The sequence below is a fragment of the Triticum urartu genome, chromosome 7A (assembly GCF_056163025.1).
Source record: "Triticum urartu cultivar PI428250 chromosome 7A, HENAU_Tu73, whole genome shotgun sequence".
NCBI lineage: Eukaryota > Viridiplantae > Streptophyta > Magnoliopsida > Poales > Poaceae > Triticum > Triticum urartu.
Window position 1 is genome coordinate 748,163,073 of NC_141879.1, and position 72,089 is coordinate 748,235,161.

The 72,089-nt window shown below is 43.8% G+C and overlaps 2 protein-coding genes and 2 pseudogenes across 4 annotated transcripts; 2 read left to right on the forward strand and 2 right to left on the reverse strand.

The window, feature by feature from the left end:
• Window positions 1–12,016: 12,016 nt before the first annotated feature.
• On the reverse strand, window positions 12,017–12,578 carry LOC125524843 (uncharacterized; annotated as a pseudogene). Its single transcript, XR_007290981.2, has 3 exons — window positions 12,470–12,578; window positions 12,257–12,380; window positions 12,017–12,119 (listed from the first exon to the last, which is right to left on the reverse strand). The product of XR_007290981.2 is annotated as an uncharacterized LOC125524843 (transcript).
• A 7,749-nt stretch (window positions 12,579–20,327) lies between these two features.
• Window positions 20,328–29,418, reverse strand: LOC147962745 (putative disease resistance protein At1g50180; annotated as a pseudogene).
• A 2,371-nt stretch (window positions 29,419–31,789) lies between these two features.
• Window positions 31,790–32,963, forward strand: LOC147962746 (uncharacterized). The gene is made up of 2 exons (XM_087531582.1): window positions 31,790–32,155; window positions 32,512–32,963. The coding sequence occupies exons 1-2, from the start codon at window positions 31,811–31,813 to the stop codon at window positions 32,770–32,772; spliced, it is 606 nt and encodes a 201-aa protein (XP_087387708.1). The 5' UTR covers window positions 31,790–31,810; the 3' UTR covers window positions 32,773–32,963.
• A 1,703-nt stretch (window positions 32,964–34,666) lies between these two features.
• On the forward strand, window positions 34,667–38,846 carry LOC125525642 (putative disease resistance protein At1g50180). Of its 2 annotated transcripts, XM_048690644.2 has the most exons (3): window positions 34,667–36,415; window positions 37,082–38,141; window positions 38,364–38,846. In XM_048690644.2, exons 1-2 carry the CDS (start codon window positions 34,846–34,848, stop codon window positions 38,122–38,124), a joined length of 2,613 nt encoding a protein of 870 aa, XP_048546601.1. In that variant the 5' UTR covers window positions 34,667–34,845; the 3' UTR covers window positions 38,125–38,141; window positions 38,364–38,846. The 2 variants fall into 2 exon arrangements, with proteins under 2 accessions (XP_048546601.1, XP_087392466.1); XM_087536340.1 differs by lacking the exon at window positions 38,364–38,846 and having other exon boundaries at window positions 34,667–35,141; window positions 37,082–37,211.
• The last annotated feature ends 33,243 nt before the right edge of the window (window positions 38,847–72,089 follow it).

A 72,089-nucleotide genomic window follows, 5' to 3' on the forward strand; every position in this document is an offset into this window, starting at 1 on the left:
TTCTTCTTTCAACACTTCATCACAATTTTCAGATTCACGAATTTCAATCAAAACCTCATAAAGATAATCTAGTGCACTCAACTCACTAGCAATTGGTTCATCATAATTGGATCTCTTAAAAATATTTGCAAGTGGGTGAAGATCCATAAATCTTAGGTTCTCTGATTTGCAATAAATACACAATTATTCCAACCAAACAAGCAAATGAGGCAAGTAAGACATAAAGGCAAACGAAAAGACGAACGGAAAGAAGGGCGAAGAAAAGGAAAATCTTTTCGAAAATCGTTTTAGAAGTGAGGGAGAGGAAAACGAGAGGCACATGGAAAATAATATAATACGAGGGATGAGAGTTTATGATGGGTACTAGGTATGTCTTGGTTTGGCGTAGATCTCCCCGGCAACAGTGCCAGAAACCCTTCTTGCTACCTCTTGAGCTTGCATTGGTTTTTTCCTTGACGAGGAAAGGGTGATGCAGCAAAGTAGCGTAAGTATTTCCCTCAGTTTTGAGAACCAAGGTATCAATCTAGTAGGAGACAACGCAACAAGCCACCGAATACCTGCACAAACATACACCAACTTGCAACCAACGCGACAAAGGGGTTGTCAATCCCTTCACGGTTATTCGCAAAGTGATATCTGGTAAAGATGGATAAATGGTAAAGTAATTTTTTTTGGTATTTTGGTTTATGGAACGGAAAGTAAAGATTGCAAAAGAAAGTAAATAGGAAACTAGAATTGTAGAAACTTATAAGATGGAAAATAGACACGGGGGCCATAGGTTTCACTAGAGGCTTCTCTCAAGATAGAAATTATTACGGTGGGTGAACAAATTACTGCCGAGCAATTGATAGAAAAGCGTAAAGTTATGACGATATCTAAGGCAATGATCATGAATATAGGCATCATGTCTGTTTCAAGTAGACCGAAATGATTTTGCATCTACTACTATTACTCCACACATTGACCGTTATCCAGCATGCATCTAGAGTATTAAGTTTATAAAGAACGGAGTAACGCCTTAAGCAAGATGACATGATGTAGAGGAATTAACTCAAGCAATATGATGAAAACCCCATCTTTTTATCCTTGATGGCAACAGTACAATACGTGCCTTGCTGCCCCTACTGTCACTGGAAAAGGACACCGCAAGATTGAACCCAAAGCTAAGAACTTCTTCCATTGCAAGAAAAACCAATCTAGTTGGCCAAACCAAATCGATAGTTGAAAGAGACTTGCAAAGATATCAAATCATGCATAAAAGAATTCAAAGGAGATTCAAATAATATTCATAGATAAGTTGATCATAAATCCACAATTCATCGGATCTCGGCAAACACACCGCAAAAGAGTATTACATCGAATAGATCTCCAAGAACATCGAGGAGAACTTTGTATTGAGAATCAAAGAGAGAAGAAGCCAGCAAGCTACTAACTATGGACCCGTAGGTCTGTGATAAACTAATCACGCTTCATCGGAGAGGCAATGGTGTTGATGTAGAAGCCCTCCGTGATCGAATCCCCCTCCGGCAGGATGCCGGAAAAGGCCCCAAGATGGGATCTCGCGGGTACAGAAGGTTGCGACGGTGAAAAAGTGGTTTCGTGGCTCCCCTGAATGTTTTTGGGGTATAAGAGTATATATAGGAGAAAGATCTAGGTCAGGAGGTCATCGAGGGGCCCAGAAGGTTGGGGGTGCGCCCCCTCCACCCTTGTGGCCGCCTCGCGGCTCTTCTGACTTGCACTCCAAGTCTCCTGGGTGTCTTCTGGTCCAAGAAAAACCATCGCGAAAGTTTTATTCCGTTTGGACTCCATTTGGTATTCCTTTTCTGCGAAACTCTAAAATAAGGAAAAAAACAGAAACTGGCATTGGGCTCTAGATTAATAGGTTAGTCCCAAAAATCATATAAAATAGCATATTAATAAATATAAAACATTCAAAACAGATAATATAATAGCATGAAACAATCAAAAATTATAGATATGTTGGAGACGTATCATAGACCCATGCAAATTAGCCACGCATCCTCGTCGGGGTCCGCCTGCATCCTGTGGCGGCGGCGTGCGGACTGCTTCGCCGCATCCCTCTCCCGTGCACGCTGCCTCTTGCGGTGTGCAACACGCGCCTGTGCTTCTGGAGTGTGCATGCGGGCAGGCAGAACGGGCACTAGCACCCACCACTGCCCGCGTGGAGGAGCGGCCGGTAGGGAAAGGAGACAGCGCGGGGGAGGTGCGGAGTGCGCTGTCCTGGCGTCGCTGTGCGCGCGCTAGGAGTGTGCAGCTCTAGCATCCGCGTTGCGCTGGTGCGGGAGCTGCAGCAACGCTCCAGATCAGGAGCAGCCGCCGCTCTCCACCTTTGATCGCTCAACGCAATGTGGATAGCCATCTCCTCCTCGTAGTGGTGGGACAAGCCTGTCAGGCGGATGCGTCCCCGGGCCGCCCCATCCCCCCCCCCCCTCCCCCTATATTTGGGCCGGATATGAGAGGTGCCGGTCAACCAGATGTTTGTCCACAGTTTGAGAGATCCGGTTGGATGATTTTATTTTGACCCGCTGATCGATAAGTCTATCCGGGCATTTGAGACGGGAGGTCCGGCCGTAAATGCTCTCGGTGTGTGAAGGAGGCTTGACAAGGGGACGCGCCAAATCTGGGGCTTTGTTTTGCTTAGTGCTGCCACGTGCTGTCTGGCACACACAGGTTTGATGCGCCTCGAGGACCGGTCTTGCCACCAGAGTGAAAGCACAAGATACTAAGTAGTCCATAACTTTCTTGTTTGATTTTAGTCTTCCTCCATGGATGCTATGGTTTACTGGCAGTTGATTAGTTTAGCTTCATGGGATGCTTTACTAGCAGTGATAAGTTTACCTCCACGAGAAACTTTAAGGCCTTTTTTGGTTTGGAGGAATTTTATAAGAATTCTAGAGGATAGGATTTTTATAGGATTTTTTTTAGAGCTCTTTGATTCATAGGAATGGATTCTTATTCCTACATAGGATTGGTTCCTATCCTCCACATTTCATAAGAAAATAAAAATGAGTCTAGACTCAATGAAAAAATTCTTTTGGTGTCAATCAAATGACATCTTGTTTTCTATTCCTACTCATAGGATTAGAGATACATGTCATCTCATTTCCTACAAAATTCCTATTCCTACGATAATCCTATCCTATTAACCAAAAGAAGCCTAAGTAAAATATAAGCAGTCCGGCGTGCAAGCTGATGCGAATGCGCTTTGAAGACCGGCCGGTCGGCCACCCGCGTGAGTACTATTTGTTACTATAGTGTAGCGATTAGTTTAGCAGCCTGTATTAGTAGTAGCTTAATTACTGGACCATTGATTAGTTTAGCATCCTCTATTAGCTCAATTACTGTATTGGCTTAATTCCTTCTAATGGATGGTTTTCCATAATATCAGCATTGTTGAGCTTTCTGTTATCTTCCCGTCTTCTGTCTTCATCAACCGCTCGTTGTTTTCCTTTCACAACTCGTTATCTGTTTTTTCCCTTTACTTTTAGACAATTACCAACGAAACCGGAGTATTACAGAAAAACATCCATTACAAGCACGGGAAGGCTAGCAGCAGCACTGCCTTGGCAGAAAACAAAAAACTAAAGAGGGGAAACCGTAAGACTGAAAGAACACCGTTGGCAGCACACCAAAAACTAAAGAGGGGAAACCGTAAAACTCTTAGATTTGCTTCTACAAGCCGAGTATTGATTTTAGAGTCTTGGCTTTACCGGCAGCGATTAGTTCTTTATATAACACATGCAAATTTTCTCTAGATCTGCGCAAAATTTGTATGCTAGCTAGCCAAATAGTTTACTCCGCCTTCTCGTATTTCAACTATCTTTATAAGAAAAATAAACCTTCGACACTCCTCGTCATTCGTTTTCAAGATTATCTCACGAGGGGGCCAAGGAGGTTCCTCGGGACACTACTCTGGTCATGTTCACCATATTTTGCGGGCATCCTTCAAGTCTGCTAGCTAGCTCAAGTACCATATCGATCTAGTACTGTGTTTTTGTAGCCCTAGAAGGATGCCAAGGAAACAATATACTCCCTCATTTTCGGTTTATAAGGCTTATCTTAAAATTTAGTTTTCCTATTTTATAAGGCTCAATTTGGTTGTTCCCCATCATAAATTCAGATTTCAAAGTGCATTAAATCATTGCATACAAGTACTCCCTCCGTCACAGTTTAGAAGGCACAGTTAAATTTGCGTGCGTTTCCATAATAGACAAGGTTTAGGGCCCATTGTATTTATTTCTTGTAGCTATTAGTACTTCGATATACAATTTCTATATGCATGCGTAGTGTTAATGCTATTTTTTAGCCTATTTTACAACCAATGGATAGTCACTTAGGTCCCAGAGAATTTCCAAAAATGCCTTCTAAACCGTGATGGAGGGAGTATTAAGAGAAAATTGACCAATGCATGTATTTTCTGCATGCATGCATTGCAATTAATACATTGGTAAACATAATTTTTTAAGGAAAACAAGAGCATTAATTTGATGCTTTTGCAAACTAAAAAAAGTATTCCACCACTCACCATCTATCTTGGTTAGTGGGATTTTTCAATTGAGACCTATAAACAGAAAGAAGGGAGTACCAAGAACGGTACCAAGGAGTACGTCGTAGCCCTAGAAGGTGACAAATGATTCTTTCGCTGTGTTCACCATTAAATTCTATATAAAAAAATTGATAATAACTCGACATTAATTTTATTCATTATGTGTACAGATGACATATATCTTTCGATGATAAACTAAAATGGGATATCTTTTTTTTTCTCAGGCCTCGTAGGTGCAACGGATCTACCAGAGACGGGCCGTGCCAAACGCTAGTCGCGGCCGTCATATATAATCTACACTTGAACATTAGCAGACAGGTACGTTGGAGGGAGCTAATTAACTACTGGTGGGTGCAGCACGCAATAAGACTAGCAGACAGTTGCATTGGACGGGCCTAATTAGCTAGCTGCCAGGTTGAATTATTTTAGTTCACTTTGCACGCCTAACGCTAGTGGATACATGCAGGTAATTTGAACAAACGATCCTGGAGGTAATGAATCAGTAAGGAATGCATGATTGATGGTGGTCTCGGACGTGTAAGGATGCTATTACAGATTACACCTCTTATAAGTTATGTCTCAATTTTCGTGAAATTTGACCAAACTTCATATTAAGATATATGAACATTTATAATACTAAAGATAACAATATTAAAATTAGTCACATGATGCATTTTCCATATACACATGGTCAAACCTTAAGCAGTTTGATTTAGGAAAAATATTATATACATATAAATCTCTCTACTGATGATGTCTGTCTCGCACCGGCTGAAGAGGACAGCGTTGCCTGGGAATGCAGAGCCTTGAAGACCACGACAGCACTAGTCATCCACCAGCCCGAGATCTGAAGCCAAGTAGTACTAGGAAATACTAGTGCTTTAGCGGTGTCACGTGATGTCTGCCACGCACAGGTTGATGTGCATGCATATGCCTTGAGGACCGCAGTTAAAATCACATGGTAGTCCAAAAGAAAAGAAAAAACTGAGTTCGAATCACCTATCACCCATCTATCTTCTATTTAAAAGTTTGGAGTACGCTTTACAGTCAGTTGTGTGAGAAACTTGAATGCTACTATATAAGAAAGAATTCGTTGAATGACTAGCTTATTTCTTCTCTTCTTATTTCAATCACTTACGCGAAAGATTCTGATACACTGTTACACCTGCGGCATTTCCTCGGCCCATTTAGCTTTTTTTTTAATCTTCAAGAAATATTCATTCGTCAAGGGGATAACCAATTGGGAGTTTGGAACAGCCAACTTGGTGTGACCTTTTGCTTTTTCTTTTTCCTTTTCTATATATGCGTGCGCGGTCTGATTTTCTGTTGTTCTTTTACTCGGGTTTTCTTCTTCTTTTTCGTTCCTTTTTTTTCTTTTTGGGATTTCTTTTCAAATATTTTTCTCATTCTTTTCTGAAACTTTTTCAAATTCGTGTATTTCTTTTCAAATTCATGAATTTTTTTAGCCCGTGAACTTTTTTCCAAATTTGTGAACTTTTTTCGTGTGCATGAACTTTTAGCCCCGAACCTTTTTCAACTTCTTTATTTTTTTTAAAACTTCGTGATTTTTTTCTAATTTCATGAACTTCTTGAAATCTCTTGAATTTTTTTTCAAAGCCGTGAACTTTTAGCTTTGAACTTGTTTCCAAACATGTGAACTTTTTTCAATTTCATGAACTTTTTCAAATCCACTAAATTTTTTCAAACTTGTAATCATATTTCAAATTTGTTATTTTTTTTACTCAAATTAGTAAAAAAATCAATTTCACAAACTTTTTTGAATTCATGAATGTCGATGGTAAAACCGGTAGAGCTCGAGGTAGGGTGTCTCGAGTTGTGGATCCCGGATCGGTGGTAACAAGAGCGAAGGAGACAGTATTTACCTAGGATCAGGCCCTGATGAAGAGGTAATACCATATGTTCTGCTTTGATTGTACTCCCTCCATTCCTTTATATAAGGTGTATTTGTTTTCAAATTCATGAATTTTTTTAGCCTGTGAATTTTTTTCAAATTCATGAATTTTTTTAGCCCGTGAACTTTTTCCCATATTTGTGAACTTTTTTCGTGTGCATGAACTTTTAGCCCTGAACCTTTTTCAACTTCTTGATTTTTTTAAAAACTTCATGATTTTTTTCTCATGAACTTCTTGAAATTTGTTGATTTTTTTTCAAAGTCGTGAACTTTTAGCTTTGAACTTGTTTCCAAGCATGTGAACTTTTTCAATTTCATGAACTTTTTCAAATCCGCTAACTTTTTTCAAACTTGTGATCATATTTCAAATTTGTTATGTTTTACTCAAATTAGTAAAAAAATCAATCTCACAAACTTTTTTGAATTCATGAATGTCGATGGTAAAACCGGTAGACCTCGGGGTAGGGTGTCTCGAGTTGTGGATCCCGGATCGGTGGTAACAAGAGCGAAGGAGACAGTATTTACCTAGGTTCGGGCCCTGATGAAGAGGTAATACCATATGTTCTGCTTTGATTGTACTCCCTCCATTCCTTTATATAAGGTGTATTTGTTTTCAAATTCATGAATTTTGTTAGCCTGTGAATTTTTTTCAAATTCATCTAATTGTTTCAAATTCATGAATTTTTTTAGCCCGTGAACTATTTTCCAAATTTGTGAACTTTTTTCGTGTGCATGAACTTTTAGCCCTGAACCTTTTTCAACTTCTTGATTTTTTTTTAAACTTCATGATTTTTTTATCATGAAATTCTTGAAATTTGTTGAATTTTTTCAAAGCCGTGAACTTTTTGCTTTGAACTTGTTTCGAAACATGTGAACTTTTTCAAATCCGCTAACTTTTTCCAACTTGTGATCATATTTCAAATTTCTTATATTTTTCCTAAAATTAGTAAAAAAATCAATTTCAGAAACTTTTTGAATTCATGAATGTCGATGGTAAAACCGGTAGACCTTGGGGTAGAGTGTCCCGAGTTGTGGATCCCGGATTGTTGGTAACAAGAGCGAAGGAGATAGTATTTACCTAGGTTCAGGCCCTGATGAAGAGGTAATACCCTATGTTCTGCTTTGATTGTACTCCTTCCATTCCTTTATATAAGATGTATTTGTTTTCAAATTCATGATTTTTTTAGCCCATGATTTTTTTTCCAAATTTGTGAACTTTTTTCGTGTGCATGAACTTTTAGCCCTGAACCTTTTCCAACTTCTTGATTTTTTTTAAAGTTCATTATTTTTTCTCATGAACTTCTTGAAATTTCTTGAATTTTTTTTCAAAGTTGCGAACTTTTAGCTTTGAACTTGTTTCCAAACATGTGAACTTTTTTCAATTTCATGAACTTTTTCAAATCCGCTAACTTTTTTCAAACTTGTGATCATATTTCAAATTTGTTATTTTTTACTCAAATTAGTAAAAAAAAAATCAATCTCACAAACTTTTTTGAATTCATGAATGTCGATGGTAAAACCGGTAGACCTCGGGGTAGGGGGTCCCGAGTTGTGGATCCCGGATCGGTGGTAACAAGAGCGAAGGAGACAGTATTTACCTAGGTTCGGGCCCTGATGAACATGTAATACCCTATGTTCTTCTTTGATTGTACCCCCTCCATTCCTTTATATAAGGTGTATTTGTTTTTTCAAAAGTCAAACGAGTGCATGTTTGACCAAGTTTCTAGAAAAAATATATCAATATACACAAATATGAAATTTATATCATTTGATCGATCATGAAAGGTATTAGGTATTGCAAATATTTCTATTTTGTTCTATAATCTTGGTCAAACTTTTAAATGGTTGACTTACACAGAAACCAATACACCTTATATTCTGAAACGGAGTGAGTATTGATGATGATGTACCGAGTACAAGCTTGATCTACCTTGAGATCGTAAGGAGAGACCTGACTATAGGGCTAGGTGAATGTAATTGTGATTAGATCCCCTCTATAGGCTAAACCCTCTAGCTTATATACACGGGTAGGCATGGAGGCGGCAGGAGACGTCTTGGAGTGTACGCCTAAGTCTTTCGCAAGAAAACCAAAATATGAAAACGGAGACAAAAACAAAGCAAACCAAAAAGAAAAAAATGGAAAATGAAACGATGAAACAAATGTAGAAAGAATAAAAAAACTGGAGAAGAAAAAAGAAAAATAACAAAATAAAATGAAAAAACATTGTAAACAAACAAAACAAATTAAAAAGAATGAAAAACAGAAAATGGAAAAAGGTACAGAAAAAGAAAAAAATGGAACAAAACCGAATAACACAGAAGATAATTGAGAAAGAAAAAACAAATAAACCAGAAATTTTGTGTTAAACTGGCTCCTTTCCTTCTAATAGGTTGCGCCCAAGTAGTTTAACATGAACTCAATGTTGCCTCATTGGCTATCAGTGTGACGAAAGTGCCTGGAGGTCTTAGGTTTGATCCCCCTCTCGCTCGGGCACTCCTATATCTCGCCGTCTCCTAGAGAGTAGGAACCCTTGCTGAAGTGGAAACTGACATGGGCTGGCCCAGGAGGCCACAGACTCCTTTTTCTGTTTTCTTTTCTACATTTTCTGTTTCGTTTTTTGCTTTTGTTCATACTTTAAAATATTCTAAATACATATATATTATAAAAAAACTCTATTAAAACATTTGATAAATGTGTATAGATAAACTTTTTATCATATATATGAAAACGCATAAAAATGTGTATAAAAATTGATCATGTATTTTAAAAATGCTAATCCAGCATTTTAATTTTTCTTGTGCAAGTATTTGAAAAATGTTGATCAAGCATCTGAAATTTGTTAAATATGTATAGAAGAAATGTTGAACAAGTATTTGACAAATGTTGATCAAGCATTTGAGAAAATGTTAAATGTGTATAGTAAAATTGTTTACCATGTATTAAGAAAATGATGAATTTTTTGCCATGTATACAAAATTATTAATCAAGCGTTTGAAAGAATTTTTGAAAACAGTATTTGTAAAATGTTGATGTGACATTTGAAACTTGTTAAATGTGTATAGAATTGTTTTGACCATATATTAAAAATATGTGAAAAAATGTGATCATGTGTATAAAAATGTTAATCAAGAATTTGCAAAAAATTTGAACAAGTGTTGAACAATTATTTACCTTTAAAATTTTGTAAAGGTAAATTGTTGACCAATTATTCAGAAAATATTAATATTGTTTAAAAAATGCTAATCAAGCATTTGAAAAAATGTGTAATAGAAAAATATTGACCATGTATTAATAATGTTAATTTTGGAAAATGTGAAACGTGTACTACAAAAATGTTGTTGACATATACAAAACTTTATAATGAAAACAAAAAAATAGCTAGTGGGCTGGCCCGATCACACCAAACGCTTCAGATAATGCAAGACATGTAGCAGAGGCCCGTTGGCCAGTGATAGTTGTGATGATGAACCAGGCGTCTCCATCCACGGGCCTGGTGGTCTCGCCAACCAAAGCCCAACACACACCCAGGGAAGAAGAAAGGCCAGTTCTTTTCGGTGATTCTCCCAGAATCGCCCCCCTCCCCAGCTTCTCCCAGAATCGCCACTTCATATTTTTTTTACAATCCTATCTAGTTAAGGTCTAATTAGCTAGGATTGTAAAAAACATATGAAGTGGTGATTATGGGAGAAGCTGGGGAGGGGGACGATTCTGGTAGAATCGCCCAAAAGAACTGGCCCAAAGACCGGGAAGCGAACCCCTCTTCCTCCTCCTCATGGCGCCTCCCGCCGCCGGCGAAACCCCTCTCCGAGCCCGAGCTCGTCGGTGACGCCGCCCCTTTCCCAGCTCTTGATTTCTCGCCTTTAATACGACAGGTTTTTAATGGTGCCGCGGTGGTGGTGGTTGGTGGTGCAGGATCTCCTCATCAGCCTGAAGATGCTGGCCGTGAAGCGGGCCGAGACGGCCGGCCGCCCCCACCTCGCCGACGCCTTCGATCTACGCACACTGCGGGCCCTCGGTACCAAACACTTGCTCCTATTATAGGACATTCAGCTATTTATGAATTTGTGTGCCAAAGGGGCAGATTTTGAACACAACTATGAATTCATTCAGCAGTAGTGATTCTGAGGCGTTCAGGCGGCGCAGCAAAGATCAAGCAATAAAGCCAACCGGTGTCAAGAGGAAACGAAAGCAGATGCAAGATGGGTAACTCATTTGAGTATCCGATCGGTTTTGGCTGAAGAAGTTCAATTAAATTTAGCTCATACTGATTGATTATGCACGGTTACATCTTGTGCTCAAACTTGCTCTATGTTTTCGGAACTTTGCTTCTCTTTTCGAGGTTCCTTACGATGCAGTTATGGTGTGTTTGTGTATGATACAGGCGTCATGGAGAGGCTGTCCAAAGGAACAAGAAAAGAAGAAAAACGAGCGAGAGGAGATAGCGGCGATCACAAATCGATTGGGATGATTTTTGTAAAGCTAGCGATCTAGTGCAAGCATCACCGGATGTCGTTGAGCAAGATGATACAGAGGCTTGGAGCTGCTGCTCTTGTGAATTTTGCTCTACCTGTTGTAGTCTACCTTTCCAACTTATGTAGGTCAAAGTTTTATTTTCTGCTGAATGGATGTAACCAGGCTCACTGATGAAAGGAATTATAATTGTCATCCTGCATCATGTGCAAGTCTGCTTATTTGCACCTTAATTGTTGGCTGTTCTGTGTGTCCATTGCTCACTTTAATTTTTGCATTTGTTCCTGGGAGTTCAGAGCTTGCCAGATAAATGATTATACCCATGATCTGGCTTTGGGACGACTTTGTTCGAAGTATAACTGTTTTGGCTGACAATTCTATACTTGTAAAGGTACCAAGCCCTCTAGTGAAAGAAATCATTATTGTTAACCTGCATCATGTGCAATCCGTCTTTCTTGCACCAAGTCCACTTTAGTTTTGGGCTGTCATTGATGTGCATTGCTCATTTACTTATCAGTCACTCATTTCTGGAGCTCATGCCTTGCAACATGTTTTGGCTGTAAGGAGAACTTGCCTCAGGAATCAGGATGTCCCAAAGCACAACAGTTGTGGCTGGCGATGTGTATGTACATTTACCAAGTGTAATTTACTATTCATGGCATGATGAATTATCTATCAGACAGGGCAATCAAGCCCATCAATTGGGCAGAATGAGAGTTTAAATAAAAGGCAATTAATGAAACACCTAGGTGGATTAGCTGCTGGATTAATGAATCATGAGTTCGATTTCCCATCATCAAACCAAACCATGGTAGCAAAACAAGGATTGCACTTCCTATCTTGTGCTTCAGCGCACGTCTAATGCACAAGTTAGAAAGAGATTGCACTTCCTTGTCATCAGACCAAACCACGATACCAAAACAAAGGATCGATCCTCCCATTCTTGCCAAATTTAGTGTCACAGATTCAGTTGCCAGTCCACTCCCTCACAGACCACGACTATTCAAGTGTCATTCTTTCTCCACCTTTTTGGGCAAATCAGAAGAAGTGTTTAAAAAATTAAATCTATGTGTGCACGTCACAGCGAAGAAGCCGTTGTAGGAGGAATCATGCCCAGCGCCTTGAGGATGAATGCGTAGGTGAAGGCGTCTTCTGGCAACTTCTCAAACCTGCAAGTTAAAACAACAACAGTTAGGCCGAAAAGCACAATTTTATTTGTTCCTTTTTGGCACTAATAACAGCATGCCACGTCAAAAAAGAAGAAATCAAACGCAAAGGAGTAATGTCTCCTTTGCTTTTTATTTACCTCCCCGACTTGGAGAAGTGCCCGGCGCCGAGCTCGCACTTGAACAGCAGGAGGTTGTCGTCTGTCTTCAGCTCCCTCAGCTTCGCCACGAACTTAGCAGGCTCCGAGTACATCACGCGAGGATCTGTTTGTCACGGAGTAGTTAGCTGTGAGGATAATCTGATGTTAACAGCTAACAGTAGCCAACAGAAACTCAGAATCCAAGGGCCATACCATTTAAGCCAGCAGTGACAAGAATGTGGGGATAGTCTTGTGCTTTTACCTGCAGCAGATGGACAGGCATCTCAGGTAAATACATTTCTGCAGCCAGCCTCGATAGCATGCGGGGCAAGAAAACACTTATATCACAGAATAAATAAAGAGTACGGGCGTTCGTAACTACTCCCCCTTATCTTCTTTATTTCTCACTTTCTCAGTTTATTTTTGTTTGACACGAGAAAAATCTTAAAGGGCACTCCGTGAGAAGGGAAGAGGAGATGTTTGATTTCTCTCATGCGCCGGGGAAAAAGAAAAATGCTGGCGTGCCAGTGTACCGTAGTACACAAAGAAAAGTGATACCGAAAACAAGTATTTCATTTATCTCTTTGGATGAATAAAATTACAAGATCCCATAAAAAAATGGTTGTGCTCCGTGGCCTACTAGCGCGGCCTGCCTGACTATGGCGATGTGCGGTCTCCTGATTGCCGGGGCCTCGAAAAGCTCCCGGTTAATTACTCCCGCGGGTTGCTCCGCGAGATACCTTCGATTAAGCCGTGTGGTCGTCTTCGCTTCGCGTTCTCCATGCATGATGATGATGGTGTGAGTGTATGGTGTGGGCGGCGGCAAAGCCCGTGTCCTCGTCGGTACACATGTCGCTCAAAACATGGCTTTGTGTTGGCCACGTTCGCCCTCGCCGTCGCGCCTCGTCGGTCTTGACAGCGTTGATGTAGTCGGTGTTGAAGTTGCATGGGTCCTGCTCTGCTCGGACTTCTTGACGATGTAGCGGCTTCATTGGGTATGCAAGGGGTTGCCTCGTGGGAGTGTTCTTATGGAGACCGGCGTCGGTGTAAAATCAACGCTCGCTCATATCTGCAATGCCGGTGTGGTTGGCACCTCGTCTCGGTTGGACGCCGAGTTTACGGCGGTCCGCCAAGGAAAAGGATGCCACCTCACATGGCCATAGAAAGGGGACCTGTATACCGGCGACGCCATGGACATGTACGCCGGAAGCTGTTCACCAATGAACTGTGCTCCGTGATAGGTGTGTCTCACTTGATTGAATGCCAAGTCTATGGCAGTCCGTTTTGTCAAGGACGCCACCCTGCGAACTCGTGAAGAGATGTTGTAGAGGTTTCATTGCCTTGGGTGGGTGCTACACCGAAAGGGGACCCATACGCCGGGGGCGCCATGGACCTGTACATCGAGTTCTATACGTAGAGGAGCTGTCCGCCACTGTGGGTGCCTCGTCTCGGCTAAACGCCGTATTCGGTGATTTACTGAGACAAGTAGCACGCCGAGACCTGTACGCCAAGGACCTATTCGCGATAGTGGGTGCACTTTCATAGGTGGGACCGGTCTCGGGCTGCATCGTTGTGAGCACCGGTTCCGCCACATCGTCCCCTCCAAGAAGCAAGGCGCGAGACCTGTCCGGGGCGCCATGGACCTGTCCACCGTGATCGTAACGCCATGGATCTGTGCACCGGAGAGACTTGTTCGTCATGGACTTGTCTCGGGCTACGTCGTCGCGAGCTCCGGCTCCGCCATGTTGTCTCCTCTGGGAAGCAAGGCGCGAGACCTGTTCGGGGCACCATGGACCTGTGCACCAGTGACCTGTTCGCCGAGGACCGGTGCATCGGAGTCTGTACACCGTGATTGGAACATCATGGACCTGTTCATCGAGACCTGTTCGCCATGATCTGTGCATCGCGACATGTTCGTCGGGGCCGGATAGGCCGCCGTAGGAGCACCAGGGCTAGCGGTTGGGCTGCTTCGTTGGCGAGCTCCGGCTGCTCCTGGGTCATCTTCAACCAAGAACACGACGCTTGAAGACGAAGAGCTTGACATAGACAAAGTCTGACGGTGTCGGTGTAGACTCCTGGTCCGGTGAAATCGCCTCCGACGACGATGGAGGGATCGGGTACGTACTCTCCGTGTATAGTGCATGCATGCTGGATGTGAGGGAGAAACAGAAGAAAGAAAAATTAGACAATCATCTCACCATAGGGGAACGTGAGCTTCATGTTCATGTTGCTGCCGCCGGGGTTCCTTGCACTTGTACCAGCCGGCCTGATGGATGCGTGAGGTGATGTTGCGGCCGCGTGGGTTCATCCGTGTTTTCCTTCTCGCATGCTCCGCCTCGTTACAACCACCACTGGACAGAGCCAAGCAGCATGCTTGATGCCCGGTGAGCGCGCCACTGCCATGGGCGCGTCGTCTGTGATCGAAACGTTGTATGTGGGCGCATGGGTACATGGCGACCTCGACTTCAACCCAGCCGGTGCATGCTCTCTATCGCTGCTACCTCCTCGGGTTGAGATGTGTTTGTGGCTCCTGCATACAAAAAAGAGATATAGATGTACGTATCCAGCCTCCGCGGATCCTTCTTGGCGCATGCACTGCCGCCACCGGACAGCGCTAGACCGTGTGCATGTTGGACAACGAGCGTGCCGCCGCCATGGGCGCGGCTTTCCTGATGTTCTCGATGTTGCCGCCACGGCGCGTCTTCTGCCTCCTCCTGTGCCTCCTCCTTGTGTGCGTCTTGTCATCTCCACGGCATGCTCATCGCCGCAAGACAGGGCCTACGCGGCCATCGCAGGCGCGTCCTCCTTCGTGCTTGAGTTCCAATTTGGCGACGCCGCCACGCGCGTGTCTCCTCCTCCTCCTCCTCCATGGAACCCGGTAAGAAAAATACTGTACGTACCAAGAGGGTTGTTGCACGTGCATGCATCCGAGCTCACCTCCATGTCATAGTGCACCTGCTGTCAGCGGCGTCCTCTACGCATCCTCTAGCATGCCGTGGCCGGTGGCCTACCGGCCACCACGCCGCTGTGAGCACGTCCTCCTTTGCACTTGGGTTTGACGCCGCCAACAAGCACGTCCCTGCCCGGTGCGTGCGTGAGTTTCTGGCCAGGGACGTGTGTGTAGCTTTGCTGCTGCTTGATGGATGTGCGGCACCTGATAGATGAAATACACAATAAAAAATAAAGTTAGTCAATGGGGCTTGATCAGCTCCCGTTTCATCATCTCCTCGGGCGTCTGCATCCTTGCCGTGGGCAGGCCGCCGTTGTGGCTGGCGTTTCTGGGCTCATCACATCTGGTGCCTACGAACGTGTGGTCACGGCCGCGCCATCGTCTCCTCGGCTGCGTTTGTTGTTGCACCAGCTATGCTAGCTAGCTCCTCCTCGCTTCTGGTGTCTTGGTTGGCTAGCTTATATAGGCTGGTGTTGGACGGGTAGGGTTGGACCGTCCTAATATTTCCTTCTATTGTTTGTCTTGACGTCCAAGTCTGTACATATAAAAGGAAATGATCAACCCCATATATACCATGTTAGTTGGCGCGTACCTTTTTTTATGTGGTTCTGTGGTCGGTTGTATCCGTTTCCAATTTTTGATGGATTACCAAATATACGTACATAGGCTGCTCACGTGAGCCTATCATCTGATTCCAGTCACGTACATGTACCTGTCCAAATATCAAAAGAAGGAAACGAAGTACATGTATATCGGGTATTCGGAGAAGTATGCGTGCGTGCTCACCGGCCGTAGATACTCAAATACATACCTATATGATGTATGCATACAAACGGGTATTCGGATATGTAACGCGAGGTTGCCGGTATTCAAATACATAACTATTTATATGTGTCTAAGCTAAGCTACGTAGGACGTGTGTGTGCATGCACATGTAGTAGTTGCACCATGATTTCATGCATGTGCCTGTTTAAGTACGTGCGGGCATGTGCCATGCAATAGCATTTTGCCTTTGTATTATTAACCACTTACCTTTGCACAGATAACCTGCATTAAAACTCATTGAAAATAAAATTATTATTTTATGCAGCAATGCACAAAATACCGTCGAACAATTTTCAGCATTGTCCACTTAGAAACAACCTAAATTTTGTAGGCATATAAAGCCTTTGTCGAGCTTAGAAATCTTAAGGTGCGGGAGTACTTGCAACGAGTAAAGGCAAACGAGGATTATGTTAGAATAAATTTGAGGTGTTTCGTCGATCTACCATGGACCAAGCAATCACACGAGCGCAACACCGAGATTTGTTAACGAGATTCACCGATATGGCTACATCCCTGGGGCCTGACTTTGGGCGCTCCTCCCCGTGACACCGTCACAATACCGCACACCGACCACCCGGGCGACAGCACAAGCCGCCGGCTCCCCCCGCGTACTTGTGCTATTATGTTGGCATAGGTTACAAGTGTGTCTACCCCTACTATATATGAGAAGTCTAGGATACAGGTGTCCTATTAGGACACCACTTCTACGCTGTCAACACACAGTCCAAAATCAAGTCCAACTGTAACCTACTTTATACAATAATATTCGACACAATTCTAACAGATTACAACCGTCAGATGATGGCGGTTAGTTTTGCCCTCTTAGAACCAAGCTAAAATTTGCACTTTCATTTCTTCTGACCTTCTAGTTTGCTTGGTTAACTAATATTCAGGCTACTTTGGCGTCTTGGACTAACCTCACGGATCCACCACGAATGGGACCCGCACCACCACCTGCTGGAGAACCCCCACACGTGCCCACGTTCGATGAATGGGTGGCACTAGGCAGTCAAACTCCGGTTAGTACATTTGCCTAACTATTGACAAACTAGCTTTCGTTCATTCAACACTATCATATCATATTTACCCTTACAATCTCTTTTCAAACATGTAGGGGACCGGTGGCTCGACTCCTGCTTCAGAGAGCCCAGTCACTCCGATCTGGGGAAGTAGTGCTGGTCTTGGCGTTGCTCACGGTGATGGTCCTAGTCTTGACAGATGATGTGTGCCATGTCTTGAAATACTTTCCATGTTCCGTACTTCTTACCGTTCTTTAGATGACGATGATGATGTTCCATGTCTTGCAATACTTATATGTTGATTCTCTTTAGATGATGATGATGATGATCTTGAGTATCTTTAGATGATGATCTAGAGTATCTTTAGATGACGATCTGTCTTATTTCTATCTATATATGGTCTTTGTCATATTTTATGAATTTAAATGTTGTCAAATTGAATAAAAAAAATGAGAAAACAGAGCAAATAAAAAAACAGAACAGATCTATGTTGATGGCGTGGCCGTCGGTATAGCCATGTCCACGAGAAACCAGGAAGCGACACGTGGCATGGGTATGCCGACGGCCTGGCCGTCGGCATACTCTACTGCCAGGAGCGCCCAGTGACTGCCACGTGGCACATATAAGTCGACGGCCTGACCGTCGGCTTATATGTGCCACGTGGCCGTCGCTGGTTGGTTAGTGGGGATGACGGCACCGTCTGTTGCCGTCTGGTGATTTTCTCTGCCGACGGTGTAACTATGCCGATGGCCGTACGAAAGCTGTCGGCATAGATGCCTATGCCGACGGCTTTTCTATGCCGACGGTCTGACAGGACGACGCTGACGATACCTACGCCGACGGGTGTATGCCGACGGTGACCGTCGGCATAGAGCTATACCGACAGCAAAGGGCCCTCGGCCATCGGCATAGAGGGTTAGTCCGGTAGTGAAACAAGATCTTATATAATGGCTTGACAGGTCTTTGTAACTGCGAGCTAGTATGTCTTGCCCCATCTGTGTATCCTTGGTTGATGGCCAACCAAAAAGTACATATGACCATGTTTGTGTATTTACATTATTTGACAGATACCCCCCCCCCCCCAATACTGCACGTGCAAGAGGCAATCCATCACATTTCTTTGCAAGCTTTCTGCCAAGTTTTTCAAACTCATCCACATCATCTATAACAGACCTTTTATATGATGGTAGAGCTTTGCTACTAACAAGTTCCCAACTCCTCTCTTCATCTAACTTTTTCAAAGGATGGACATGGCTTGGCACCTGAACATGATTTGCAACATCTTCTTTCCGTGTAGTTAACAATACTCTACTATCGTTAGTTGCATCTAGAAAGGCATTAACTCTTGTGTTCAACTGCTCCCATGTGTCTGTTTCCCACACATCATCAAGAACTACTAGGTATCTTTTTTGCAGGAGAAAATCATCCATTTCATCAATTTATGTAGAACAATCTGTGCCCTCTATTATTTGTTTCATAATGTCCCTTAGTAAGTTAACGCCCTTGAACGTTTGAGATACGGTCACCCAAGCCACTATTGGGAATGTAGCATGCAATTTAAAAAAATCCTACAACCACGTAAGATCTATCTAGGAGATACATAGCAACGAGAGGCGGAGAGTGGGTCTACGTACCCTCGTAGACCGAAAGCGGAAGCGTTTGACAACGCGGTTGATGTAGTTGAACTTCTTCTCGTTCCGACCGATCAAGTACCGAACGTACATCACCTCCGAGTTCTGCACACGTTCAGCTCGATGACGTCCCTCGAACTCTTGATGCAGCAAAGTGTCGAGGAGGTAGATGAGTTCCGTTAGCACGACAGTGTGGTGACGGTGATGGTGCAGTGTTCCGCGTAGGGCTTCGCATAAGCACTACGAGAATATGAGCGGGGGTGTAAACTGTGGAGGGGGGCACCGCACACGTCTAGGAATCAATGTTGTGTGTTCTAGCGGTGCCCCTCCCACATATATATAGGTGGGAGAGGGAGGGGAGCAGCAAGGGGCGCCTCAAGTAGGAGGAATCCTACTTGGGCGCCTCCCCCAATTCGGCCTGCCCCCTTCCATAAGTACCGAAGGGGGAAGGAAGGAGGAGGGAGGAGGGAAGGAAGGGGGAGGTCGAATCCCTCCCCATCCTTCTCTCTTCCCCTCTTTCCTTTCCCTTAGGTGCAGCCCATATAGGGGGCACAACAGCCCCTGCTGGCTGCTGCGTTTCCCCTCTTGGCCCATTAGGCCCATATCTTTGCCGCGGGTGCCCGGAACCACTTCCGATGACCCGATATGTATCCGATACCCCATAACACTTTCGGTGTCCGAATACTATCGTCCTATATATCAATCTTTACCTCTCGACCATTTCGAGACTCCTCATTATGTCTGTGATCTCATACGGGACTCCAAACAATATCTGATCACCAAATCACATAACTCCTATAACACAAAATCATCATTGAACATTAAGCATGCGGACCCTACGGATTCGAGAACTATGTAGACATGACCGAGACACTTCTCCGGTCAATAACCAATACCGGAACTTGGATGCTCATATTGGCTCCTACATATTCTACGAAGATCCTTATCGGTCGAACCGTTATGACAACATACGTTATCCCCTTTGTCATCAGTATGTTACTTGCCCGAGATTTGATCATCGATATCTTCATACCTAGTTCAATCTCGTTACCGGGAAGTCTCTTTATTCGTTACGTAATGCATCATCCCGCAACTAACTCATTAGTCACTTTGCTTGCAACGCTTCTTATGATATGCATTACCGAGAGGGCCCAGAGATACCTCTCCGATACTCGGAGTGACAAATCCTAATCTCGATCTATGCCAACCCAACAGACACCTTCGGAGATACCTGTAGAGCATCTTTATAATCACCCAGTTACGTTGTGACGTTTGATAGCACACAAGGCATTCCTCTGATATCCGGGAGTTACATAATCTCATGGTCGAAGGAATATGTAATTGACATAAAAAAACAATAACAATAGAACGAAACGATCAATATGCTAAGCTAACGGATGGGTCTTGCCCATCACATCATTCTTCTAATGATGTGATCCCGTTATCAAATGACAACTCATGTCCATGGCTAAGAAACCTTAACCATCTTTGATCAACGAGCTAGTCAAGTAGAGACTCACTAGGGACACAATGTTTGTCTATGTATTCACACATGTATTTAGATTTCTAGTTAATACAATTCTAGCATGAATAATAAAAATTTATCATGAATAAGAAAATATAAAATAACAACTTTATTATTGCCTCTAGGGCATATTTTCTTCAGCCACTATGTTGAAGTGCTCTTTGACTCTGGATGAAGTGTATACTTTTCTTGCAAGTGTTGTTTTCCCCGCTCCACCCATGGCAGCTATCGACACAGCAATAAGCATGCTCTCATTGTCAACTAATTTTCCGACTATTTCATTGTGCTCATCCTGAAAACCAACCATGAAAGTATCATATTCCGAGTTCTAGTGGATAACGCTGAAATCCCATGGAAGCTCATCCTCCACTACAATGGTCTCACCCAAATCAATTTTCAAATTCTCTGCACTTGCAAAAATCTCGGCGAGCTTTCTTCTGACACACTGAATTTCCACACCAATCTTACGAAGGGTGCCAAGTCACTTGGCAGGTGAGCATACCTTGAAATAGCACCCATGAATCCCTTCTTGAGTCTGTTTATTGTTAGAGATACCACAAGCAAATCAAGTCAACGAAGAACGAAGAACAAGCAGGGGACACGAGATTTTAACGTGGAAAACCCCTCCAACACGAAGGGGGAAAAACCACGGGCGCCAGCCAGCCAAACTTCACTATATCAGGGGAGGTTGGATTTACAACTGATTAACTTATCCCGTGCGGCGGCTTACGAGAGGTATATATAACACATGTGCCTAGATCAATACTGATCCGCTTCGGCCAAGCCTACCGGCGACAGGCCTCACTCCGCTCGCTCATCAGAAGTTAGCCTCCCTCTTTATACTTGAATTTGGACAATGTTTCAAATAGCGGCCTATGAAAAATAGCGGCGAGCCTCCAAATAAGCTATAGCGGAGTTATAGCGGGCTAAAGCGGGTTATAGCAGGCTATTTATGAAGACGATCATTTAGCGGCACCGTGCTGAAAAGGCTATAGCGGGTTATAGCAGAGCTATAGCCGACTATTTAAAACTATAATTTGAAGCATAACATAACATTTCTTTTCTCCATGTAGTCTGCAGCTTTGATGGCATTCTGAGCCTCACAGGCGGCATCTCTGATGGCTCACCAGGACGGCAACTCTTGCATTTCCTGACCGCCATTTTCTATCCACATCTTTGAAGTAGGCCTGCAACCTCATGAGCTCATCTTTCAACAACCCCACTTCAAGGATGAGTGCACACAGGAATGTGGTCTCCTGGACAAGGTTGCCTGCCCACGCTACCAAGCACGGTGCTAACAGCGGACACGGTCATTCTCTGCTAGCTCCTCCTCGCCTAACCTTCTTCACAGATGGAAAATATACTTGGTCAAAGATGACAAGAATTAACAAGAATGAATATTGCTTTATTTCTTTTATAGTGACGAGTAATCACTACACTTGAGCTTGCGACCTCGCTACCACTAGCTAGATAGCATGGCAGACATGCAAGAGGTGAGCATGCATGAGTTTGCGCTGAGGAATTGAGGAGCGGAAGGGAGAGAAATGGGGACTCACCAGCGGGCGGCAGGAGGGTCTTCTCCGATATGAAAAAACGCCTCCCGGGTCGCTCCTAGGGCGACTCTGGAGACCACCCCTGCCGCCTGCCCTAGGGTACCTTAAATCGCTGCCCTCCCCGCGCCGCCGCCGGAGGAGGCCGTCGGAGCTAATGGCGGCGGCGGGGCTCTTCCCGTCCAACTTTCTCCTTCCCTTCCCGGGGTTGGCTGGCCTCCTCCTGCCGTCAGAACGGGACATTTGCGCCTGGATCTCGTGCCCTGTGGGTGCTGCAGCGTCAAGGCATGACCATCCATGTGCGCCACCGGTCGTGTCCTCCGATGATCCGTACTGGTGGTGGTGTGGTGCGGCGCCTGGAACTGTATCGGCCAAGATCTGAAGGCGGGCGTCGCGGATGGGCTGGATCCGGCGGGATCTTTTTTTCGATAAAGGCCTTTTCATTGACTAGATATATTGAAGTAATACAATCGTATCGAAAGAAAACCCGGCCTCTGCATAGCTAGATGCACACAGCCAAAAAGTCCAGAACACCCTAAAAATAAAATAATTCGATACAATGCCAAGCAATAAATCGTGTCCAGCCTAAGGAGCGGTAGATCCTATCCGTAAATCATACCGCTATCCATGGGGGTAGAAAACCTCCTTGGTTGTACACTCCAGCCGTGTAGACGCCATCATAAAAAGGTCCCTGCCTCCGGCTTCTGCAGGATAGACTAAGTACGGAGCCATCGTGTACAAATATGAATAACCTGCATAAGAGATGAGACACATTTATTGTTAAAAATCACATCATTCCTGGTAAGCCACATTGCCCAGCATAAGGCCGCCGCTCCCACAAAAATATGTGCAGAAAATTGTTTATCAATACCCCGCAACCAGTTGCCGAACATATTCCGTGCACTACGTGGTGGGTATAAATTCGAAGCTACTTGGACCATAGCCCAAACTGCCCGAGCGAACTTGCACTCAAAAAATAAGTGTTTGATAGACTCGTCATGTTGGCAAAAGACACATGTCTTGGAACCATGCCAGTTTTGTCGTGCCAGATTATCTTTAGTTAGGATGACTCCTTTGTTAAGAAACCAGAGGAAAATCTTCACTCTTAGGGGAATTTTTAGCTTCCACAATTTCCTGTTATCTACTGGAATATCACAATGAACCATTGCATCATACATGGATTTGACTGAAAATTTACCATTCTGATGCAAGTTCCATCGAAAAGTGTCCGGCTCATCTGACAGTTGAATGTCCTTCAGGCGAGTGAGTAATTCATTCCATGCTGCCAGACGAGTGCCCAAAAGATCCCTACGGAAAGAAATATCAGGGTTTTCCTGTCCTAAGACTTGTTTGATCGTGACAAATTTATGTCTGACGATCCGGTACAAACTCGGGTATTGCACCATTAGTGTAGTGTTCCCTAGCCAAGCATCTTCCCAGAAACGAACCTGAGCACCGTCCCTAACCAAGAAGGTCCCAAATTGGAAGAAGAATTCCTTGGCCTTCATGACACCACTCAAAAAATGTGAATCCCCAGGTTTCCAATGAATTTGAGAAATGACATTGGATCCCACATACTTGTTGCGAATGATTTCCTGCTATACTCCATTCTCAGTGAGTAGTTTATAAACCCACTTGCTGAGAAGAGCGATGTTTTTAATCTCAAGGTCTTGGATTCCTAGGCCCCCTTGACTTTTAGGTCTGCATAATACGCTCCACCTAGCCAGTCTATATTTCTTGGTTTCGTTATCACACCGACAAAAAAATCTGGATCTTAAGTAGTCTAGACGCTGTACAACCCCTTTCAGCAGGTGGAAGAATGACAAGATATATAAAACCATGTTGCTTAGGACATAATTGATCAAGATCAATAGCCCCCCATAAGACAAGAGTTTGGCCTTCCAACTGGCTAATCGTTTCTCAAGTCTCTCTTCCACATGCTTCCACTCAGCGGTAGTTAAACGCGATAGTGTATCGGGATACCCAGATACCTAATCGGAAGCTGCCCGAGCTGGCATCCAAAAATGTCGGCATACTCGGGTGCTGATTCTGCAGCATCTCCAAAGCAAAAAAGTTCACTCTTATGAAAATTAATTTTGAGACCAGAAAGTTCCTCAAAGGCACATAAGAGCAGCTTGAGATTTATTGCCTTATCTAGATCATGATCCATAAATAGAATTGTGTCATCCGCATATTGTAGAATGGATAGACCATCTTCTACCAAGTGTGGAATGACCCCACTAATTTGACCATCCAGCTTAGCCCGCTCTGCGCTCCACAAGGGTAGCTAGCATGTCGGCCACAATATTAAAGAGAATAGGAGATGCGGGGCCGCCTTGACGAAGCCCCTTCCTTGTCTGAAAATAGTTGCCAACGTCATCATTAACTTTTATGGCCACACTACCACCAGAGACAAAGCTCTCTACCCAGCGGGATCTAGCCTCTCCGAAGGTGCTTGAGGCGGCGGATGGCTGAAACTCAATTTTGCTTCACCATGCGGCTTTCGGGAGATGTGCCACCTTTGTGGGCGTTTGGACAGGGATTCGCGCCGTGTCTTGGTTGGGTGTTGATCAAGCGGATATCGGCTGGCTTGATCCGGTGATGGTTGGCTCTCTCGTGGCGTCCCTGTCTGGCTGACGTGACCGAGGCCTCTTTCTGGTGGTCATTCGTCGGCTTGGTATATGCGGTGGTGCATCCATTGGAGCAGGAAGTGGTGGATGCTTGGTGGTCGTGCGCGTCACTTGGCCATTGGGCTTCACGTGCCAGGCTACCCAGTGCCTCCCATCCTCATGACGGACAACTAAGATATTCATCATTCTCCGGTGATGGTTGGGGTGTGCCCTCACAACGGCATGGTGCTAGCACAGTCGTTGTTGTTTGTGTTGTCAGATCTGTCATCTCAGTAAATGCCCGATGTGTGATGTTCACTTTGATCCGAAATTTCAGTGCTCATCGGGTCACTGCATCAGGAATTCTTCTATGGCAAGTTGGTGGTGACAACATAGGGACTTCGTCTATGGTGGTGCTCTTTGAATACCAGGTCCTACGTTCCAGGGTGAAAACCCTAGGTCCAGCCTTCACTGGTTGTACCTGGCAGTGGCGATTCCATTCCCTTGTTGAAGGCACTGTTTGGAGCTTAGCTGGTCCTTCTCTTCTGGGTGAAAACTCACGATCTAGCCTATGTGGTTTGATCCAGTGATGATGGTGTTCATGCACCATTTCCTTGTTGAAGGCGTTGCTGTTAGGACAACCTTCTCGTCGTCCGGGTGTTGCCAATGACAGTGGTAGTAGTTGATGTTTTGTTGCAGTGTGTCGTTTGCCTCGCCCATTGACCCTTTGGGTCTTTTTTTCTTCTTTTTGGCTGTGTGCATCTTAGTTATGCAGAGACCGAATATGTACTCGTTATGTTTTGCATCCGCATGATGCGACATTACGAGTCAATAAAGAATGCCCTTTATCGAAAAAAAGGAGGGTCTTCTCCTTGAGCTCGATCCACGCCGCTCAGATCTCCTTCGGCAGAAGACTTTTTTTTGAAAGATCCAGCATCACTGGCATTCATTGATAATAGCAAGAAGCAACGGAAAACAACAAGATGGTGAAGGTCCTAGGACCAGAGGATCCGAAGATCAAAAGTAAAAAGAAAAAACAACAGCCTAAAAGCTGCAGCACAACACTCCATACAACCAATACTAGACATCTCAGCTCCGACTCCGACAATGAACCACTAAGAAAAACTAGGCACGGGTGGCGGCAGAAGACTTTTTTTATTCTATAGTTCGACTCAAATGAAGCTCCCTTCAGTGTAATGATAGTATCATCCAAGAACATGAGCTGGCAGTTAACTTCAGCACCACTAGCTAGAAATGCATGGATCTGAGGGGAGAGGGGGCAAGAAGTGATGAGCATTTGAGCAGGGGAGATGAGCAAGAAGGGATAGAGTTACTAACCGTCACCAGCCGGAGCAGTGGCGGAGGATGAATTTTTTCTAAGGTGGGGTGAACTCTAAAGCACAAAAGAAATTTCAAAAGACAATAGTAGTGCACACAAATACTTTTAGTTGAAAATGCCACTAAAATTCAAAAAATTACACGCCTCCCCTTTGCCTTTGCTAGCCCTTCCCCTTCATATCCATGTTTTCCCTTCGCCAACAAAGTTGGCAACGCCACTGCGCCACCCACACACACTCACTGTTTTTAATCAGCAATTGTCAATTTGTCATCAATATTCAGACAAATTTCTATCACAAAGCATAGCACATACAAAAATGACTGTAAAGCACTGAGTAATTACCATCACATATCACACATTCTCACTGTTTTTAATTAGAAAATTTCGTCAATATGTTATGAATCTCCAGCCACTAGTGTACACACGACTACAAAAAGAGAAAACAGAACATGGATGGAAAAAAAGAACACGGAGTCGATGAGGGGGCTGCAGGCCGGGTGTAGACGCTGACCGCCGCCCTCGCCGCTCCAGCCGGCCGCCAGCCTCGCTGCATTGGACGGCTGGAACCTTGGAGGACAGAATCGCTGCTCACTGACTCACGACCCAACAAGACAACGATTTTTTCAGGAACTATCGATGAATCAGAGCGAGTACACAACTACACATACGTATACCTATACGTAATTTTCTTCCCCGGCAAATCAAGGTAGGGCGGGCGCCCGTCCTCGCCCTACCGAGAGCTCCGCCTGTGGGCCGGAGGGTTTTCGACCTGGTTAAGCTCGATCAAGGCCGCTCAGATCATCGTCGAGCGGTGGCCGGAGCATGCAGAGTAGCTAGCTAGCTGGGTGGGCGAGTGTGTCTGCTGGTGTGAAGACTTGAGTCAAAGCTATGTTCAGATCGAGGAGCTTGGCGCGCCTCTACCTGCTGCGGCTGCTGCTGCGTGCCTTCTGCACATGTTTCTATTGTATTCTGCAGCATCCACACGACATGCATCGAGTAGTCATTGATTCCCTCTTGCCTGTTTCTAGCGTAAAATATTATATACTATCTTGGTACCAGCGGTCCAGCGATCATAAGACCTCTTCCAATACAAAGGTGCTTAGATGAGGTGCTAAGTATATTAAATGCCTTAGCAAATCAAGATCCCAATGCAAAGGTGTTAAGCTTTTGAACGCTAAACTTCATGCATTTAATTAATTGTAGACAGAGGATTGTGCTTCCACTAAGATACACGTACTTAGCATTGTTTTTTCGGGTCACCATACTACTCTCTCTCCTCTTAACTAGCATGCCATATTATTTTTTTGCTTAGTTGGCAACCTTAGCACCCGTACAAGATGAAACATTAGAAAGGGCCTAACGTATGTCTTGAAGAATACTATGATGCTCAATTCTCAAGATTTACAAGTGGATGTTTTTGTAAGTGCAAATGGGGTTGTATCTTTCTATGAGCCGACAATGGGTCGCCCACGTGAGCTCAACAACCTCGTTGGACTCCTTAATCTTGCATTGCGTTTCCGGACCAAGGGTGTGGAACTGTGGATCGAGAAGATCGACGTCAACTAGTAACGGCCTTGTCGCGGGAAGGGTGCTATGCTTCAGTTGATCAACTTGCAAGCATACATACAATTAAACAACACTATTGAATCTGGATAATAAATAAATACAAAGGTGATCATGACATAGTACGTTTAAATGTACAAGGCATTTTTACTATCGATAGTTCGATATTACATTCAGTCTTGGAATTAGCATCCGAGAATATATATCTGATAGTATGTATGTCGCTAGAGTCGACGGATTGACCCATCCGAGAAAGATTCTTCTTCCGATAATCTTGTGTCGTATGTATACCGTGGGTGAATAACATCTGAGAATTACCATGGGAACTGGGAAACATGTCCGCCCTCCTCCGTTATTAACGAGTAAATTGCACAAAATCATCACTTTAAGGACTAGGTTTGCAGAAAACACTACGTTATATTTTTTTTTTGCAAAAAACACCATATCTATCGTAAACATTTTGCAAATAACACTGATCGGCGGATTTAACTCGGTTGAGCACGTTTATGACAATTGGGGCCCATTTTTGCCTGCGTGGCATAACATTTCGTGTGAGATAAATTTTAATCCAAATTTACAAATTAGTCCTTAGATTTTTCATCTGCACCCCTGGATCAAAAAGTAAAAAAGCAATGTGCATCCCATGCTGCTGGTTGGTGCAGTCAACGCTGGCGGCGCTTGCCTTCTCCTTCGCGCAGGAGGCCACACCCGAGCGGCGGCTCGTCAGGAAGCTCGGGTTCCCTCGTTGCGACCCCTACCTGCCTATCGTCGATCGCGCCTGACGGCCATGAGCTCATCAAGGAGGCCACCAGATGGAGGGTCGTCGGATCTGCATTGCGCGAGGGCCGCTGCGACCAAGGGCTGTCGGATCTGCACTGCGCGACGCTGGCTGGGGCGGTCAACGTTGGCAGCGCTAGGCATCTCCTTGGCGTAGGATGCCAAACCGGTGCGGGGGCGTGGTATCCCTTGCCGGATCCGGATGAGGTGGTGGTGCTCTGGTCGGATCCGGGTGCGTGGGGTGCTTGGAGCTCATTGGCCAGAAGTTGAGGAGGTCAAGCGGTGCCGGTCTTCAACCATGGCGGCGGCGGCGCGACAAACGAGGTCCATGGATTGGAGGTCCGGTTAACTTGGGCGGCTGCGGGCGCGTGGCTGACCAGTGGCTGGATAAAGTCCAAGGACACGGGGGCCTGGGCGGCACGTTGAAGAATGTTGGGGTGTTTTTGCTTTTTGACCCATCTAGCACTGTCTTTAGCAAAACGTTATGCCACGTTAGTGAAAAGAGGGACCCAACTGTCATAAACGTGTTTAATTGAGCCAAATTCGTCGATCAGTGTCTTTTGCAAAATATTTACGGTAGACATGGTGTTTTTTGCAAAAAAAGTAATCTAGTGTTTTCTGCAAACCTAGCCCTCAAAGTGATGGTTTTGTGTAATTTACTCGTTATTAACAGAGACACTCATGGACCTGCACAAAATGACACATGTACAACATAAAATAACTTAACAAAGTGAGCTGACCCTGAAACTAACTAGCATTAACTGATTGCTTCCAAACAATAATATTTCCTTAAGCTATGTACTGGGTGTACCTCTCATCCTTTCCAGGACAACTCCTTCCACGTGTCGTCATTTTGTGAAATCTTTGACATATAAATCAGTCTTAAACCGATGGGGTGTGGAATATGCAACAAACCCTCAGGGAGTCTGCTGATTCTTGTGCACCCAGCAAGTCCCCAGGGTTGAGAGCTTTGGCAGTGTCCCCTCTTCCATCATGTAGTCAAGGGAAACACACTTGAGAAGTTCTAAATCTTGTAGCGAAGGAAATCCTTAATCTTGTAGCGATATCTCCAGTCAAGGGAAAAATAGTACCCATGAAGCCCGTCTTGAGCCGGTTTCTCTTATCCATGTGATCCGCGGTTTCGATGACATTCTCCGCCTCATATGATGCTGCCTTAATCTGGCTGACCAGGATATCAACTCTATCATTTCCCAGCCTTTGTTTCTTGTTAGCATCTCTAAGGTAGCCCTGTAGCCGCATGTGATCATCTTTTAAGAGCCCTACTTCAGGGGAGATTCCATACAAGAATTTGGCCTCCTGAACTGCAAGACTGGTCACATTCCCAAGAACAGTGCTAAAAGCGGATGCAGCCATTAAAAATTACGACGCGTTTGGTTCGTGACATTTTCGATGTCTCGCGAAAGCACTGGTTAGCGATTACATTACCTGCATTTGTTTCGGCCGCGTCGGTTTCAGGTCCCATGTAATCGCAAACCATCCTTTCACTAGTAGAAAATAGGGCTTTCGTTCGGGCCAGATAAGCCCATTAGTCCCAATTCAGTCACGAACCGGGACTAATGTGAGCATTGGTCCCGGTTCATGCGGCTAAAGGCATTAGTCCCGGTTCAAATGAGCCCTTTAGTCCCGGTTTGAGACACGAACTGCCACTAAAGGGTGCGATGCCCTTTAGTCCCGGTTCGTATCTTAAACCGGGACTAAATATTAGACTTTTAGTCCCGGTTTGAGACACGAACCGCCCTTTAGTTCCGGATTTTCAAATTGTAACCCCCCTCCCGTGGATTGCCTTTTCAGTTTTGTAAAAAGCAAAAGAAAATGATGCCTACGGCCTGTTTGTAAATTTTTAGAATCCTCAAATTCTAAAAAGAAAAAAAGTTATGCTCAAATTTTAGTTTTTCTATTTGAATTTTGGTTAAATCAGGTCAAACTACTTATTCAAGAAGTATTAGTGTTACTAAATAATTATTCAAGAATATTAGTGTTACTAAATAATTATTACAGTTTTTTGAATTTTGGTCAAATCTGATCAAACTGTGGTCAAACTACTTATTCAAGAAATATTAATGTTACTACATAATTATTCAAGAATATTAGTGTTACTAAATAATTATTTCAATTTTTTGAATTTTGATCAAATCTGGTCAAACTACTTATTTAAGAAATATTACTATAATAATTTTGGTCAAATAATTATTGTTTTTTTAGAATAATAGTTTCAAACTCAAACAGTGAATCATGTGACTTCATGCTCAAGCTAAACTCCTGAGGATTAATAGGATTGACATCTTATTATCACTACTAGGAAAAGCCTATACACAGAATCTTACCAGCAGCGCGCTTTAAAATCAGGCGCTGCTGCTAAGTAGCAGTAGCGCGGGCCATGGAAACTCGCTGCTGAAACAAGTTTATCAGTAGCGCATGCACTCCAAGAAGCGCTACTGCTAAAATTCACACGCCGCCGCCGCAAGGCCAGTTATAGCAGCAGCGCGTTAAAATAAACAGCGCTACTGCTACGTAATGTAGCAGCAGCGCATTTAGGCAATAATCGCTACTGCTAAATTAACTACAAAAATCAATGAGCATTCAGCGCATTCAGCGTAACGTAGCAGCAGCGTATTTTTTATGTCTATGTCTATTTTTACATACTGACACATAGCAGTAGCGTGTTCAGGCCGAAAGGCATTACTGATAGGTAGTTTAGCAGTAGCGCGTTTACCTATAGCGCGCTACTGCTATTCCATTCCATCTCCCCCCACTCACTAGCCTCATCCACAGATCACACTCACACACACTCACGGTCTCCTCCTCGCCTCCCGCGCCGCCGGTCCTCCCCTGTCGCCCCTCCCCCGATCTGCGCCGCTGTCGCCTCATCCTCCTCGCTGGACTCGGTACCGGCCTCCTCCTCCGTCCTCCCTCCACTCGCCGCTGGCGCCCCCTCCTCGCTCCGCCTTCCTCCTCGATCCATCCTCCCTCCACTCGCCGCCGGCCGGCCCCTCCTCGCTCTGCCTTCCTCCTCCGTCCTACTATCTTCTCCCTCCTCGAGTCGCCCCTCCTTGTCCCTCCTCCCTGATACATTTTGATTTAGTAGGCTTTCATATGTAACATTTTGATTTAGTTGATATGATTCAGTTGATTTAGTAGGCTAGTTGATTTAGTTGATTTAGAACATTTTGATTTAGTTTATTTAGTAGGCTAGTTGATTTAGTTGATTTAGTAGGCTAGTTGATTTAGAACATTTTGATTTAGTTGATTTAGTATGCTAGTGGATTTAGTATGCTAGTGGATTTAGTATGCTAGTTGATTTAGTTGATTTAGTATGCTCGATTTAGTTTTTTTGTAATAAGTTATTTTTTGGCAAAATGTAGGTGCCAATTTAGTTAAATTTGTCACTTGTTTCCTGTGAAGTGAATCGTTAATCCTTTGCTCATATTGCTTTAGGAAAATGGCGCCACCACCAGCACCATTATGTCGACTGTGCAAGTCAAGGTGCGTCAGCAGCCTTGCAACTGGCAAGCTGTTCGGCATCTACTTCCATCCGAGTTTTCGTCATGCGGCGGTAAGAAATTAGATGAAATGTAACAACTATTTTATTTTTAGTGTTGGCATTACTGCATTGTGTCATTTTGCTTTTCTTACACAGATCGTCCCATGCAATGTGAGGTTGAAATTCAACAAGCTGACAGGAGACACTGTGACATTTGAGGCTCCTAGGGGGCCGTACACTATGGAGGTCGAGAAAGGACGCAATATGTCGCAGATTGGAGGAGATGGATGGGCCCGTTTCCTCGCTCGCATGCGTCTTACTGGTGGTGAGTTGATTAGATTCTCCTTCAGAGCAGAAAGACCCAAGCTGGTTGTCATTTATATCAACCTGGTGGAAGATGATGAAGATGACGAAGATGATGAAGATAATGAGGACCCACTCAATGAAGATGATGAGAACCCACTTCATGAAGCCATCATAGCTCAAAGAATGAGGCTGAGCGAGGAGGAGGTGTGCAACCTATGGGACATAATTCCGCCACGTGATGACTTTGTCGGGGTGCCATTCGTGACCCGCCTGACAAGTACCATGGTCGATCGGCATGAAATGGTATGTTATACGTGCTGCATGTAGTAATTTGATGATATATATATGCTTTATTGTTATACTTACAAATGCAAATTATCTGATTATATGCTTAGTGAATCCAATGATATGCTTTGTGGAATCTAGTCGATGATATACTTTAGTGTAGAGTCTGATCACATGCTTATTAGTGTAGAATCCAAGGAACTATTAATAGTGTAGATAATCCATATATATACTTATTAGTAGAACTCATGATTAATTAGTACAAATGCGTAGTACTGTGTCTTTTGATAGTGTAGAAATCTAGACTTAATAGAAATATATTTGCAAGAGTATGTGTGAGGCTATTTATTAATTGATATGTTTTTCTTATTCAGAGATTGCCAAAGAACCTATCTGTGAGTTGTGGTATCGAGCCTGATGAAGAAGGCTCAGTTGGACTACGCCTTACCGCAAGGGGCTCCGTCACCACATGTACTTACCGCATGGACACACATGGTCGCACACACTTGAACTCGGTTGGGTGGAAGAGATTCCTCGTTGGCAAGAATCTTCGTGCTGGACAGGCCATCCTAATTACTATCAGGAACACCCACCGCCCAGGCTTGAGGATGATGATCGTCGTCGATATCATCTAGAACTACATATGTGTGTGTGGCTATATCATCTAGAACTACATATGATGATCGTCGTCGATATCATGTAGAACTACATATGATGATCGTCGTCGATATCATCTAGAACTAAATATGATGATTGTCGTCGATGTCACCTTGTACTGCTTGAGGATGCATGTTGAGTATATATGAAATTGTTATCTAGTACTCCCTCGGTTCCAAATTACTCGTCGTGGTTTGAGTTCAAATTTGAACTGAAACCACGACGAGTAATTTCGAACCGAGGGAGTACTACCTAGTACCTATAATGCTTTATGAAATTGATATCTAGTAGTACCTAGTATCTGGAAATTGCAGTTTATCGAAGCTGGAATGGGGAAATGGTGAAAGATATAACAGTAGCGCTGGACTGGGAAATCGCTACAGCTAAGTAATAGCAGCGCGTTACTGAAAAGCGCTGCTGTTATAGTCAATAGTGGTAGCGCGGATACAGGCAGCGCTACTACTAAGAGTTAGCTGTAGCGCCTTATTGGTAGCGCGGGCACCCGCGCTGCTGATAGGCCTAAAACCCGCGCTGCTGCTAGCCTTTTTTCCCTAATAGTGTATTGTCAGGAAAACAACAAGTGCAGACTTGGAAACAAGGGGGGAATAGAACCCAAAAGTTAAGCGTGTTCGGGCTGGAGTAGTGAGAGGATGGGTGACCGGTCGGGAAGTTAGATGATTTGAAATGATAATGGGTGATTAGAGATTAGAGGTTAAATAGAGCAGTGATAAGGGGTGATTAGAGATTAAATTGAAAATTAATTTAAAAATTTGAAAATCCATTTTAAAAAAAAAAATTCAAAATTTTCTTTCGTAAAAATACCTTTAGTACCGGTTGGTGTTACCAACTGGGACTAAAAGTGAAGCTCCAGACAGCGGCCACCTGGACGGCCTTTAGTCCCGGTACTAAAGGTCCTCTAGAACCGAAACAAATGGTTCTTTTTCTACTAGTGTTCACATAATCGAAAACACCCGATAAAGCCTGGTATCGAATAACACTGCTTGTGCTGATCGTTTTCTTCGCCACGAGGGCCAAGCAGCGACTGTTTCTCCACCTCGAGGGCCGCTGATCTCTCTTCACCGCCGCCGCCACTGCCGCCGTGGGTAGCGCCATCGATCTCTCTTACCGCTGCCGCCACCACGGCCGCCGTGGGCAGTGCCGCCGATCTTGCTTCGCCGCCATGAACAGTAGCGTTGTTGTGAATGGCTGGTGATCTCATTTTCCGTCATGAGCCATCTGTCCTCCAGACCTCCGGCTTCTTCTACAAGGCCAGTGACTGTACTCCACGGCTTCCTATTCCCTTGCATGAACCAAACACATCATGTATTCACTTACCCCTAATTTAATACAGTGTATTCTCATTACAACAGGAGTAGTTTTAACATGTTCCCTCTTACCTTTTCTTTTCACATGAGAGATAAGAGCATATAATTGATCTGAGCTGTCGAACTGTGGGGGTTGCAGATACTGGACGAACCATTTGAATCATGTTGTATGAGAAATACAAGCTCCATGGCATTTGCTTCTGCAGACCAACAGAACATATCAACTGCAGAGTACTCCGTATCCTGAATCATGGTTAACTATTTATCGACGTTTACGCTTGTTTGAGCCTGACCAGGGTACCCTGAATATAGTCAGGGATTAAATAAATTAGAGTAGCAAAGGGTCCTTCGTGAGGTGATGCTAAGACCCCATCTCAAGCAAGGCATACCGTGTGTACAGGGGAGCCTTCTTTGCTTTAACTTGCATCCTAATCATTCGTGCCGTGATGGTGGAGTAAAGGAAGATTCTATTCTAAAAACCAATCTATCAATTGGTTAACCCTCCTCGGAACAACAAGGCATTCTTGTCGTGCTCCTTTCTCAGATTCATTGTTCTATCACGTACACATATACCATCATCAAGATGGAGACCAGAAGCAATACAAAGCCAAACACCATGCCTTCCTAAAGCACACATGCATTATTCTTCCATCCACTCATCTTTGATATACCAACTTAGCATTCCATTTGCGACACCGAGCAAATACCCGGAGACAAGGAGAAGTAATGGCCGAGTCGGCCGTCGGCGCCGTGCTCGGCAATGTCAGCACCCTTGCGGTTCAGGAGACCACGCTCCTATGTGGAGTTAGCCTAGAAGTGGAGTTCCTCAAGGATGAGCTCAAGCGGCTGCAAGGCTTCCTCCGAGACGCCAACAACAAACGGAGGCGGGGAGATGAAAGTATTGTTGTCTTGGTCAGCCAGATCAGAGATGTGGCGTATGAGGCCGACAATGCCATTGAAGCCGCTGAGAACATGCAGAAGAGAAACAGATTGAAGAAGGGATTCATGGGTGCCATTGCAAGGTATGCTCGCCTACCAAGTGATTTGACTACCCTTCACGAAATTGGTGTCGAAATCCAACGGATCAAAAGGAAGATTTCTGATATATTTGAAAGTGCAAACCGTCTGAAAATAGTTGATTTGGGGAATACTTCAATAGAAAATGTTCATCTTGATGATGAGTTCCAACTAGATTATGGCCCTATGCATCAAAACATTGAAGAAATTGTAGTTGTTGGCTTTGAGGGTGAGTACAAAGAAATAGCGGGGAAGTTAGTGGAGGCAGAGAAGAGCCTTAGTGCTATCTCCATCGTTGCTATGGGTGGGGCAGGAAAAACAACACTTGCTAGAAAAGTCTACACTTCAGATAGAGTCAAACTACACTTTGATACAATTGCTTGGGTTACTGTATCTCAAAAGTACAAGGTCATTGATTTACTAAAGGATATTCTAAAACAAATAATGGAGAGGAGAGATGAGTCAATTGATAAAATGGATGAGTACGAGGTGGGAAAGAAGATCCATAATCTTTTGTTCAAAAAAAGATACTTAGTAGTTCTTGACGATGTGTGGGAAACAGATACATGGGAGCAATTAAACAGAACCATTACTGCCTTTCCAGATGCAACTAATGGTAGTAGGATACTATTAACCACACGGAAAGAAGATGTTGCACGTCATGTTCAGATGCCAACCTATGTTCATTCTTTGAAGAAGTTAGATGAAGAGAGGAGTTGGGAACTCTTTAGTAGAAAAGCTTTACCATTGTATAAAAGGTCTGCTATAGCTCATGTGGATGAGTTTGAAAAACTTGGAAGAAAGCTTGCAAAGAAATGTGACGGATTGCCACTTGCACTTGCAATTTTGGGGGGTTATCTATATAAAAACCTAAATAAACAAGCATGGACTGATATACTGTTGGATTGGCCTGCAACAAAAAATGGAGAGATGATGCAAAACATACTAGCTCGTAGTTACAAGGACCTGCCAAATCATTATTTACGATCCTGTTTTCTCTATATTGCTGCTTTTCCTGAGGATTACGAAATTTATGTGTCGGATCTTATGGAATTATGGATAGCAGAAGGCTTCATTCCACACACACGAAATCATAAACTAGAAGAAACAGCACGCAAGTATGTAGCCGAGTTGGCCCAGAGAAGCCTTGTGCAGGTTACTGGTAGAAGTGAGGCACATGGATGGATTGAGAAAATAAGGGTTCATGATATTTTACGTGATTGGTGCATAGAAGAGGCAAGAAAAGATAGTTTTCTTGTTGTCATCGACAAAACTTCAGGTCATGTTGCCCTTCATCTCTTTTCATATAGTTTTATTTTGTATTTAATAGTACTAAAACTCCTACATGTCACTCCTAAATAGCCTAATTTCATTTATGCCACTAGTAAAATCAAAGCTTATTCCTTACCTATCACTGCATAAAGTCTTTTAATTTTCTCTATTCATTTTTTTTACTTTCAGTTAGAGGAGCTCCATTATCTCACATATGAGTTGTTAGTTTTTGTTGTTGTTGTTGTAGAAAACCACTTAAATCATCCTTGCAGAGAAATCTTGCCTAGAAGACAAATGCTTGCAAAGATTTTGTCAAAATTTACACACTAGAAGCCAATGTTTTACCGTCCTTAAACTTTATTTACTTTACATCTCTCTCTCTCTCTCTGTGTGTGTGTGCGCGCGCGCGTGTGTGTGTCTCAAATCAAAGAAACCGTACTACCTAAAGATGCATTTTTATATGCAGCAGTCTAGTGGTATAAAGAGAACATTTTTTTTGCCTTTGGGACCAAAATGGTATTTTTACACATTTTATGGTGCCGAGGGAGAAATAAGTAAGTAACCAGTGGTATGGGGGAATTGGCTCCTTAGAATTGGCATGTGGATGAATCTCTCTTTGATACAGCGCAATCATGTGGCCTCTTGCTGACAAATGGCATACAAAATTTTGCAGGCCAAGTTGGTGCAATATCAACTGATATCACGATATCATATCGTTACTGTTATCAGCACTTCAATGGTCAGAATTTGCAGGCATCACGTAATCTCCGAGCTCTAATTGGGTTTCATCTTCGATCAATATCCCTTCCTAAACTCAGATTTCTTCGTGTTCTTCACATTGAAGACTCAAGCCTAAGGGATTCCTCTAGGGCAATAGGTGGGTGCATTCATCTAAGATGCCTCAAGTTGATAAGATGTAGACGTGTGACCCTCCCTTCATCAATTGGACAACTCCTTTACTTGCGAACTATTGATATGAGGAACACACATGCACTGGTACCAAAATCTATGTGGAATATCCCTTCTCTAAGGCATGTTTACCTCTCTGATGAATTTTTTCCACCAAGGGGTGTGCATCAAAATGAGCTCAAGACCTTCCGGTTAAAGCTTACAGTTGAAAATGCTACTTTTGCCACTATGGGGAAAGTCTTCAATCTTGATATGATGATGTTTTTGGGCCAAATGACTCAACTAACAGACTTGTCATTGAGATGCGAGCCTAAGGTGTGGGTCACAAGGTCACGCATGCCTTCGGAAATGGTGAATATATTAGCAAACATGCCTCACCTAGTTGATGTTGAGCTCCATAGATTCGATGTGCTTGATAAGTTTCCTGAGAGCCATCACTTCCCACAAAGCCTACGAAGATTCTCTCTAGAAGCTGATTCCATTCAACAAGACCCGATGCCGGTGTTGGAGAAGCTCCCATGTCTTGTGGTGCTGAGGTTGAGTGGGTACACTGGCCAAACCATATCATGCTCTGACGGGGGTTTTCCTCGTCTCCAGAACTTATGGCTTACTAGCTTTCATAACACTAAGGAATGGAAGATCGAGGCTGGGTCCATGCCAAAGCTCTCCCACATGATACTCGATGAGTTCAGTAAGATGAGAAAGGCCCCCGAGGCGTTGCTGCACCTTCCGTCACTCAATCTGCTGGAACTAAATGGTATGCCCTTGATTTCTGTTGGAGAAGACAGCACGCATCGAAGGAGCTGAAGCAGAAAGGATGCAAGGTAACCATATATTCCCTCAGTCCCTCCCCTACCCTCCTGTTCTCGTTAATTTTATTTTATTTGATTTTACTTCTGCTATCCGTGTTTCATTTCATACAAGGAGGGACCGAGATGCTCGTAATTAATTACGTGTTGTTTTGTTTAACTTGTTCGTGGGTTGTGCTCTATCTTTCACAACTGCCTTGTTTGTCTGGAATGATATTCTCTTAGGTGCTCTTGCAGGTGACTGGAGGATAAACAGTCTGGTGGTTATGGAGCTTAACTACGAGCAGCGCACATGTTTAATTGTTACTGTTCCCTAATTCCGAAGGCATTCTTCGACTGCAAGAGATGAATGTGTTATATCGGGCCTGCATGTATCTGTCAGTCTGTCTATGTGTTCGTTTGATGAAATAGGCCTATATGTTGTCTTTAAGACGATTATTGTGCCTGTATTTCCGATTATTGTAACAAATAAGAATGGGGCATTGGTCTACCCTAACATGTGCTGCCTTCAAGACGATTATTGTGCCTGTATTTCCGATTTCTGCAATGGCATGCCTTGCAAGTTCGTGTATTTCTTTCATGCTCTCTTTTCATGGTGAGCAGAGCACTCACTGTTATCAACTCCTCATGTAATGTGTGTCTGTAAAGTGGGCTTTGAGAGGATAATTTGTTTGTACCGTGGTTTCTGGTTTGGCAATTGGCATGCACGTTGTGATGGTCTCTCTTGTAATGGTAGTTACTCGGCACAAAGTTCCAGACTCATATGTCCCCTTTGTTTACTTTCAGTCTCACAAACTGTAAAGAGAATGGAACTATGGAAGTATGTGCAATATGAGGAGCTAGTTAGCTCCACGGTAGTTGCTCGCAATATGTTGATGCAGCAAAATACTACCCTGATTCATTTATACAGTGCTTGCCTGAATGGAGTACTGGTCTGATGCTTACAAGCTGACATCCTCAGTCAAGTGCAACACACTTCTTTTTGGCCAACAACCTTATTAAAGACTACGTACAACCTGAATCGGCACTTTCATTGCCAATTCAGATCACTGAGAATAACCCAAACAGTTGAATGTCGTGTCAGTACATAATAGAAGAAGAAGAACACAAGCCATGTTTTCAGGATCATCACAACAAGAACCACACACAGACTTTTTAGCGGTCTCTCTTCAGTCAAACGTTGAGTATTGTCTCGATTCATGCATTGTATATTACCTGATCTGCGATGTGTTTTTCTTCTCACTTTTGAACGTGGTGAGCTGGGCGCAATGAAAAGCTCCAGGCCTCCTCCCAAGCTTTCACACACAATACATTCTCGGCCCGTGGGAGTAACCACCGTCAACCTTGCACACACCGGCCGCCCCCGCCGCCCCTCATCGGCAGGTCTCCATGCTCGTCCCTTAATTCTCTGCCTTTTACACTAGTGCGACGGGGGAGTACCTTTTTTTTCCTCGGTAGCAGAATTCAGCTCTGTTCATGCTCTAACTCAAGTCAGGTCTTTGTTGGGTTTCGCCCACGGATCGATCACATCAAAACACGACAAACACACATGCACAAAAAACTGATAGCCAGGGCCTTTGTCGTGCCCTTTGGTTTTCCTCTTTTATCTTCCTTGTCTGGTTTTCTCCATGGTGTTACGAAACTCACGCACCTTGTTGTGCATATATATATATATATATATATATATATATATATATATATATATATATATATATATATATATATATATATATATAGCGTCGACCGGACGAGGAGCTACCGGCCCTAACGAAAACTCCTAGACCTAGACGTACTAGACTTAGATTACAAATCGGACATGGCATGTAAGCCAACACAGCCTAGTATTACACGGACAAACATTACTACCACATGTACGTGCTGAATTAACTGATCCTAGCTTGACTCAACCTTCCTAGTCTAAGCACACGGCAATGCTGATCACGAATAGTAACCACACTAACAAACATGATGTTTGGATTACTCGAACAAGTCTTCCCATGGCTTGCTCCAGATCTGCAGTACTGGATCCCAAAGGTAAAGGGGGGTTTCTACAAAACATTAACGATGCATTCAGTTGGAGCTCAGGTAACGTATTCACTGTTGTAAGGCAAACAGAAGGGGGCAGACAAGCCGCAAAATCTTTAACATCGAAATCATCGGGAATACATGGAAATACATGCTCCGTTTTAATCATTACACTGACTGGATTCAGGCAACACTTCCGTACATCCTGGAAAATGAGAAGGGAAAGAGAGAATACACTCGGACCAGGAACAGTTCAGCAATTAAAGAAGCGTTCATATGATTCTTCTTTTCAGCCAGAAATCTTTACATGGTTCCTCTTTTTCGACTTAATATTTACAAGAATATGTCAGTTCGTAAGCCTCGATCAGACAAATGTTTGTATCTCTGAGTATGTCAATGATCACTCGCTGACAATCAGAGAATATTATAACATGTGATAACGATAATTCCTGTGCGAGAGCTAATGCTTTCTGGCTGTAGATGCTCTTATAGCTTTGGACCGAATTGGACAAACCTATGTGGAGACGGGCCTCTGCACGGATGGGCCTGATTTGTTCGTTTTTATATGAAACGGGCTTCGTTCCATCTACGCACGCTTGCTTCAAAAGAAGAAGAAAAACTTGCGCAGGCTGCGGGTGCTGCCGCCTTTGCATCTGCATCTCCCTCCCCCCGCCTCTGCATCTGAATTTCAATTTCCGATACAATCTGCCGCCTCTGCATCTTCCTCCTCCCGATCCTATCCGATCCAATCGATGGGGTGCACTATAAGAAATATGTCAACTTGCGACCATCACTATTGGTCGCTGAAAGGTCATTGTTTTTCATTTGCGACCTTTTTGTAACCAAAAATAGATGATCAAAAGCTGACCGTCTTTAATGGAAATTAACAACCTTTTTTGTGAGAAGGTCGTAGAAGGCAACGACCAAAACAAAAGGCCGTTGGTTCAATGACATTTTGTTTTAGTCGTTAGTTGTCTGCCCAGACCATGTCGGATCCGACGTGGCAAGCTGACGTGGCAAAATTGCGACCAAATGAAAAGGTTGTTGATAAGAATCAGCCCGGTCCATTTCGGTGTTTTACATGGGCCAAGGCCAACAATTCAACCAATTTAATAAAAAAAATCCTGTTAATTATGGTCAGACACATGGGCCAAGCCCAACATTGCAGCATTTTTATTTTTGGGTCATGGCCTTTTTTCTCAACAGTTTCATTTTTCAATTTCTATATAAAATGGGTCAACTAGTACAATGCGTCCTCGTTGTCAGGTTCTGGTAACTGGGTCCTAGCTGTCAGAGTCATATTCTTCATATTTCAATTTAAAAGTAAATAAATAACCAGTATTTACATTGGCACAGACCACGTAATACTTCAAATAATATCAGCCTGGTTGTACAAATAACACATGATACAAGCTCGTAACATATACTCCCTCCGTTCCTAAATATTTGTCTTTTTAAATATTTCAACAAGTGACTACATACGAAGCAAAATGAGTGAATCTACACTCAAAAATATGTCTACATACATCCGTATGTTGTAACCATTTGAAATGTTTAGAAAGACAAATATTTAGGAACGGAGGGAGTACTTTACAAGCATCTAGAAGTGTAATAGCAGTTTCAAGTATGGCAATCACAGTTACAAGCTCCAAAAGTGTAATACTAGATGGCTATTCACAGTCTTGCCATGCCTAGATCCTCTTGTCTAATCACCCATGAATTTGGTTCCTGCACATGTTTGGAACCATGTAATTCTTCAAAAGAAGATGCACAGGAGCATATAATATAGAGTACTAGTATGAAACAAGGGGCAAGAATGAATTTGACAGCAAGGAATCGAAACAAGGACAAGAATAATTCTTTGCCACTGGAAGATTAGAAGCAGCAAAACAAGGTCTCGATGGCCATGGACACACATAGAGCATGAGCTCGAAATAGAGCAGAGCAGAGGTGTGGTTGCTCGCTTAGCAGCTATGTCGGAACGGAAGAAGAGCGACCGGAGGGGGGCGTTCAGAGTGGAAGGAGAATCTGGCGTGGCTGTCTTGCACCTGCACGTGTTAGGAAGTGCACGCATCAGGGAACCAAACCAAGTATAGACATGGCACGCTGAAAGAATATAAACTCCATCCTTCCACCTTGTTTCAACATATAATGAAAGAATATAAAGTATGTTGCATCGCATAGCAAAAGAAACCATATAATGTCTAAACATACATTTGCAAAAATGGAGCTAGCTAGGTTCTCTCTAGGATTACAAGTCAGCTCACATTATATACATCTCATTTGTTCATCTTATATAACAAAAAATGGAGCTAGGTTCTCTCCAGGATTACAGCATTTGTACAGTAATCCTGTAATATGGTACTATCTTTGCTTAGTGAGTTACAGATCGCACCATAATATCCATAAAGTCACAATATCATGTAATTGTTGAATGACTCATGGTACAACTTGCATTGTTAAAATGCAATGAACCAGGATTTTACTTACACATATGGTTAAAGAAACAAACTTAAGGAATTAGTTAGAATCTCATATCACCCATGATCCACTGATTAGACTGGTATTATATCTTACAAATCGAACTGAAGAAGTTCATTTCCAGCCCAACTGTAATTTCAGGCCAACTACTGTAAGATGCAGGGAGCAGAGAGCTCACCATGGCTGTCATGTAGCCGACATGGAAGAGACAACATGTCCGTCCAAGCAGGATCAACAGCACCAACAGATGGGTCCGGGGTTGTCGCCGCTCCTCCTTGTGGATGCCGAGGTCGGGTGACGCCGGATCCATGCGGGCATCCACCTCCCATCCTTGCAATTAAAAATTTAAACTGAAAGTAAAAGGCTCCATTTCCAATTAAAGCCCTAAACTAAAAACAGAGGTAGCCGGAGTGAGAAATTGTCTTTGCAATTTACCACAAATTTTGCGAAATTATGCAAGAACGTGTGCAACGAATGTTCAACTGTTTGTTGACACTTGATAGACTGACTTAATCTCAAGTTTACTGCTGTGACATAAACCAAAGCTATATCAGGATTTCAAAAAATCATGTCAGAACTCCTGTGCACAAGGAGAAAACATGTACTGTGCATAAATTTATTGCTGAATCCTAAATTTAGCCATCATATGTCAGAATTCAATTTTATCAATCTCTGAACTCTAGTCTAGTCTGATTCCTGAAAGGGGATATGAATCAGCAAAAGAAAATCAAGGGGCCCTGCCCTCCCACTTTCCTAGAAAAAATGAGTACATGAGCAGCAGCTATATAGGACTGATGATGCACGTACTACCTGGGAAAGAGCCACCACCAGTAGTTTGTTATAGTAGCAGGGTCAGTGAACTTTCCAAATATTGATTCAGCAAATGCATAGTGAGTTCACTTGTTAATTGGCTAGTTGAGTTCTACTGATAACCTACAGAGCAACTAAAACTGTGTTGCTATATATAGACACGCAGCGTAGATGAGAAAAATGGAAGACATGAATTTGATGCTATATTGAAAGTAAAAAAGAACTATATTTATCACAACTTTGAAAAGTAACTAAATAGTGCAATGGTATAATATTTGATATGGCAGCCAGGAAGTTGTACAATACAAATGCTGATTAACCAAATTACAAAAGAGTTCCCAAACATTTGGTGCTCACAGGTAGAACTTAAGAATCATTCGTGAATTACTCGGCAATACAGAGATGCTGAAAACATACCCAAACCCGTTCAAGATTTCCGCACATTTTATTTTTGCAATGTTTTCTTTGTAAAACCGAGTACAAACCTTGGAATCGAAAGGGTTTAGGCTTAGTAGAACTAAAACCGAGTACATGATGTGCGGTTTCAGTACTACTAGGTGTGAGGAGGAGGTTAGCCTTGATGGTCAGGTGGTACCTCAGAAGGACACCTTTCGGTATTTGGGGTCAATGCTGCAGGAGGATGGGGGTATTGATGAAGATGTGAACCATCGAATCAAAACCGGATGGATGAAGTGGCGCCAAGCTTCTAGCATTCTATGTGACAAGAGAGTGTCACAAAAGCTAAAAGGCAAGTTCTACAGGACGGCGGTTCGACCCGCAATGTTGTATGGCGCTGAGTGTTGGCCGACTAAAAGGCGACATGTTCAACAGTTAGGTGGCGGAGATGCGTATGTTGAGATGGATGTGTGGCCACACGAGGAAGGATCGAGTCCAGAATGATGATATACGAGATAGAGTTGGGGTAGCACCAATTGAAGAGAAGCTTGTCCAACATGGTCTGAGATGGTTTGGGCATATTCAGCGCAGGCCTCCAGAAGCTCCGGTGCATAGTAGACGGCTAAAGCGTGCGGAGAATGTCAAGAGATGGCGGGGTAGACCGAATTTGACATGGGAGAAGTCCGTTAAGAGAGACCTGAAGGATTGGAGTATCACCAAAGAGCTAGCTATGGACAGGGGTGCGTGGAAGCTTGCTATCCATGTGCCAGAGCCATGAGTTGGTTGCGAGATCTTATGGGTTTCATCTCTAGCCTACCCCAACTTGTTTGGGACTAAAGGCTTTGTTGTTGTTGTTGTAATGTTTTCTTTGTAAAGAAGTTCATTTGTGCAATGTTCCAGCAAACCAAATGAAAGATGCCAGTCTCGCACTATGCAGAATATGAACCCGCGTGAAATGCAAATGAACAGATGACCCAGTACCTGCTAGCATTTGTACAAGACTGAGATAATGTGATCATGCGTTGGGCAAGAGAAACTATTGGCAGCGACCTCATAGCATAAAATTCAGCAGACCAACAATGTGTAAGGCAAGACCATGACAGGGATCTAGTTCTCACCCAGCAGAGTCCCTTTGGAGCCGATCAGCTCCACACGCAAGCAGCTTCCGGATGCAATCCAACTCCCCACTGCGAGGCGCCAAATGCAACGACGTGCTACCAGGGAAGCTGCAGCAGCAACACATGAAGATTAGCATTTCGCACAATCAAAACAACCAATGGAGCTGATCCCCAAAACTGACGAGGCTGGCACGGATCGGCACATTACCCATATGATACGGTCAGTGCTAACACGATGGCACCGTTCTCCAGCAGCACCTGCACGCAGCCCAACCGGCCCTGCCTGGCCGCGAGGTGCAGCGGTGTGGCTCCGTGGTCGTCGCTGACGTTGACGAACTGGGCAAACCCCCTGCGAAGCTTCAACAGCAGCCGGTGAGCAGTCTTGCCAACTACAGTAACAACCAATCCGGCAAGATCTGAGCAGCCAAGGACTGAAGCGAGGTCTCACCATGAGTTGGCCAACAGCGTGGTCCGCACCGTGGAGAGGATGACGTCCAGGCAGTCGACGTGGCCGTAGTATGCCGCGTGGTGGAGGCAGGTTCGCACGTGCACCGAGTCAAACATCAAGACGGAGTGGAGGACCTCGGGCGTGGAGCGCAAGTCTGAGAGGAGGCCACCGACGGTGGCGGCATTGCGGGCGTAGGTGTCGGAGCCCCGGTCGAGCGTGTCGGGTAGGACCGAGGAGGAGGCCGGATCTGGCGGAGCGGAGGACCTCGGGCGTGGGGGAGGCCATGGACGGCGGCGAGCTCCGCCGGAGGGAGGTGGCGGCGGTGATATGGAAGGGAGGAGGCGAGCTCTCACTCTCTCTCGGTCTGGAAGGGATCGGGATCGGTTCGGTTGGTGGGAGCGGTGCGGGCGAGGAGATGAGGACAAAGGAGGAGGAGAGGGGATCGGGATCGATGGGGGCGTCGTGGAAGGAGGCCGGGGACGGGGAGGAGGTGGCAGCCGCAGTGAGGAGATGAGGACGAGGGAGGAGGAGAGACAGACGACGGCGGGTGGGTTCTCGGGGAGAGGGGAGAGAGATCTGGATGGAGCGAACAGAGGGGGCTGCTAGGGTTTGGGTTGGGGAAAGAGACCTGAGAGGTGATAACCCACAAGTATAGGGGATCGCAACAGTTTTCGACACAAGGGGAGCCAAAGAATATTTGAAGGTATTAGCAACTGAGTTGTCGATTCAACCACACATGGAGATTAATTATCTGCAACAAAGTGATCAATAGCAAAGTAGTATGATAGTTTTGATAGTAGTGACAACAGCAATAGTAACAGCAATAGTGATAGCAGTATTTTTTTAGCAAGTGCAACAACAATGACAGCAGTAGTAGCTTAGCAGAAACGATATAGGATAAATTCGTAGGCATTGGATCGGTGACTTATTGGATGATATTCATCATGAGACAGTTATAACCTAGGGCAATACGGCACTAGCTCCAATTCATCAATATAATGTAGGCATGTATTCCGTAAATAGTCATACGTGCTTATGGAAAGAACTTGCATGACATCTTTTGTCCTACCCTCCCGTGGCAACGGGGTCTGCTACCTCTTGAGCATGCGTTGGTTTTCCCTTGAAGAGGAAAGGGTGATGCAGCAAAGTAGCGTAAGTATTTCCCTCAGTTTTGAGAACCAAGGTATCAATCCAGTAGGAGGGAGCACGCAAGTCGCCTAGTACCTGCACAAACAAACAAGAACCTCGCAACCAACGCGATAAAGGGGTTGTCAATCCCTTCACGGTCACTTACGAAAGTGAGATATGATAGAGATAATAAGATAAATATTTTTGTGATATAGATTGGAAAGTAAAGATTGCAAAATAAACAATGATAAAAATAGCAAGTAGATAGCAAAATAATATGATGGAAGATAGACCCGGGGGCCATAGGTTTCACTAGTGGCTTCTCTCAAGATAGCAAATTCTACGGTGGGTGAACAAATTACTGTCGAGCAATTGATAGAAAAGCGCATAGTTATGAGAATATCTAGGCATGATCATGTATATAGGCATCACGTCAGCGACAAGTAGACCGAAACGATTCTGCATCTACTACTATTACTCCACACATCGGCCACTATCTAGCATGCATCTAGAGTATTAAGTTCATAAGAACAGAGTAACGCATTAGGCAAGATTTCATGATGTAGAGGGATAAACTCAAGCAATATGATATAAACCCCATCTTTTATCCTCGAAGGCAATAATACAATACGTGCCTTGCTGCCCCTGCTGTCACTGGGAAAGGACACCGCAAGATTGAACCCAAAGCTAAGCACTTCTCCCATTGCAAGAAATATCAATCTAGTAGGCCAAACCAAATAGATAATTCAAAGAGACTTGCAAAGATATTAAATCATGCAAATAGATGGTAAACTACTCACACATCATCGGAGAGGCTATGGTGTTGATGCAGAAGCCCTCCATGATCGATTCCCCCTCCGGCGGAGCGCCGGAAAAGCCCCCAAGATGGGATCTCACGGGTACAGAAGGTTGCGACGGTGGAAATAGGGTTTCATGGTCCTCCTAGATGTTTTTGGGCTATATATATATATATATATTATTGGGGAACGTAGTAATTTCAAAAAATTTCCTACGCACACGCAAGATCATGTGATGCATAGCAACGAGGGGGGGGGGGGAGTGTGATCTACATACCTAGTAGATCGACAACGGAAGCGTTTGGTTGATGTAGTCGTACGTCTCCACGATCTGACCGATCAAGCACCGAAACTACGGCACCTCCGAGTTCTAGCACACGTTCAGCTCGATGACGATCCCCGGACTCCGATCCAGCAAAGTGTCGGGGAAGAGTTCCGTCAGCATGATGGCGTGGTGATGATCTTGATGTACTACTGCTGCAGGGCTTCGCCTAAGCACCGCTACAATATTATCGAGGACTATGGTGGCTGGGGGCGCCGCACACGGCTAAGGAATAGATCACGTGGATCAACTTGTGTGTCTCTGGGGTGCCCCTGCCTCCGTATATAAAGGACTAAAGGGGGGAGGCTGGCCGGCCAAGGAGGGCGCTCCAGGAGAGTCCTACTCCCTCTGGGAGTAGGATTCCCCCCCCCCCCAATCCTAGTTGGAATAGGATTCGCGGAGGGGGGGAAAAGAGAGAGAGGGGCCGGCCCCCTCTCCTTGTCCTATTCGGACCAAGGGAGGGGAGGGGCACGCGGCCCATGAGGGGCTGCCTCTTCTCTTTTCCACTAAGGCCCATCATGGCCCATATAGCTCCCGGGGGGTTCCGGTAACCTCCCGGTACTCCGGTAAAATTCCGATTTCACCCGGAACACTTCCGATATCCAAACATAGGCTTCCAATATATCAATCTTTATGTCTCGACCATTTCGAGACTCCTCGTCATGTCCGTGATAACATCCGGGACTTCGAACAACCTTCGGTACATCAAAATGCATAAACTCATAATATAACTGTCATCGTAACCTTAAGCGTGCGGACCCTATGGGTTCGAGAACAATGTAGACATGACCGAGACACGTCTTCGGTCAATAACCAATAGCGGGACCTGCATGCCCATATTGGCTCCTACATATTCTACGAAGATCTTTATCGGTCAGACCGCATAACAACATACATCGTTCCCTTTGTCATCGGTATGTTACTTGCCCGAGATTCGATCGTCGGTATTCCAATACCTAGTTCAATCTCGTTGCCGGCAAGTCTCTTTACTCGTTCTGTAATACATCATCCCGCAACTCAGTCATTAGTTGCAATGCTTGGAAGTCTTAAGTGATGTGCATTACCGAGAGGGCCCAGAGATACCTCTCCGACAATCGGAGTGACAAAACCTAATCTCGAAATACGCCAACCCAACATGTACCTTTGGAGACACCTGTAGTACTCCTTTATAATCACCCAGTTACGTTGTGACGTTTGGTAGCACCCAAAGTGTTCCTCCGGTAAACGGGAGTTGCATAATCTCATAGTTATAGGAACATGTATAAGTCATGAAGAAAGCAATAGCAACATACTAAACGATCGGGTGCTAAGCTAATGGAATGGGTCATGTCAATCAGATCATTCACTTAATGATGTGATCCCGTTAATCAAATAACAACTCATTGTTCATGGTTAGAAAACATAACCATCTTTGATTAATGAGCTAGTCAAGTAGAGGCATACTAGTGACACTTTGTTTGTCTATGTATTCACACATGTATTATGTTTCCGGTTAATACAATTTTAGCATGAATAATAAACATTTATCATGATATTAGGAAATGAATAATAACTTTATTATTGCCTCTAGGGCATATTTCCTTCAGTCTCCCAGTTGCACTAGAGTCAATAATCTAGATTACACAGTAATGATTCTCACACCCATGGAGCCTTGGTGCTGATCATGTTTTGCTCGTGGAAGAGGCTTAGTCAACGGGTCTACAACATTCAGATCCGTATGTATCTTGCAAATCTCTATGTCTCCCACCTGGACTAGATCCCGGATGGAATTGAAGCGTCTCTTGATGTGCTTGGTTCTCTTGTGAAATCTGGATTCCTTTGCCAAGGCAATTGCACCAGTATTGTCACAAAAGATTTTCATTGGACCCGATGCACTAGGTATGACACCTAGATCGGATATGAACTCCTTCATCCAGACTCCTTCATTTGCTGCTTCCGAAGCAGCTATGTACTCCGCTTCACATGTAGATCCTGCTACAACGCTTTGTTTAGAACTGCACCAACTTATAGCCCCACCGTTTAATGTAAACACGTATCCGGTTTGCGATTTAGAATCGTCCGTATCAGTGTCAAAGCTTGCATCAATGTAACCTTTTATGATGAGCTCTTTGTCACCTCCATATACGAGAAGCATATCCTTAGTCCTTTTTAGGTATTTCAGGATGTTCTTAACCACTGTCCAGTGATCCACTCCTGGATTACTTTGATACCTCCCTGCTAGACTTATAGCAAGGCACACATCAGGTGTGGTACACAGCATTGCATACATGATAGATCCTATGGCTGATGCATAGGGAACATCTTTCATATTCTCTCTATCTTCTGTAGTCGTCGGGCATTGAGTCTTACTCAACTTCACACCTTGTAACACAGGCAAGAACCCTTTATTTGCTTGATCCATTTTGAACTTCTTCAAAACTTTGTCAAGGTATGTGGTTTGTGAAAGTCCAATTAAGCGTCTTGATCTATCTCTATAGATCTTAATGCCTAATATGTAAGCAGCTTCACCGAGGTCTTTCATTGAAAAACTCTTATTCAAGTATCCCTTTATGCTATCCAGAAATTCTACATCATTTCCAATTAGTAATATGTCATCCACATATAATATCAGAAATGCTACAGATCTCCCACTCACTTTCTTGTAAATACAGGCTTCTCCAAAAGTCTGTATAAAACCAAATGCTTTGATCACATTATCAAAACGTTTATTCCAACTCCGAGAGGCTTGCACTAGTCCATAAATGGATCGCTGGAGCTTGCGCACTTTGTTAGCTCCCTTTGGATCGACAAAACCTTCTGGTTGCATCATATACAACTCTTCTTCCAGAAATCCATTCAGGAATGCAGTTTTGACATCCATCTGCCAAATTTCATAATCATAAAATGCGGCAATTGCTAACATGATTCGGACAGACTTAAGCATCGCTACGGGTGAGAAGGTCTCATCGTGGTCAATCCCTTGAACTTGCCAAAAACCTTTTGCGACAAGTCGAGCTTTGTAGACAGTAATATTACCGTCAGCGTCAGTCTTCTTCTTGAAGATCCATTTATTTTCAATTGCTCGCCGATCATCGGGCAAGTCAACCAAAGTCCATACTTTGTTCTCATACATGGATCCCATCTCAGATTTCATGGCTTCAAGCCACTTTGCGGAATCTGGGCTCACCATCGCTTCTTCATAGTTCGTAGGTTCATCATGATCTAGTAGCATGACTTCCAGAACGGGATTACCGTACCACCCTGGTGCGGATCTTACTCTGGTTGATCTACGAGGTTTAGTAGTATCTTGTTCTGGAGTTTCATGATCGTCATCATTAGCTTCCTCACTAACTGGTGTAGGTGTCACAGAAACAGTTTTCTGTGATGTACTACTTTCCAATAAGGGAGTAGGTACAGTTACCTCATCAAGTTCTACTTTCCTCCCACTCACTTCTTTCGAGAGAAACTCCTTCTCTAGAAAGTTTCCGAATTTAGCAACAAAAGTCTTGCCTTCGGATCTGTGATAGAAGGTGTATCCAATAGTCTCCTTTGAATATCCTATGAAGACACATTTCTCCGATTTGGGTTCAAGCTTATCAGGTTGAAGCTTTTTCACATAAGCATCGCAACCCCAAACTTTCAGAAACGACAACTTTGGTTTCTTGCCAAACCACAGTTCATAAGGCGTCGTCTCAACGGATTTTGATGGTGCCCTATTTAACGTGAATGGGGCCGTCTCTAGAGCGTACCCCCAAAACGATAGCGGTAAATCAGTAAGAGACATCATAGATCGCACCATATCTAGTAAAGTACGATTACGACGTTCGGACACACCATTACGCTGTGGTGTTCCGGGTGGCGTGAGTTGCGAAACTATTCCACAATTTTTCAAATGTACACCAAACTCGTAACTCAAATATTCTCCTCCACGATCAGATCGTAGAAACTTTATTTTCTTGTTACGATGATTTTCAACTTCACTCTGAAATTCCTTGAACTTTTCAAACGTTTCAGACTTATGTTTCATTAAGTAGATATACCCATATCTGCTTAAATCATCTGTGAAGGTGAGAAAATAACGATATCCGCCACGAGCCTCAATATTCATCGGACCACATACATCTGTATGTATGATTTCCAACAAATCTGTTGCTCTCTCCATAGTACCGGAGAACGGCGTTTTAGTCATCTTGCCCATGAGGCACGGTTCGCAAGTACCAAGTGATTCATAATCAAGTGGTTCCAAAAGTCCATCAGTATGGAGTTTCTTCATGCGCTTTACACCGATATGACCTAAATGGCAGTGCCACAAATAAGTTGCACTATCATTATCAACTCTGCATCTTTTGGCTTCAACATTATGAATATGTATGTTACTACTATCGAGATTCAACAAGAATAGACCACTCTTCAAGGGTGCATGACCATAAAAGATATTACTCATATAAATAGAACAACCATTATTCTCTGATTTAAATGAATAACCGTCTCGCATCAAACAAGATCCAAAAATAATGTTCATGCTTAACGCTGGCACCAAATAACAATTATTTAGGTCTAATATTAATCCCGAAGGTAGATGTAGAGGTAGCGTGCCGACTGCGATCACATCGACTTTGGAACCGTTTCCCACGCGCATCGTCACCTCGTCCTTAGCCAATCTTCGCTTAATCCGTAGTCCTTGTTTCGAGTTGCAAATATTAGCAACAGAACCAGTATCAAATACCCAGGTGCTACTGCGAGCATTAGTAAGGTACACATCAATAACATGTATATCACATATACCTTTGTTCACCTTGCCATCCTTCTTATCCGCCAAATACTTGGGGCAGTTCCGCTTCCAGTGACCAGTGTGCTTGCAGTAGAAGAACTCATCTTTCAACTTTGCTTTCTCAAGGAACGCATTAAAATTCAACGGAACAACAGCACGAGCCATCTATCTACAAACAAGCATAAACGAGCAAGATACTTATCAGGTACTAAGTTTCATGATAAATTTAAGTTCAGTTAATTTACTTAAAGAACTCCCACTTAGATAGACATCCCTCTAATCCTCTAAGTGATTACGTGATCCAAATCAACTAAACCATGTCCGATCATCACGTGAGATGGAGTAGTTTCATTGGTGAACATCATTATGTTGATCATATCTACTATATGATTCACGCTCGACCTTTTGGTCTCCGTGTTCCGAGGCCATATCTGTATATGCTTGGCTCGTCAAGTATAACCTGAGTATTCCGCGTGTGCAACTGTTTTGCACCCGTTGTATTTGAATGTAGAACCTATCACACCCGATCATCACGTGGTGTCTCAGCACGAAGAACTTTCGCAATGGTGCATACTTAGGGAGAACACTTCTTGATAATTAGTGAGAGATCATCTTATAATGCTACCGTCAATCAAAGCAAGATAAGATGCATAAAAGATAAACATCACATGCAATCAATATAAGTGATATGATATGGCCATCATCATCTTGTGCTTGTGATCTCCATCTCCGAAGCATCGTCGTGATCACCATCGTCACCGGCGTGACACCTTGATCTCCATCGTAGCGTCGTTGTCGTCTCGCCAAGCTTGTGCTTCCACGACTATCGCTACCGTTTAGTGATAAAGTAAAGCATTACATCGCGATTGCATTGCATACGATAAAGCGACAACCATATGGCTCCTGCCAGTTGCCGATAACTCGGTTACAAAACATGATCATCTCATACAATAAAAATCAGCATCATGTCTTGACCATATCACATCACAACATGCCCTGCAAAAACAAGTTAGACGTCCTCTACTTTGTTGTTGCAAGTTTTACGTGGCTGCTACGGGCTTAAGAAAGAACCAATCTTACCTACGCATCAAAACCACAATGATAGTTTGCCAAGTTGGTGCTGTTTTAACCTTCGCAAGGACCGGGCGTAACCACACTCAGTTCAACTAAAGTTGGCAAAACTGTCACCCACAAGCCACCTCTGTGCAAAGCACGTCGGGAGAACCGGTCTCGCGTAAGCGTACGCGTAATGTCGGTCTGGGCCGCTTCATGCAACAATACCGCCAAACCAAAGTATGACATGCTGGTAAGCAGTATGACTTATATCGCCCACAACTCACTTGTGTTCTACTCGTGCATATAACATCAACATATAAAACCTAGGCTCGGATGCCACTGTTGGGGAACGTAGTAATTTCAAAAAAATTCCTACGCACACGCAAGATCATGTGATGCATAGCAACGAGGGGGGGAGTGTGATCTACATACCTAGTAGATCGACAACGGAGGCGTTTGGTTGATGTAGTCGTACGTCTCCATGATCCGACCGATCAAGCACCGAAACTACGGCACCTCCGAGTTCTAGCACACGTTCAGCTCGATGACGATCCCCGGACTCCGATCCAGCAAAGTGTCGGGGAAGAGTTCCGTCAGCACGACGGCGTGGTGAGGATCTTGATGTACTACTGCTGCAGGGCTTCGCCTAAGCACCGCTACAATATTATCGAGGACTATGGTGGCTGGGGGCGCCGCACACGGCTAAGGAATAGATCACGTGGATCAACTTGTGTGTCTCTGGGGTGCCCCTGCCTCCGTATATAAAGGACTAAAGGGGGAGGCTGGCCGGCCAAGGAGGGCGCGCCAGGAGAGTCCTACTCCCTCTGGGAGTAGGATTCCCCCCCCCCCCAATCCTAGTTGGAATAGGATTCGCTGAGGGGGGAAAAGAGAGAGAGGGGCCGGCCCCCTCTCCTTGTCCTATTCGGACCAAGGGAGGGGAGGGGCACGCGGCCCATGAGGGGCTGCCTCTTCTCTTTTCCACTAAGGCCCATCATGGCCCATATAGCTCCCGGGGGGTTCCGGTAACCTCCCGGTACTCCGGTAAAATCCCGATTTCACCCGGAACACTTCCGATATCCAAACATAGGCTTCCAATATATCAATCTTTATGTCTCGACCATTTCGAGACTCCTCGTCATGTCCGTGATCACATCCGGGACTCCGAACAACCTTCGGTACATCAAAATGCATAAACTCATAATATAACTGTCATCGTAACCTTAAGCGTGCGGACCCTACGGGTTCGAGAACAATGTAGACATGACCGAGACACGTCTTTGGTCAATAACCAATAGCGGGACCTGGATGCCCATATTGGCTCCTACATATTCTACGAAGATCTTTATCGGTCAGACCGCATAACAACATACGTCGTTCCCTTTGTCATCGGTATGTTACTTGCCCGAGATTCGATCGTCGGTATTCCAATACCTAGTTCAATCTCGTTGCCGGCAAGTCTCTTTACTCGTTCTGTAATACATCATCCCGCAACTCACTCATTAGTTGCAATGCTTGCAAGGCTTAAGTGATGTGCATTACCGAGAGGGCCCAGAGATACCTCTCCGACAATCGGAGTGACAAAACCTAATCTCGAAATACGCCAACCCAACATGTACCTTTGGAGACACCTGTAGTACTCCTTTATAATCACCCAGTTACGTTGTGACGTTTGGTAGCACCCAAAGTGTTCCTTCGGTAAACGGGAGTTGCATAATCTCATAGTTATAGGAACATGTATAAGTCATGAAGAAAGCAATAGCAACATACTAAACGATCGGGTGCTAAGCTAATGGAATGGGTCATGTCAATCAGATCATTCACTTAATGATGTGATCCCGTTAATCAAATAACAACTCATTGTTCATGGTTAGGAAACATAACCATCTTTGATTAATGAGCTAGTCAAGTAGAGGCATACTAGTGACTCTTTGTTTGTCTATGTATTCACACATGTATTATGTTTCCGGTTAATACAATTTTAGCATGAATAATAAACATTTATCGTGATATAAGGAAATAAATAATAACTTTATTATTGCCTCTAGGGCATATTTCCTTCATATATATATATAGGAGGAAGAAGTACGTCGGTGGAGCTGCGAGGGGCCCATGAGGGTGGGGGCGTGCCTGGCCCCCCTGGGTGCGCCCTCCTGCCTCGTGGCCTCCTCGCTTCTTTCTTGACGTCCATTCCAAGTCTCCTGGATCATGTTTGTTTCAAAAATAAATCTCCCGGAGGTTTCATTCCTTTTGGATTCCGTTTGATATTCCTTTTCTGCGAAACACTGAAATAGGCAAAAAAATAGCAATTTGCACTGCGCCTTTGGTTAGTAGGTTAGTCCCAAAAATAATATAAAAAGGTATATTAAAGCCCATTAAACATCCAAAACAGATAATATAATAGCATGGAACAATCAAAAATTATAGATACCTTGGAGACGTATCAGGGTCCATATTGGAAACTAAGGGATATTAAGGCCTCATTTTAATAGAGAACCGGAATAAAGCATTAACACACAGTGAATACATGAACTCCTCAAACTATAGTCATCACCGGAGTGGTCCCGACTATTGTCACTCCGGGGTTGCCGGATCATAACACGTAGTAGGTAACTATAACTTGCAAGATCGGATCTAGAACATGGATATAATGGTGATAATATAAACGGTTTAGATCTGAAATCATGGCACCCGGGCCCAAAGTGACAAGCATTAAGCATAGAAAAGTCATAGCAACATCCATCTTAGAACATAGTGGATACTAGGGATCAAGCCCTAACGAAACTAACTCGATTACATGATGAATCTCATCCAACTCCTCACCGACCAGTGAACCTACTAAGGAATTACTCACTCCCGGTGGGGAGCATCATGGAATTGGCGATGGAGATAGGTTGATGATGATGAAGATCGAAGATCCCCCTCTCCGAAGCCCCAAACGAGCTCCAGATCTGGCCTCCCGATGAAGAACAGGAGGTGGCAGCGGCTCCATCTCACAAAACATGATAATTCTTTCTTCCTCATTTTTTTCTAGAAAAATAGGATTTATAGTATCCGGGAGATCGTCTGTGGGGCCACCATGTGGGGACTGTTGGGGAACGTAGTAATTTCAAAAAAATTCTTACGCACACACAAGATCATGGTGATGCATAGCAACGACGGGGAAGAGTATCGTCCACGTACCCTCGTAGACCGTAAGCGGAAGCGTTATGAGAACGCGGTTGATGTAGTCGAACGTCTTAACGATCCGACCGATCCAAGTACCGAACGCACGGCACCTCTGAGTTCAGCAAACGTTCAGCTCGATGACGTCCCACGAACTCCGATCCAGCAGAGCTTCATGGGAGAGTTCCGTCAGCACGATGGCGTGATGACGGTGATGATGTTGCTACCGACGTGGGGCTTCGCATAAGAACCGCTATGATATGATCGAGGTGGATTATGGTGGAGGGGGGCACCGCACACGGCTAAGGGATCAATGATCAGCTTGTGTGTTATAGGGTGCCCCCTGCCCCCGTATATAAAGGAGCAAGGGGGAGGCCGGCCGGCCCCTGTAGGGCGCGCCAGGAGGAGTCCTCCTCCTAGTAGGAGTAGGACTCCCCTTTCCTACTCCTACTAGGAGGAGGAACCAAAGGGGGAAGGGGAGAAGGAAGGAGAGGGAGGAAAGGAGGAAAGGGGGGCCGGCCCCCTAGTCCAATTCGGTTTGGGCTAGGGGGGCGCACGCCCTGCCTCCTCTCTTCCACCACTCGGCCCATGAGGCCCAATACTTCTTCCCCGTATTCCCGTAACTCCCTGGTACTCCAAAAAATACCTGAATCACTCGAAACCTTTCCGATGTCCGAATGTAGTCGTCCAATATATCGATCTTTACGTCTCGACCATTTCGAGACTCCTCGTCATGCCCCCGATCTCATCCGGGACTATGAATTACCTTCGGTACATCAAATCACATAAACTCATAATATCGATCATCACCGAACGTTAAGCGTGCGGACCCTACGGGTTCGAAAACTATGTAGACATGACCGAGACACGTCTCCGGTCAATAACCAATAGCGGAACCTAGATGTTCATATTGGCTCCTACATATTCTACGAAGATCTTTATCGGTCAAACCGCATAACAACATACGATGTTCCCTTTGCCATTGGTATGTTACTTGCCCGAGTTTCGATCGTCGGTATCTCAATACCTAGTTCAATCTCGTTACCGACAAGTCTCTTTACTCGTTCTGTAATGCACTATCCCACAACTAACTCACTAGTTGCATTGCTTGCAAGGCTTATAGTGATGTGCATTACCGAGAGGGCCCAGAGATATCTCTCCGACAATCGGAGTGACAAATCCTAATCTCGATCTATGCCAACTCAACAAGTACCATCGGAGACACATGTAGAGAACCTTTATAATCACCCAGTTACGTTGTGATGTTTGGTAGCACACAAAGTGTTTCTCCGGTAATCGGGAGTTGCATAATCTCATAGTCATAGGAACATGTATAAGTCATGAAGAAAGCAATATCAGTAAACTAAAATGATCAAGTGCTAAGCTAACGGAATGGGTCAAGTGAATCACATGATTCTCCTAATGATGTGATCCCGTTTATCAAATGACAACTCATGTCTATGGTTAGGAAACATAACCATCTTTTATTAACGAGCTAGTCAAGTAGAGGCATACTAGTGACACTCTGTTTGTCTATGTATTCACATGTATTATGTTTCCGGTTAATACAATTCTAGCATGAATAATAAAAATTTATCATGAAATAAGGAAATAAATAATAGCTTTATTATTGCCTCTAGGGCATATTTCCTTCAGTCTCCCACTTGCACTAGAGTCAATAATCTAGATTACACAGTAATGATTCTAACACCCATGGAGCCTTGGTGATGATCATGTTTTGCTCGTGAGAGAGGCTTAGTCAATGGGTCTGCAACATTCAGATTTGTATGTATCTTGCAAATCTCTATGTCTCCCACCTGGACTTGATCACGGATGGAATTGAAGCGTCTCTTGATGTGTTTGGTTCTCTTGTGAAATCTGGATTCCTTTGCCAAGGCAATTGCACTAGTATTGTCACAAAAGATTTTCATTGGACCCGATGCACTAGGTATGACACCTAGATCGGATATGAACTCCTTCTTCCAGACTCCTTCATTTGCTGCTTCCGAAGCAGCTATATACTCTACTTCACACGTAGATCCCGCCACGGCGCTTTGTTTAGAACTGCTCCAACTGACAGCTCCACCGTTCAATATAAACACATATCCGGTTTGCGATTTAGAATCATCCGGATCAGTGTCAAAGCTTGCATCGACGTAACCATTTACGACAAGCTCTTTGTCACCTCCATAAACGAGAAACATATCCTTAGTCCTTTTCAGGTATTTCAGGATGTTCTTGACCGCTGTCTAGTGATCTACTCCTGGATTACTTTGGTACCTCCCTGCTAAACTAATAGCAAGGCACACATCAGGTCTGGTACATAGCATTGCATACATGATAGAGCCTATGGCTGAAGCATAGGGAACACTTTTCATTTTCTCTCTATCTTCTGCAGTGGTCGGGCATTGAGTCTTACTCAACTTCACACCTTGTAACACAGGCAAGAACCCTTTCTTAGCTTGATCCATTTTGAACTTCTTCAAAACTTTATCAAGGTATGTGCTTTGTGAAAGTCTAATTAAGCATCTTGATCTATCTCTATAGATCTCGATGCCCAATATATAAGCAGCTTCACCGAAGTCTTTCATTGAACAACTCTTATTCAAGTATCCTTTTATGCTATCCAGAAATTCTATATCATTTCTAATCAACAATATGTCATCCACATATAATATTAGAAATGCTACAAAGCTCCCACTCACTTTCTTGTAAATACAAGCTTCTCCAAAAGTCTGTATAAAACCATATGCTTTGATCGCACTATCAAAATGTTTATTCCAACTCCGAGAGGCTTGCACCAGTCCATAAATGGATTGCTGGAGCTTGCACACTTTGTTAGCATCCTTTGGATCAATAAAACCTTCAGGTTGCATCATATACAACTCTTCTTCCAGAAATCCATTCAGGAATGCAGTATTTACATCCATTTGCCAAATTTCATAATCATAAAATGCGGCAATTGCTAACATGATTCGGATGGACTTAAGCATCACTACGGGTGAGAAGGTCTCATCATAGTCCACTCATTGAACTTATCGAAAACCTTTCACAACAAGTCGAGCTTTGTAGACAGTAACGTTACCGTCAGCGTCAGTCTTCTTCTTGAAGATCCATTTATTCTCGATGGCTTGCCGATCATCGGGCAAGTGAACCAAAGTCCACAATTTGTTCTCATACATGGATCCCATCCCAGATTTCATGGCCTCAAGCCATTTTGCAGAATTTGGGCTCATCATCGCTTCCTCATAGTTCGTAGGTTCATCATGGTCAAGTAACATGACCTCCAGAACAGGATTACCGTACCACTTTGGTGCGGATCTTACTCTGGTTGACCTACGAGGTTTGGTAGTAACTTGATCTGAAGTTTCATGATTATCATCATTGGCTTCCTCACTAATTGGTGTAGGTGTCACAGGAACCGGTTTCTGTAATGGACCAGTTTCCAATAAGGGAGCAGGTACAGTTACCTCATCAAATTCTACTTTCGTCCCACTCACTTCTTTCGAGAGAAACTCCCTCTCTAGAAAGTATCCATTCTAAGCAACAAATGTCTTGCCTTCGGATCTGTGATAGAAGGTGTACCCAACAGTCTCCTTTGGGTATCCTATGAAGACACATTTCTCTGATTTGGGTTCGAGCTTATCAGGTTGAAGCTTTTTCACATAAGCATCGCAGCCCCAAACTTTAAGAAACGACAACTTTGTTTCTTTCCAAACCATAGTTCATAAGGCGTCATCTCAACGAATTTAGATGGTGCCCTATTTAATGTGAATGTAGCTGTCTCTAAAGCGTAACCCCAAAACGATAGCGGTAAATCAGTAAGAGACATCATAGATCGCACCATATCTAGTAAAGTACGATTACGACGTTCGGACACACCATTACACTGTGGTGTTCCGGGTGGCGTGAGTTGCGAAACTATTCCGCATTGTTTCAAATGAAGACCAAACTCGTAACTCAAATATTCTCCTCCACGATCAGATCGTAGAAACTTTATTTTCTTGTTACGATGATTTTCCACTTCACTCTGAAATTCTTTGAACTTTTCAAATGTTTCAGACTTATGTTTCATCAAGTAGATATACCCATATCTGCTCTAATCATCTATGAAGGTAAGAAAATAACAATACCCGTCGCGAGCCTGAATATTCATCAGACCACATACATCAGTATGTATGATTTCCAACAAATCTGTTGCTCGCTCCATAGTTTCGGAGAACGGCCTTTTAGTCATCTTGCCCATGAGGCATGGTTCGCAAGTACCAAGTGATTCATAATCAAGTGATTCCAAAAGTCCATCAGAATGGAGTTTCTTCATGCGCTTTACACCAATATGACCTAAATGGCAGTGCCACAAATAAGTTGCACTATCATTATCAACTATGCATCTTTTGGTTTCAACATTATGAATATGTGTATCACTACTATCGAGATTCATCAAAAATAGACCACTCTTTAAGGGTGCGTGACCATAAAAGATATTACTCATATAAATAGAACAACCATTATTCTCTGATGTAAATGAATAACCATCTCGCATCAAACAAGATCCAGATATAATGTTCATGCTCAACACTGGCACCAAATAACAATTATTCAGGTCTAAAACTAATCCCGAAGGTAGATGTAGAGGTAGCGTGCCGACGGCGATCACATCAACTTTGGAACCATTTCCCACGTGCATCGTCACCTCGTCCTTAGCCAATCTTTGCTTAATCCGTAGTCCCTTGGTTCACCTTGCCATCCTTCTTATCCGTCAAATACTTGGGGCAGTTCCGCTTCCAGTGACCAGTTTTTTTGAAGTAGAAGCACTCCTTCTCAGGCTTAGGTCCAGACTTGGGTTTCTTCTCTTGAGCAACAACTTGTTTGCTGTTCTTCTTGAAGTTCCCTTTCTTCTTCCCTTTACCCTTTTTCTTGAAACTGGTGGTCTTATTGACCATCAACACTTGATGCTCCTTCTTGATTTCTACCTCTGCAGCTTTTAGCATTGCGAAGAGCCCGGGAATCGTCTTATCCATCCCTTGCATATTATAGTTCATCACGAAGCTCTTGTAGCATGGTGGCAGTGATTGAAGAACTCTGTCAATGACACTATCAACAGGAAGATTAACTCACAGTTGAGTCAAGTGGTTATGGTACCCAGACATTCTGAGTATATGTTCACTAACAGAACTATTCTCCTCCATCTTGCAGCTATAGTACTTATTGGAGACTTCATATCTCTCAATCTGGGCATTTGCTTGAAATATTACCTTCAACTCCTGGAACATCTCATATGCTCCATGACGTTCAAAACGTCGTTGAAGTCCCGGTTCTAAGCCGTAAAGCATGGCACACTGAACTATCGAGTAGTCATCAGCTTTGCTCTGCCAGACGTTCATAACATCTGGCGTTGCTCCTGCAGCGGGTTTGGCACCCAACAGTGCTTCCAGGACGTAATTCTTCTGTGCAACAATGAGGATAATCCTGAAGTTACGGACCCAGTCCGTGTAATTTCTACCATCATCTTTCAACTTTGGTTTCTCAAGGAACGCATTAAAATTTAACGGAACAACAGCACAGGCCATCTATCTACAACAACATAGACAAACAAAATACTAGCAGGTACTAAGTTCATGATAAATTTAAGTTCAATTAATCATATTTAAGAACTCCCACTTAGATAGACATCCCTCTAATCATCTAAGTAATCACGTGATCCATATCAACTAAACCATGTCCGATCATCACGTGAGATGGAGTAGTTTTCAATGGTGAACATCACTATGTTGATCATATCTACTATATGATTCACGCTCGACCTTTTGGTCTCAGTGTTCTGAGGCCATATCTGCATATGCTAGGCTCGTCAAGTTTAACCCGAGTATTTCTGCGTGTGCAGAAACTGGCTTGCACCCGCTGTAATGAACGTAGAGCTTATCACACCCGATCATCACGTGGTGTCTCGGCACGACGAACTTTGGCAACGGTGCATACTCAGGGAGAACACTTGTACCTTGAAATTTAGTGAGAGATTTTCTTATAATGCCACCGTCAATCAAGCAGAATAAGATATATAAAGGATAAACATCACATGCAATCAATATAAGTGATATGATATGGCCATCATCATCTTGTGCCTGTGATCTCCATCTCCAAAGCACCGTCATGATCACCATCGTCACCGGCTTGACACCTTGATCTACATCAAAGCATCATTGTCGTCACACCAACTATTGCCTCCACGACTATCGCTACCACTTAGTGATAAAGTAAAGCAATTACATGGCGATTGAATTTCATACAATAAAGCGACAACCATATGGCTCCTGCCAGTTGCTGATAACTGTGTTACAAAACATGATCATCTCATACAATAAAATTTAGCATCATGTCTTGACCATATCACATCACAACATGCCCTACAAAAACAAGTTAGACGTCCTCTACTTTGTTGTTGCAAGTTTTACGCGGCTGCTAGAGGCTGAGCGAGAACCATTCTTACCTACGCATCAAAACCACAACGATATTTCGTCAAGTATGTGCTGTTTTTAACCTTTAACAAGGACCAGGTGTAGTCACACTCGGTTCAACTAAAGTTGGAGAAACTGACACCCGCCAGCCACCTGTGTGTGAAGCACGTCGGTAGAACCAGTCTCGCATAAGCGTACGCATAATGTCGGTCCGGGCTGCTTCATCCAACAATACCGCCGAACCAAAGTATGACATGCTGGTAAGCAGTATGACTTGTATCGCTCACAACTCACTTGTGTTCTACTGTTGCATATAAGATCTACGCATAAACCTGGCTCGGATGCCACTGTTGGGGAACGTAGTAATTTCAAAAAAAAATCTACGCACACGCAATATCATGGTGATGCATAGAAACGACAGGGAAGAGTATCGTCCACGTACCCTCGTAGACCGTAAGCGGAAGCATTATGAGAACATGGTTGATGTAATCGAACGTCTTCACGATCCAACCGATCCAAGTACCGAACGCACGGCACCTCCGAGTTCAGCACACGTTCAGCTCGATGACGTCCCACGAACTCCGATCCAACAGAGCTTCACGGGAGAGTTCCGTCAGCACGACGGCATGATGACGGTGATGATGTTGCTACCGACGCAGGGCTTCGCCTAAGCACCGCTACAATATGATCGAGATGGATTATGGTGGAGGGGGCACCGCACATGGCTAAGGGATCAATGATCAACTTGTGTGTTATAGGGTGCCCCCCTGCCCCCGTATATAAAGGAGCAAGTGGGGAGGCCGGCCGGCCCATGTAGGGCGCGCCAGGAGGAGTCCTCCTCCTCCTAGTAGGAGTAGGACTCCCCTTTCCTCCTCCTAGTCCCCTTTCCTACTCCTACTAGGAGGAGGAAAGGAAGGGGGAAGGGGAGAAGGAAGGAGAGGGGGGAAAGGAGGAAAGGGGGCCGGCCACCTAGTCCAATTCGGTTTGGGCTAGGGGGCCGCGCGCCCTGCCTCCTCTCTTCCAACACTTGGCCCATGAGGCCCAATACTTCTTCCCCATATTCCCATAACTCCCCGGTACTCCGAAAAATACCCGAATCACTCGGAACCTTTCCAATTTCCGAATATAGTCGTCCAATATATCGATCTTTATGTCTCGACCATTTGGAGACACCTTGTCATGTCCCCGATCTCATCCGGGACTCCGAACTACCTTCGGTACATCAAATCACATAAACTCATAATACTGATCGTCACCGAACGTTAAGCGTGCGGACCCTACGGGTTCGAGAACTATGTAGACATGCCCGAGACACGTCTCTAGTCAATAACCAATAGCGGAACCTGGATGTTCATATTGGCTCCTACATATTCTACGAAGATCTTTATCGGTCAAACCGCATAACAACATACGTTGTTCCTTTGTTATCGGTATGTTACTTGCCCGAGATTCGATTGTCGGTATCTCAATACCTAGTTCAATCTTGTTACCGGCAAGTCTCTTTACTCGTTCAGTAATGCACTAACCCGCAACTAACTCATTAGTTGCAGTGCTTGCAAGGCTTATAGTGATGTGCATTACCGAGAGGGCCTAGAGATACCTCTCCGACAATCGGAGTGACAAATCCTAATCTCGATCTATGCCAACTCAACAAGTACCATCGGAGACACCTGTAGAGCACCTTTATAATCAACCAGTTACGATGTGACGTTTCGTAGCACACAAAGTGTTCCTTCGGTAATCGGGAGTTGCATAATCTCATAGTCATAGGAACATGTATAAGTCATGAAGAAAGCAATAGCAGTAAACTAAAACGATCAAGTGCTAAGCTAACAGAATGGGTCAAGTCAATCACATCATTCTCCTAATGATGTGATCCCGTTTATCAAATGACAACTCATGTCTATGGTTAGGAAACATAACCATCTTTGATTAACGAGCTAGTCAAGTAGAGGCATACTAGTGACACTCTGTTTGTCTATGTATTCACACATGTATTATGTTTCCGGTTAATACAATTCTAGCATGAATAATAAACATTTATCATGAAATAACGATATAAATAATAACTTTATTATTGCCTCCAGGGCATATTTCCTTCAAAGACAACCCACCTGGGCGCGCCTGGTGAGGAGCCTGCGCCCTGGTAGGTTGTGCCGACCTAGGTGCCCCCCTCCGGTGGGTCTTGGCTCCAGAAATTCTTTTATTTTGTATAAAAAATCCTCGCAAAGTTTCGCTCCATTCCGAGAACTTTTATTTCTGCACAAAAACAACACCATGGTAATTCTGTTGAAAACAACGTCAGTCCGGGGTTAGTTTCATTCAAATCATGCAAATTAGAGTTCAAAACAAGCGGAAATGCGTTAGGAAAAGTAGATATGCTGGAGACGTATCTACTCCCCCAAGCTTAAACCTTTGCTTGTCCTCAAGCAATTCAGTTGATAAACTGAAAGTGAAAAAGAAAAACTTTTACGAACTCTTTTGCTCTTGTTTGCATAAATAGGCTTAAACAGCACCCAGGTTTTCAGCCAATCATTATAACTAACCATGTCAACAATAACTCTTAAAATTTGTATTGACTCATATCAATGACATAATCATCTAGCTAGCAATAATAAGGTATCTCAAACAGCAACACGTTATCAAAACAACCATGATATAATATGACAATAGTGGTATCTTGTTAGCCCTTTCTGAGACCGCAAAACATAAATGCAGAGCACCTCTAAAGTCTGAGCAGCGACTAAACATTGTAATTCATAGTAGAAAAGATCCGGTCATGACGCACCCAACATTAGTTATTGATAACCCACAAGTATAGGGGATCGCAATAGTTTTCGAGGGTATAATTTTCAACCCAAATTTATATATTCGACACAAGGGGAGCCAAAGAATATTTGAAGGTATTAGCAGCTGAGTTGTCAATTCAACCACACCTGGAGATTAATTATATGCAGCAAAGTGATCATTAGCAAAGTAGTATGATAGTTTTGATAGTAGTGACAGCAGCAATATTAACAGTAACAGTGATAGCAGTAATTTTATAGCAAGTGTAACAACAATGATAGCAGTAGTAACTTAGCAGAAACAATATAGGATAAATTCGTAGGCATTGGATCGATGACTTGTTGGATGATATTCATCATGAGACAGTTGTAATCTAGGGCAATACGACACTAGCTCCAGTTCATCAATATAATGTAGGCATGTATTCCGTAAATAGTCATACGTGCTTATGGAAAGAACTTGCATGACATCTTTTGTCCTACCCTCCCGTGGCAGCGGGGTCCATATTGGAAACTAAGGGATATTAAGGCCTCCTTTTAATAGAGTACCGGAACAAAGCATTAACACACGATGAATACATGAACTCCTCAAACTACGGTCATCACCGGAAGTGGGCCCGACTATTGTCACTCCGGGGTTGCCGGATCATAACACGTAGTAGGTGACTATAGCTTGCAAGATCAGATCTAGAACATGGATATAATGGTGATAACATAAACGGTTCAGATCTGAAATCATGGCACCCGGGCCCAAAGTGACAAGCATTAAGCATAGCAAAGTCATAGCAACATCAATCTTAGAACATAGTGGATACTAGGGATCAAGCCCTAACAAAATTAACTCGATTACATGATGAATCTCATCCAACTCCTCACCGACCAGCGAGCCTACGAAGGAATTACTCACTCCCGGTAGGGAGCATCATGGAATTGGCGATGGAGATAGGTTGATGATGAAGAAGATCGAAGATCCCCCTCTCTGGAGCCCCAGACGGGCTCCAGATCTGGCATCTCGATGAAGAACAGGAGGTGGCGGCGGCTCCATCTCGTGGATCGCGATAATTCTTTCTCCTTGATTTTTTCTAGAAAAATAGGATTTTATAGTATCTGAGGGATCGTCTGCGGGGCCACCAGGTGGGGACAACCCACCTGGGCGCGCCTGGTGAGGGGGAGGTGACCTGGTGGGTTGTTCCCACCCAGGTGCCCCCCTCCGATAGGTCTTGGCTCCAGAAAATCTTTTATTTGGTATGAAAAATCCCCGCAAAGTTTCGTTCCATTCCTAGAACTTTTATTTCTGCACAAAAACAACATCATGGTAGTTCTGCTAAAAACAGCGTCAGTCCGGGGTTAGTTTCATTCAAATCATACAAATTAGAGTGCAAAACAAGAGGAAAAGCGTTAGGAAAAGTAGATACGCTGGAGACGTATCAAGAGGTGAGTGAGAGCCGTTGGATCCGTCGGATCTGGAAGGTTCAGATCGGCTACATTGGAGTGATCCATGGGAGGAGCCCTAATTGGTTCAGAAATTTTATGATTTAAAATAGTTTCTAAGTACTAAAACTAGGAGGTTTTGTGAAGCAGCTATCAAAAATATTTTGCAAAATGGCACAACTAGTTTTATCACTCAAGTTAGACCACATTTTATGGATGATCACAAATTTGCATGCATTTTATCTTTCTAGCTATTTTTTATCATTTTTTGAGTGCCTAAAATGAGTTTTTTTGTGAAGGACCTACCATATATATGTTGCAAAATCGTACCAAATTTTTTCTAAAATAATAGGCCATATTTCATGCACAATTGACCAAATGGTTGGGTGTCAAAAGTTTTGATCCACCTCTCATGAAAAAGACAAATTTCCGCTGATTCAGTAGGAAGGGGGTCAAATTTGAACTGCAGCTGCCTCATAGTTTTCTCTTTATTTTTTCAAAAAATCATTTCTAGGTACATGAGTATCTATTTAATTAGAGAAATAGAAAAAAAATCCAAGATTCAACAACTAGCTAGGAACGGTCATGCCCGCCGTTTTGACCGCATTTTGAAACGGGCATAAAAATTTCAAAAATTTTTCTGGAAAACCTTCGTATTGTGTCATTATATGTGACCAAGTTAACAGGAAAAATAATAAACTTGTAATACATCAATTATTTTAAAAAAAGTGTTCTCATAAATGAGCTATCATTTGTGGAGATTCATGGCTTTCAAGCCAAATGATCAATCTTCTGGCCACATTCATGGCGTAGTTTGTTCAAATGATCTAATATTGTCGACAAGGGTGAATCTTGGAATGGTAAACAATGTTATTGATGACCCACAAGTGTAGGGGATCTATCGTAGTCCTTTCGATAAGTAAGAGTGTTGAGCCCAACAACGAGCAGAAGGAAATGATAAGCAGTTTTCAGTAAGGTATTCTCTACAAGCACTGGAATTATCGGTAACAGATAATTTTGTGATAAGGTAATTTGTAACGGGTAGCAAGTAATAAAAGTAAATAAGGTGCATCAAGATGGCCCAATCCTTATTGTAGCAAAGGACAAGCCTGGACAAACTCTTATATAAAGGAAAGCGCTCCCGAGGACACATGGGAATTATCGTCAAGCTAGTTTTCATCACGCTCATATGATTCACATTCGGTACTTTGATAATTTGATATGTGGGTGAACCGGTGCTTGGGTAATGTCCTTCCTTGGACAAGCATCCCACTTATGATTAACCCCTATTGCAAGCGTCCGCAACTACAACAGAAGTATTAAGGTAAACCTAACCATAGCATGAAACATATGGATCCAAATCAGCCCCTTACGAAGCAACGCATAAACTAGGGTTTAAGCTTCTGTCACTCTAGCAACCCATCATCTACTTATTACTTCCCAATGCCTTCCCGTAGGCCTAAACAATGGTGAAGTTTCATGTAGTCGACGTTCACATGACACCATGATACGTCCATTCTGCATCATGCTTTTATATCGATATTTATTGCCTTATGGGCTGCTATTTCACTTTATGTCACAATACTTATGGATATTCTCTCTTATTTTACAAGGTTTACATGGAGGGAGAATGCCGGTAGCTAGAATTCTGGGCTAGAAAAGGAGAAATATTAAAGACCTATTCTGCGCAACTCCAAAAGTTCTGAAACTCCACGGAACATCTTAAAATAAATAAAGAAAAATCCTCGCCAAAGATGAAGGCCAGGGGGCCCACACCCTGCTCACGAGGGTGGGGGCGCGCCCCACCTCCTAGGGCACGCCCCTACCTCGTGGGCCCCCTGGTGGGTCTCCGACGTCCATCTTCTGCTATATGAAGTCTTTCGATGAGAAAAAAATCAGGGGGAACTTTTTGGGACGAGACTCCGCCTCCACGAGGCGGAACTTGGCGGAACCAATCTAGAGCTCCGGCAAAGCTGTTCTGCCAGGATACTTCCCTCCGGGAGGGGGAAATCATCAACATCGTCATCACCAGCGCTCCTCTCATCGGGAGAGGGCAATCTCCATCAACATCTTCACCAGCACCATCTCATCTCCAAACCCTAGTTCATCTCTTGTATCCAATTCTTGTCTCAAAGTCCGGGATTGGTGCTGGTAGGTTGCCAGTAGTGTTGATTACTCCTTGTAGTTGATGCTAGTTGGTTTATTTGGTGGAAGATCATATGTTCAGATCCTATATGCATATTATTAGCCCTCTGATTATGAACATGAATATGCTTTGTGAGTAATTACGTTTGTTCCTGAGGACAAGGGAGAAGTCTTGCTATTAGTAGGCATGTGAATTTGGTATTCGTTTGATATTTTGATAAGATGTATGTTGTCTAGCCTCTAGTGGTGATATGTGAACGTCGACTACATGACACTTCACCATTATTTGGGCCTAGAGGAAGGCATTGAGAAGTAATAAGTAGATGATGGGTTGCTAGAGTGACAGAAGCTTAAACCCTAGTTTATGCGTTGCTTCGTAAGGGGCTGATTTGGATCCACATGTTTCATGCTATGGTTAGGTTTACTGTTGGGGAACGTAGTAATTTCAAAAAATTTCCTACGCACACGCAAGATCATGTGATGCATAGCAACGAGAGGGGGGAGTGTGATCTACATACCTACTAGATCGACAACGGAAGTGTTTGGTTGATGTAGTCGTACGTCTCCATGATCCGACCGATCAAGCACCGAAACTACGGCACCTTCGAGTTCTAGCACACGTTCAGCTCGATGACGATCCCCGAACTCCGATCCAGCAAAGTGTCGGGGAAGAGTTCCGTCAGCACGACGGAGTGGTGACGATCTTGATGTACTACTGCTGCAGGGCTTCGCCTAAGCACCGCTACAATATTATCGAGGACTATGGTGGCTGGGGCGCCGCACACGGCTAAGGAATAGATCACGTGGATCAACTTGTGTGTCTCTGGGGTGCCCCTGCCTCCGTATATGAAGGACTAAAGGGGGGAGGCTGGCCGGCTAAGGAGGGCGCGCCAGGAGAGTCCTACTCCCTCTGGGAGTAGGATTCCCCCCCCCCCAATCCTAGTTGGAATAGGATTCGCGGAGGGGGGAAAAGAGAGAGAGGGGCCGGCCCCCTCTCCTTGTCCTATTCGGACCAAGGGAGGGGAGGGGCGAGCGGCCCATGAGCGGCTGCCTCTTCTCTTTTCCACTAAGTCCCATCATGGCCCATATAGCTCCCGGGGGGTTCCGGTAACCTCCCGTACTCCGGTAAAATCCCGATTTCACTCGGCACACTTCCGATATCCAAACATAGGCTTCCAATATATCAATCTTTATGTCTTGACCATTTCGAGACTCCTCGTCATGTCCGTGATCACATCCGGGACTCCGAACAACCTTCGGTACATCAAAATGCATAAACTCATAATATAACTGTCATCGTAACCTTAAGCGTGCGGACCCTACGGGTTCGAGAACAATGTAGACATGAACGAGACACGTCTCCGGTCAATAACCAATAGCGGGACCTGGATGCCCATATTGGCTCCTACATATTCTACGAAGATCTTTATCGGTCAGACCGCATAACAACATACGTCGTTCCCTTTGTCATCGGTATGTTACTTGCCCGAGATTCAATCGTTGGTATTCCAATACCTAGTTCAATCTCGTTGCCGGCAAGTCTCTTTACTTGTTCTGTAATACATCATCCCGCAACTCACTCATTAGTTGCAATGCTTGCAAGGCTTAAGTGATGTGCATTACCGAGAGGGCCCAGAGATACCTCTCCGACAATCGGAGTGAGAAAACCTAATCTCGAAATACGCCAACCCAACATGTACCTTTGGAGACACCTGTAGTACTCCTTTATAATCACCCAGTTACGTTGTGACGTTTGGTAGCACCCAAAGTGTTCCTCCGGTAAACGGGAGTTGCATAATCTCATAGTTATAGGAACATGTATAAGTCATGAAGGAAGCAATAGCAACATACTAAACGATCGGGTGCTAAGCTAATGGAATGGGTCATGTCAATCAGATCATTCACTTAATGATGTGATCCCGTTAATCAAATAACAACTCATTGTTCATGGTTAGGAAACATAACCATCTTTGATTAATGAGCTAGTCAAGTAGAGGCATACTAGTGACACTTTGTTTGTCTATCTATTCACACATGTATTATGTTTCCGGTTAATACAATTTTAGCATGAATAATAAACATTTATCATGATATAAGGAAATAAATAATAACTTTATTATTGCCTCTAGGGCATATTTCCTTCAGTCTCCCACTTGCACTAGAGTCAATAATCTAGATTACACAGTAATGATTCTCACACCCATGGAGCCTTGGTGCTGATCATGTTTTGCTCGTGGAAGAGGCTTAGTCAACGGGTCTGCAACATTCAGCTCCGTATGTATCTTGCAAATCTCTATGTCTCCCACCTGGACTAGATCCCGGATGGAATTGAAGCGTCTCTTGATGTGCTTGGTTCTCTTGTGAAATCTGGATTCCTTTGCCAAGGCAATTGCACCAGTATTGTCACAAAAGATTTTCATTGGACCCGATGCACTAGGTATGACACCTAGATCGGATATGAACTCCTTCATCCAGACTCCTTCATTTGCTGCTTCCGAAGCAGCTATGTACTCCGCTTCACACGTAGATCCCGCTACAACGCTTTGTTTAGAACTGCACCAACTTACAGCCCCACCGTTTAATGTAAACACGTATCCGTTTTGCGATTTAGAATCGTCCGGATCAGTGTCGAAGCTTGCATCGACGTAACCAT

Bases quoted from the DNA above. Each gene is read 5' to 3' on its own strand.
- LOC147962746 (XM_087531582.1), top strand. From the start codon at position 31,811: ATGTCGCAGATTGGAGGAGATGGATGGGCCCGTTTCCTCGCTCGCATG. The intron at 32,156-32,511 runs GTATGTTATACG...TTTCTTATTCAG, and splicing joins TGGTCGATCGGCATGAAATG to AGATTGCCAAAGAACCTATC.
- LOC125525642 (XM_048690644.2), top strand. From the start codon at position 34,846: ATGGCCGAGTCGGCCGTCGGCGCCGTGCTCGGCAATGTCAGCACCCTT. The intron at 36,416-37,081 runs GTCATGTTGCCC...AAAATTTTGCAG, and splicing joins TGTCATCGACAAAACTTCAG to GCCAAGTTGGTGCAATATCA.